The sequence below is a fragment of the Mus caroli genome, unplaced genomic scaffold (genome assembly GCF_978045245.1).
Source record: "Mus caroli unplaced genomic scaffold, Mus_caroli_1 scaffold_8, whole genome shotgun sequence".
Taxonomy (NCBI): domain Eukaryota; kingdom Metazoa; phylum Chordata; class Mammalia; order Rodentia; family Muridae; genus Mus; species Mus caroli.
Genome location: NW_028227263.1, coordinates 51225493 through 51297581, shown reverse-complemented (window position 1 = coordinate 51297581; position 72089 = coordinate 51225493).

Here is a 72089-nt window from a genome sequence, read left to right as displayed (position 1 = left end):
TGAGATCAGTTCCCCAGAACTTGCATAAATGAACTAAATGTCATAGCAAACATTTCTAATCCAAGCACATTGCATATGGAGAAAGGAAGACCACTGAGATTAACTAATTAACCATGCTAATATAGTTGATGAGCTTCAAGGAGTGACAGACACTTTGTTAAAGGAGGCAGATGGTTTTCCAATGATGTTAAGGCTGTTCTCTAGCCTCCAGGCATGTACCCACATACATATCTACATATATGATATATTTTTAAGATTTTATATGAATATGAGCAGCACTAAATGCTCTCATGGGATGTAAATAATAGAGAGAGGGGAAATGATATAAACACAGTACGTGTATATAAAGTCTCAAAAATTTAAAACAGAAGATTGCTAACCATGAACCAGGCATGTGGTATGTTATGGCATCACAGCTGAGAAAAGAGCCTTCTTGTAACCCCAAGAAGCTGGTAGTCAGTGGGGCAACATGGAAAAATCCTGTCTCAGGAAACCAACAATAGAATAACTTCTGCTTGAAGAATAAACCTACACCATGCTCCATAGGGAACATGTGGAAAGATCATGTGTTTTCCCCAGAAGTTTCCTACATCTGAATACACATGGTTGTGAGTTACTCTTTGCTAGTGGTTGTGAGTTAGTGGAAATCGAGGTGTAGAGTGGAAATTCCTAGTGTCAAAGAGATATCAAGACATGTTCCATTCCATTTTGTAGCCATAAATGCTTTATGGGTGACTCTACTGTCACCTACTTTGATACGATTAGAAATAGAAATCCAGCAAGAAGCCTTGAAATCTACTAAGGCAAGTTTCATCTCATAGCTATCATAGAGTCAGTTCTTGGTGTTTAAACGTCTTACCTGATTATATTTTTTGGAAAAAAACAATTAATCCATGTACACAAAATTCCAATTCTAATTTTAGAAAAAGGGAATGAGACTTTGTGAGTAAAAATATGAAGGATGGTTTACTATTTATAATTTTCTATGTGGTGATAAAATCCTAAACAGTACATACAATAGACAGGAGCTATTGGGAATCCTCATGGAGTCACCTTAACTATTCATGTATTAGAAAGAAGGCAGGAGAGAAGACTATGAGTCTCAGTAATTTGTTAGATTTTATTTAAATTAGATGATATCACCCAAACATGTTTTGTTTGGCAATGTCTCAATAATGTGATGAGTATGTAATTTTTTTACTGTTTTTTTTAATTGGGTATCTATTTCATTTACATTTCCAATGCTCTCCCAAAAGTCCCCCACATGCTCCCACACCCATTCCCCCAACCACCCACTCCCACTTCTTGGCCCTGTTGTTCCCCTGTACTGAGGCATATAACGTTTTCACGACCAATGGGCCTCTCTTTCCACTGATGGCCAACTAGGACATCTTCTGATATATATGCAGCTAGAGACATGAGCTCTGGTGGGGGGCGGGGGTGCTGGTTAGTTCATATTGATGTTTCACCTATAGGGTTGCAGATCCCTTTTGCTCCTTGGTTACTTTCTCTAGCTCCTCCATTGGGGGCCCTGTGATCCATTCAATAGCTGACTGTGAGCATCCACTTCTGTGTTTGCTAAGCCCTAGAATAGTCTCACAAGAGACAGCTATATCAGGGTCCTTTCAGCAAAATCTTGCTAGTGTATGCAATGGTGTCAGCGTTTGAAAGCTGATTATAGGATGGATCCCCGGGTATGGCAGTCTCTAGACTTTCGTCCATCCTTTCGTCACAGCTCCAAACTTTGTCTCTGTAACTCCTTCCATGGATGTTTTGTTCCCAATTCTAAGAAGGGGCAAAGTGTCCACACTTTGGTCTTCGTTCTTCTTTAGATTCATGCGTTTAGCAAATTGTATCTTATATCTTGGTTATCCTAAGTTTCTGGGCTAATATCCTCTTATCAGTGAGAACATATTGTATGAGTTCCTTTGTGATTGGGTTACCTCACTCAGGATGATGCCCTCCAGGTCCATCCATTTGCCTAGGAATTTCATAAATTCATTCCTTTTAATAGCTGAGTAGTACTCCACTGTGTAAATGTACCACATTTTCTATATCCATTCCTCTGTTGAGGGGCATCTGGGTTCTTTCCAGCTTCTGGATATTATAAATAAGGCTGCTATGAACATAGTGGAGCATGTTTCCTTCTTACAGGTTGGAACATCTTCTGGATATATGCCCAGGAGAGGTATTGCAGGATCCTCCGTGTGGAGAAAGAGGAACACTCCTCCATTGTTGGTGGGATTGCAAGCTGTAGAACCATTCTGGAAATCAGTCTGGCGGTTCCTCAGAAAATTGGACAGAGTATATCATTTTTATACCAGAAAGAATATCATGGAAAATGTTCTCATGATGATTACAATTACCAACACAAGTATGACTATAAGTATTTGATACCCTGTCAGGTGAAACTGAGAGAAATAATGATTCGCATGTTAATAAGACACTTCTACTCATTGATTATTAATTTAAGATCAAGAACACTGATGGAATGGAATTTTGGTGTGAGAAGATGGTAGGGATCAGTGCATGTGTGATAAATTCTGAACTGCACCAAGAGACTAGGACAACTTATAAATAGAAATGTTTCTTTGGTTCCCAAGCTTGTAAGCATAATGGTGAGAAAAGAGATACATTTAAAAACAGAGGTTGAAAGTAAACAAGAGCATCAGGTGAGATGAGACCTCGCCAAACACAGGAAATAAAAAGTAAAGGACGCTTTCAGAAAGTCAAGTAAACAAATCAAAGTGACAACTATTTGCAGATTTGCAGGACACTTTAAATGAGGGGTGTCAATTTCTGTTATTACTGTCTGTGTGTGCACATGCATGTGAGTACGTGTGCATGTGTACATGCATGTGTGAATATATGTGTATATGTATGTGTGTGCATGTGAGTATGAGTGTTTGTGTGGGTGCATGCATGTTTGCATAGATGTATGTGTGTGCACATTTGTGTGCATGTTTGTGCATGTATCTGTTCCTGTGTGTCTGCTTATGGTTGCATGTGTGTGAATTTGTATGTATGTATAAAATCAAAGATATTAAAGATTATATGTGAAAAGTGTATTTGATGGCAAATTTTGGCCTTTGCAGTATAATTGTCCTGTAGGATAATCACACAATCAAATTCTATGAGTGCAGTCATCTCTCCACATTTGTAAATTCTATATCTATATACACTACAAACACTCTTTTAATGAAACTAGCAAAGTAGGTAAACAATTATTAATGTTTTGAATGTTGATAATTTAGTTCTCATTATTGACTAAATAGAACAATATTCTAACCATTTATATTATAGGTATTGTAGATGACATAGGCATTATTTCATGTTATCAGGTTATGTGTGGGTTAAATGTCAGTACGGTCACATTTTACACAAGAAGCCTAATAATCAGAGGAACTTAATGCCTCCAGCCAATAATTCCCTGTAGATATGAAACAAGAAGAGGTTCAATAACTTTACTAGTCAGCACAGCAAGGCTCTTGTCTTGCCTGAGCTATCTTTGAAATTTAAAGAGTCTGGACTATGCATTAATATTCTTTTTAATTTTCTTACATTTTTTGTGTGTGTTTGTATAACTCAGCTGATATTTTCTACATCACACATGCAGTGAAGAGTTAGTGATTAGCCCAAATGGTGAGCAGATTGCAATACAAAAAAGTAAATGTGGTTGGGAGAAATATAAACAGTGTGTGCATTTTACGTGATTAGCTTTGTTCCAGTTTTGTTATTCCATGCCACTGCAATCGATGTAATTGCATCTTGTGACTATGTTACAACATGTGTTTTGCCCAGATGAAGAGTAATCACAACAAGTAATTTGAACTTGTCATTTGGAAGCATTACTATAAACGGCAGGAGAATATTTTGTTAAATCTTTATGACTGAGATATGCCTTTTGTAATCATTCCGGAAAGTGACTGGGGGTGGCACATGCCTGACAAGAGGCATTATATTAAGCTCTTTCTGTGAGCTCTTTAACAAAATTCTACAGTGAACTTTTGGCATTTTGGGTAACTCATTCTCTTGGGAATTTTGTTTTAAAAGCATAGTCATCAATGCATGTGTTACACAATTGCTTGCACACACCCTGGCAGAGAAACATATTATGAGTAAAGTAAGTGGCATGGTGTGTGGTCATTTATCTAGCTCTTTAGTGTTTGAAAAAATTAGCTTTTTTAAAATCACCAAATCCCATCTGTATAGAAAGAAGCCTCCTATATTTCAAGTATAGCGCCCTCCCATCCCCCAACCCCTACCCTAGCCACAACATAGTCCTATTTTTCTACTTGAAGCACACTCTGGCCACCTCCCACTGTCATCTTTATGCTTATACCTCAGCTGTCTTCAATCTTCCTTTGCAATGTGCCATAGCTTTCTCAGGGAATACCTGTGGTTCATCGTGTAAATACATTTCAAACTATACTAGATTCAAGTTTGAGGACCAGTTGCCCTAAGAGTCTTGCAAGGCCTATGCTCTCTTTGTATCAAAGACACTGTCTCATTCAATCTCTGTATAATCTAAATAACTGGAAGTTTGCATACCATATAATACTAAACCCCACCACCTCATCTCTACCTAAAACCCTAGCCTACCTTGTCTTGTTATTAATTAGCAAAATCAGAATTCTCACTTGGGTGAAATTTTGAAAGATGCAAATATGGAATGAGGCTTTTGTGGATTCTTGAGCTATTTACAAATCCTAAAATCTATCAATTAGTAAGTGTAAAATATCAGTTAAAATGTGTGACTATACTCATGTTGGATGAATAAGCATGAAGTGGTAAACCCTCATGAAAACCCTCCTTGGGGAACACTCATTTTGTCACTGAAGTGTGTTAGTGAGAATCTTCAGAGTAACTATGGAAGCAAGATGAGTAGAGTCATCTGAGATGACTGAATTACGATGAACAATAAGTCAGCCAGTGATGTAGAACACCTCTGCCAGGGAACTACACTGGAGGATCATTTTGTTTTGTTTCTCGGGATATATATATATATATATATATATATATATATATATATATATATATGTTTTTAATGTTTTACATCTCACATTTTCCTTTCTTATACTAGATAATTTCTTTATTTACATATCAAATGTTGTCCCCTTTCCTGGATTCCCCTCCAAAAAAACCCCTATCCCTTCACCCTCCCCCTGCTCACCAACTCACCTACTTCTGCTTCCTGGCATTCCCCTATATAGGGGCATAGAGCCTTTACAGAACCAAGGGCCTCTCCTCCCATTGATGACAAACTAGGCCATCCTCTGCTACATATGGAGCTGGAGCCATGAGTTTCACCATGTGTACTCTATGGTTGGTGGTTTAGTCCCTGGGAGCTCTGGGGTTACTGGTTTCTTCATATTGTGGTTCCTCCTATAGGACTGCAAACCACTTCAGTTTCTTGGATCCTTTCTCTAGCCTTCATTAGGGACCCTGTGCTCAGTCCAATGGATGGCTGTAAACATCCACTTCTGCATTTGTCAGGCATTGGCAAAGTCTCTCATGAGACAGCCATATGAGGCTCCTGTCAGCAAACACTTGTTGGCATCCACAATAGGGTCTGGGTTTGGTGTATATGGGATGGATCCCCAGGTGGAGAAGTCTCTGGATGGTCATTCCTTCAGTCTCTGCTCCACACTTTGTAAACTCCTTCCGTGGGTATTTTGATCCTCTTTCTAAGAAGGATTGAAGTGTCCACACTTTGGCCTTCCTTCTTTTGGAGTTTCATATGGTTTTTGAATTACATCTTGGATATGATATTATACTTAAGTGACCCCAAAAATTCCACCAGAGAATTTCTAAGCCTGATAAACAACTTCAGCAAAGTGGCTACATATAAAATTAACTCAAACAAATCAGGAGCCTTTCTCTACACAAAGAATAAACAGGCTGAGAAAGAAAGAGTAGGGAAACAATAACTTTTAATAGTCACAAATAATATAAAATACCTTGATGTGACTCTAACTAAGTGGAAGATCTGAATGATAAGAACTTGAAGTCTCTGAAGAAAGAAATCTAAGATCTTAAAAGATGGAAAGATCTCCCATGCTCACATATTGACAGGATTAATATAGTAAAAATGGCTATCTTGCCAAAAGCAATCTACAGATTCAATGCGATCCCCATCAAAATCCTAACTCAATTCTTCATAGAGTTCGAAAGAGCAATTCTCAAATTCATCTGAAATAACAAAATACTAGGATATCAAAAACTATTCTCAAAAAGAAATGAATTCTGGGGGAATCACCATCCTTGACCTCAAACTTTACTATAGAGCAATTGTGATAAAAACTGCATGGTATTGGTACAGTGTCAGGAAGGTAGAACAATAGAATAGAACTGAAGACCCAGAGATGAACCCCCAGACCTATGGCCACCTGATCTTTAACAAAGGAGCTAAAACCATCCAGTAGAAAAAGGACAGCATTTTCAACAGATGGTGCTGGCTCAACTGGCAGTCAGCATGTAGAAGAATGCACATCCATCTATTCTTATTTCCTTGTAAAAAGCTCACATCCAAGTGAATCAAGGACCTCCACATAAAATCACACGTACTGAATCTAATAGAAAAGAAAGTGGGGAAGAGCCTGGAACACATGAACACATTTAAAATTTTCCTGAATAGAACACCAGTAGCTTATGCTTTAAGATCAAGTATTGACAAATGGGACCTCATAAAACTGCAAAACTTCTGTAAGGAAAAAGACACTGTCAATAGGACAAAATGTCCATCAACAGATTAGGAAAAGATCTTTACTAATCCAACATCTGATAGAAGGCTAATATCCAATTTATACAAAGAACTCAAGTAGTTAGACTCCAGAGAAACAAATAACCCTATTTAAAAAATGAGGTACAGAACTAAACAAAGAATTCTCAACTAAGGAATACCAAATGGCTGAGAAACACCTAAAGAAATGTTCAACATCCTTAGTCATGAGGGAAATGCAAATCAAAACAACCCTGAGATTCCACCTCACACCAGTCAGAATGGCTAAGATCAAAAACTCAGGTGACAGCAGATGCTGGCGAAGTTCTAGAGAAAGAGGAAAACTCCTCCATTGCTGGTGGCATTGCAAGCTGGTACAACCACTTTGGAAATCAGTTTGGCAGTTCCTCAGAAAACTGGACATAGTACTACCTGATAACACAGCAATACCACTCCTGGGCATATAGCCAGAAGATGCTCCACATGTAATTAGGACATATGCAACACTATGTTCATAGCAGCCTTATTTACAATAGCCAGAAGATGGAAAGGACCCAGATGTCCCTCAACAGAGGAATAGATACAGAAAATGTGGTACATTTACACAATGGAGTACTACACAGCTATTAAAAATAATCAATTTAAGCCGGGCGTGGTGGCGCACGCCTTTAATCCCAGCACTCGGGAGGCAGAGGCAGGCGGATTTCTGAGTTCGAGGCCAGCCTGGTCTACAAAGTGAGTTCCAGGACAGCCAGAGCTATACAGAGAAACCCTGTCTCGAAAAAAAAAGAAAAAAAAAAGAAAAAAAAATAATCAATTTATGAAATTCTTGGGCAAATGGATGTATCTGGAGGATATCATCCTGAGTGAGGTAACCCAATCACAAAAGAACTCACAAGATATGTACTCACTGATAAGTGGATATTAATCCAGTAGCTTGGAATACCCAAGATACAATTCTGAGAACCTTTTAAAAGCCAATATGCAGAGCAGAAACTTTTTTGTGAATTTACGTCCTTCACAACATAAGCAATTCATTCATATTATATTAAGGTACTCAGCTTTTGTATATTGTATAGAAATCCGAGGATATAAAAGCAGATTTAGGTACCTATAATAAGTATGTTGCTGTAACAAACATTTACGAATATGGAAGAGTTGAAAGGATTAGCTAAGGAGCTTTGAGGCTAATTATAGAAAAGGTTAAAATTGTCATAAACAATTTTCTGGTAAATAATGGATATGCTGAAGTCTATTGAACCATGTGAAGTCTGAGAAAGAAAGGAAGAAAAAAGGACATAAATCTTAGAAAAAACATGTGTCATTATGGACAATGCAATTGTAGAGCTTTGAGTTCTGATGGTATTTCTGGTGATGTCTCAGGACAATATGAAGAGACTATGATTAAATACCAGAGGAGAAGGGACTACTATTATAAAGTATCATAGATTAGTTCATATTGTTGTTCCTCCTATAGGGATACAAACCCCTTCAGCTCCTTGGGTCCTTTCTCTAGCTCCTTCATTGGGGAGCCTGTGCTCTGTCCAATGGATGACTGTGAGCATCCACTTCTGTATTTGTCAAGCACTGGCAGAGCCTCACAGGAGACATACTAAACCACCACTCAAAGATAACACATGGTGGGACTAGTGTCTCTACCTACATATGTAGCACAGGATGGCCTAGTCACCCATCAATGGGAGGAGAGGCCCTTGGTCTTGTGGAGGTTCTATGGCCCAATATAGGGGAATGCCAGGGCTAGGAAGCAAGAGTGGGTTGGTTGAGGAGCAGGGGGAGTCAGAGGGGATAGAGGGTTTTTGGAGAGGAAACTAGGAAGGTGGATAACATTTGACATGTAAATAAAGAAAATATCTAATAAAAAATAAAGTATCACAGAGCTTTGAGCTGCTGTGACATTTAGTGTCAATGAAAGTGGAATTTATTATTGAAAAATTTAGGTATTAATCTAAGAAATATTGATAGAGAAGATATCACATTGATTTTCTTTGAAGAAAATTTCAACTAAATAAAATAAGAACAAGGGTAAATTGGGGTAGAGACTGACTAGCAAGAACAAAGCAACACTTGATAAGTTAGAATGCACTCAAATATCCTAGAGAATGCAAAAGGTCATAATGAGATATCTTTGAAGATGCAAGGTATATGTCATAGATCCAACAGCCCTCTCCTTCAAAACAGAAGTAGAGAAAGATTCACTAACATCTTGGAGAGCTCTAGAACTAAAGGACTTTCCCTGGTCCCTTTCCATTTGGAATGGGAATATCTATCTATCTATCTATCTATCTATCTATCTATCTATCTATCTATCTATCTACCTACCTACCTACCTACCTACCTACCTACCTATCTATCTATCTATCTATCTATCTATCTATCTATCTATCTATCTATCTATCTATTATTTTTTATACTCCATAGTTTACCCCCTATCCACCCTCTGACTGTTAAACATCCCATACCTCCTCCCCACACCCCTGTCTCCACATGGATGTCCCCACCGCCCACCCCACTCTACATTCCCTGGGTGTGGGAGCGATCTGTCTGCAACATCTGTCACACCATTGAATGCCAGGGTTGATTCCTCTGATCTGGCTGGTTAGGCAGGTGTCCCCTTCCTCCCTCACCCTTCATGAGTGTCCCTTCCAAAGCTGCGTGCTTGACCTTCCCAGAATAGAGTAGGACTGATCTCTGGGCAAGGGTATACAAGTAGCTGTGCTCCCCAGCTAGAACCTCCAAACAAGCTCTTAATTTAGCATTTTGAAAAATAAAAATGGAAACCGGCTGGTAGTACATTTTTTTCTATTACTTAGAATAACCCAGTGATTTCCTGTTGTTCTAGTAATTAATTACCTAGTGTGGTGGCGAATCTTGGTTAATAACACATTTGAAAAGAGGAAAACTCAGTTTAGAAACTGCCTAGATCATATTAGCCTGTGGCCATATCTGTAAGGCAATTTCTTGATTGCTAGTAGAAGTGTGAGGACTCAATGCGGAAGAGCTAAGCAATGGCAATTTCTCTACATGAATCCTGCCTATGGTGTTGCTTGCACTCCTGCCATGGCTTCCCTCATTGGTGATGGACTGTGATAAGGACTGTGAGCCAAGTAAATCCTTTCCTCCCTCAAGTTACTTTTGATCAGTGTTTTATCACAGCAACAGAAAAACAAACTATTACAGACGCAATAACATAACAACTTCAGAATAACATAGGACTAAACATGGAGATAAATTTGGTCCCAGAGTAAATAATACGCACAGTCTTACTGGTACAATTTTAGAAGAATTTGGATGACACAACTTAGTTTCTATTGTTTGTTTGTTTCTTTGCTTGTTTTCATCATTATATAAAATTACAGTTAAAGTTAAATCTGAGATAAGCTAATATTTGTGGAATATTTAGATGAAGTTCTATCTTGAGTGAGAGATGGCTTTGGAGGCCAAATAATTGACTTGTGACTTAGTACCTACAAATAGATCTCTCAAAACTAGATCATTGCATAATTTCGTATAATTGAGTTAGAATGGGAGTAGGGATGGCAGAGCATAATCTAAGTAATTTAATTTCAATGGTATGCCTATAGAAGGAGATCATGCCATGGCCCAGAAACTGGAGGAAAGATCTGAGACATGGCCGACTTCAGCATTACAATAATAAAAAGATTATTTTATATAACCCAAAGACATTAATTAATTATTTAAGATTTCTTTTAAAAAAAAGCCCCAAAGAAGTTAAATACTTCAAGGCAATACTATTGATGGAACCCACAATTCAAGAGTTGCATTTTGGATTTTAGTCCTCAAAAGGATTTGAATCAACCCATATGCAGACTCATACATAATCAGTAACTTCTCACATAATCCGAGGGAAGTTCAAGAAGTCAGTAGAGTGTCAAACAAATAGGTTTGAAGTGGCTACTTAGAGCCAGAGAAGAGTGTAGATAGATATAAGTCACGGGACATAGGTGGACTGAGGAGGGCCAGGTATTAGGTATCAAACCTTAGGCTGTTGACATCCCAAAAACATCTGGCTTATCCTAACAGAACCACAAATAAACAGATGGGATTAAGTACATATGGTAGAAAATGAGGCCAGAGTAGCAAGCAAAGCTAATTTTTCAAGACCTAATTACCTGCTGAGTTTTGAATTTATTCTTGTTAGTGACAGATCATTAAATAGTTTTAAGTGAAGGAGTGGAATGTGGAAATATCACACAGTAATTTATAGTTAATTCCAAGCATAAGTAGTTCCTAATAGTCTTAACACTATATAATGAATATTATGGAGTTCCCAAACTCATATGTTGAAATCCTAGCTTCTTATGTGATAACATCATGCAGTGAGCTATAATTCTTTCTTGGGAGTGGACCCTTTATGGTGACATTGGTATCCTCATAAGGATAGATACTGTAGGGGGAAAAAGGCAAGGTACAGATGGTATGAAAAATACAAAGTGAGTCCTCCGTGTGTACTGCACCTACTGCCTCATTAATAGTGGACTTCTCACCCTCCAAGCTATCAGAAATAATGTGTCATTTAAGTTGTCAGTATATGGGCAATATGTTACAGAAGTCTAAAATTAATAAAATGTAATCTGCACAGTGTGTATTTGTCAAGTTCAGATCTTCTATGTTCTTACATCTATTTTCATTCACATGTATATGTATATATATATATATATATATATATATATATATATATATATATATGTGTGTGTGTGTGTGTGTGTGTGTGTGTGTGTGTGTGTGTGTGTGTGTGTGTGTATTAATACAAGTACTGGTGCATGTGTGTGTTTCGGTGTGTTTTAGTATGCACACATATACATGTGAAAGACAGATCAACTTTAAGTATTGTTCTATAACTCTTGATTTTTTATTAGGTATTTATTTCATCTACAATTCCAATGCTATCTCAAAAGTCCCCCACATCCTCCCACACCCACTCCCCCACCTACCCACTCCTACTTCTTGGCCCTGGCATTCCCCTGTACTGAGGCATATAAAGTTTACAAGACCAATGGGCCTCTCTTTCCACTGATGGCCAACTAGACCATCTTCTGATACATATGCAGCTAGAGACATGAGCTCTGGGGTGGGGGGGTACTGAGTTAGTTCATACTGTTGTTCTACCTATAGGGTTCCAGATCCCCCCCAGCTCCTTGGGTAATATCTCTAGCTCCTCCATTGGGGGCCCTGTGATCCATCCAATAGCTGACTGTGAGCATCCACTTCTGTGTTTGCTAGACCCTGGAATAGTCTCACAAGAGACAGCTATATCAGGGTCCTTTCAGCAAAATCTTGCTAGTATATGCAATGGTGTCAGCATTTGGAGGCTGATTATGGGATGAATCCCCAGGTTTGACAGTCTCTAGATGGTCCATCCTTTCATCTCAGCTCCAAACTTTGTCTCTGTAACTCCTTCCATGGGTGTTTTGTTCCCAATTCTAAGAAGGGGCAAAGTATCCACATTTTTGGTCTTTGTTCTTTTTGAGTTTCATGTGTTTTGCAAATTGTATCTTGTATCTTGGGTATTCTAAGTTTCTGGGCTAATATCCATTTATCAGTGAGTACATATCATGTGAGTTCTTTGTGATTGAGTTACCTCACTCAGGATGATGCCCTCTAGGTCCATCCATTTGCCTAGGAATTGAAACAATGGCTCTTGCTCTGTCCTGAGGCTTTCTGAGTAAGCTGGACTAGTGAGGAAATCCCAGAAATTCGCCTACTTCCACTTTTTCCACACTGCTATTGCAAGTCTATACCACTTCACTGGGCTTTTTATGTGGATATAGGGGACTAATCTCAGATCCATACTCTTACCTGGTAATCAGGTTACCAGCAGAGTTTCTACCATGGCCTCCTTTATCTTCAAGGGCATATAGAACAATTATACTAGTTAGCTACCGATGCCATCAACAGACACCTGGAAGAAGTTTACTTTCATGATTTAATTTTTTTCACTGTATGCTTCACAGTAATGAGTTGCTCGTGATGTCAAAAAAGTGGACAAATTTGGTGATCAAAGTGACCACCAAAAAGCGAACCTAGCAGTAATGAATTAAAAGGGAAGAGCCCTGTGCTTTGACTAAAGAGACAAATAAACAGCATATTCCCAAGGCAAAATTTACAAGCTCAGTACCAATTCCACGAGAAAGGATGGAATGGGACAGATAAAGACAACACACAGCATTTTGTAATATTTCTTTACATTGTATTAGAAAATGAGAGAGAGAAATAGGGGGCAGGGGGAAGAGCTACATGCCAAGGCTCACATATAGGTAGAGGTCAGAGAAATGCATGTGAAAGTTGATTCTCTTCTTTTCTTTTCTTGTTTCTTTTTTTTTATTTATTAGGCATAATCTTCATTTACATTTCCAAAGATATCCCAACAGTCCCCCATACAATCCCCCCCCCATTCCCCTACCCACCACACCCACTTCCTGGGCCTGGCGTTCCTCTGTACAGAGGCATATAAAGATTGCAAGACCAATAGGCCTCTTTCCAATGATGGCCAACTAGACCAACTTCTGATATATACACAGCTAGAGACATGAGCTCCGGGAAGTACTGGTAAGTTCACATTGATGTGCCACCTGTAAGGTTGCAGACCACTTTAGCTCCTTGGGTACTTTCTCTAGCTCATCCATTGGGGGCCCTGTGATCCATCCAATAGCTGACTGTGAGCATCCACATCTGTGTTTGCTAGACCCCAGCTTAGCCTCATAAGAGACAGTTATAACAGGGTCCTTTCTGCAAAATCTTGCTAGTATATGCAATGGTGTAGCATTTGGAGGCTGATTATGGGATGGATCCCCTGGTATGGCAGTCTCTAGATGGTACATCCTTACATCTCAGCTCCAAATTTTGTCTCTGTAACTCCTTCCATGGGTATTTTGTCCCTATTCTAAGAAGGGGCAAAGTCACCACACTTTGGTCTTCGTTCTTCTTGAGTTTCATGTGTTTTGCAAATTGTATCTTGTATCTTGGGTATTCTAAGTTTCTGGGATAACATCCACTTATCAGTGAGTACATATCATGTGAGTTCTTTTGTGATTGGGTTACCTCACTCAGGATGATGCCCTCCAGGTCCATCCATTTGCCTAGGAATTTCATAAATTCATTTTTTAATAGCTGAGTAGTACTCCATTGTGTAAATGTACCACATTTTCTGTATCCATTCCTCTGTTGAGGGGAATCTGGGTTTTTCCAGCTTCTGACTATCATAAATAACGCTGCTATGAACATAGTAGGGCATGTGTCCTTCTTATCAGTTGTAACATTTTCTGGATATATGCCCAGAAGAGGTATTGGGGGATCCTCCGGTATGTCCAATTTTCTGAGGAACTGCCAGACTGATTTCCAGAGTGGTTGTACAGTCTTGCAATCCCACCAACAATGGAGGAGTGTTCCTCTTTCTCCACATCCTCGCCAGCATCTGCTGTCAACTGAATTTTTGAACTTAGCCATTCTGACTGGTGTGAGATGGAATCTCAGGGTTGTTTTGATTTGTATTTTCCTGATGTTTAAGGATGCTGAACATTTTTTCAGGTGCTTCTGAGCCATTCGGTATTCCTCAGGTGAGAATTTTTTGTTTAGCTCTGAGCCCCATTTTGAATGGGGTTATTTGATTTTCTGGAGACCACCTTCTTGAGTTCTGTATATATATTTGATATTAGTCCCCTATCTGATTTAGAATAGGTAAAGATCCTTTCCCAATCTGTTGGTGTCCTTTTTGTCTTAATGAAGGTGTCTTTTGCCTTACAGAACCTTTGCAATTTTATGAGGTCCCATTTGTTTATTCTCGATCTTACAGCACAAGTCATTGCTGTTCTATTCAGGAATTTTTCCCCTGGGCCCATATCCTCGAGGCTTTTCCCCACTTTCTCCTCTATAAGTTTCAGTGTCTCTGGTTTTATGTGGAGTTCCTTGATGCACTTAGATTTGACCTAGTACAAGGAGATAGGAATGAATCAATTCACATTCTTCTACATGATAACAACCAGTGTGCCAGCACCATTTGTTGAAAATGCTGTCTTTTTTCCACTGGGTGGTTTTAGATCCCTTGTCGAAGATCAAGTAACCATAGGTGTGTGGGTTCATTTCTGGGTCTTCAATTCTATTCCATTGGTCTACTTGTCTGTCACTATACCAGTACCATGCAGTTTTTATCACAATTGCTATGTAGTACAGCTTTAGGTCGGGCATGGTGATTCCACCAGAAGTTCTTCTATCATTGAGAAGAGTTTTTACTATCCTAGGTTTTTTGTTATTCCAGATGAATTTACAAATTCCCCTTTCTAATTCGTTGAAGAATTGAGTTGGGATTTTGATGGGGATTGCATTGAATCTGCAGATTGCTTTTGGCAAGATAGCCATTTTTACTATATTGATCCTGCCAATCCATGAGCATGGGAGATCTTTCCATCTTCTGAGATCTTCTTTAATTTCTTTCTTCAGAGACTTGAAGTTCTTATCATACAGACCTTTCACTTTCCAAGTTAGACTCATGCCAAGGTATTTTAAATTATTTGTGACTATTGTGAAGGGTGTAGTTTCCCTAATTTCTTTCTCAGCCTGTTTATCCTCTGTGTAGAGAAAGGCCATTGACTTATTTGAGTTAATTTTATATCCAGCTACTTCACTGAAGGTGTTAATCAGGTTTAGGAGTTCTCTGGTAAAATTTTTTTATTATGTATTTATTTCAGTTACATTTCCAATGCAATCCCAAGAGTCCCCCCACAAGGTCCCCTAACCAATCTCCCACCCTCCCACTCCCACTTCTTGGCCGTGGCATTCCCCTGTACTGAGGCATATAACGTTTTCACGACCAATGGGCCTCTCTTTCCACTGATGGCCGACTAGGACATCTTCTGATATATATGCAGCTAGAGACATGAGCTCTGGTGGGGGGCGGGGGTGCTGGTTAGTTCATATTGATGTTTCACCTATAGGGTTGCAGATCCCTTTTGCTCCTTGGTTACTTTCTCTAGCTCCTCCATTGGGGGCCCAGTGATCCATACAATAGCTGACAGTGAGCATCCACTACTGTGTTTGCTAGGCCCCAGCATAGCCTCACAAGAGACAGCTATATCAGGGTCTTTTTTGCAAAATCTTCCTAGTGTATGCAATGGTGTACATTTGGAAGCTGATTATGGGATGGATCCCCAGGTATTGCAGTCTCTAGATGGTCCATCCTTTCATCTCAGCTCCAAATTTTGTCTCTGTAACTCCTTCCATGGGTGTTCTGTTCCCTATTCTAAGAAGAGGCAAAGTGTCCACACTTTGGTCTTCGTTCTTTAGTTTCATGTGTTTTGCAAATTGTATCTTGTATCTTGGGCATTCTAAGTTTCTGGGCTGATATCCACTTATCAGTGAGTACATATCATGTGAGTTCTTTTGTGATTGGGTTACCTCACTCAGCATGATGCCCTCCAGGTCCATCCATTTTCCGAGGAATTTCATAAATTCATTTTTTTAATAGCTGAGTAGTACTCCATTGTGTAAATGTACCACCTTTTCTGTATCCATTCCTCTGTTGAGGGGCATCTGGGTTTTTCCAGCTACTGGATATTATAAATAAGGCTGCTATGAACATAGTAGAGCATGTGTCCTTCTTACCAGTTGTAACATCTTCTGGGTATATGCCCAGGAGAGGTATTGCAGTATCCTCCAGTAGTACTATGTCCAATTTTCTGAGGAACTGCCAGAGTGATTTCCAGAGTGGTTGTACAAGCTTGCATTTCCACCAACAGTGGAGGAGTGTTCCTCTTTCTCCACATCCTTAGAGTCACTTATATACACTACCATATCATCTGCAAAAGGTGATATTTTGACTTCTTTCTTTCCATTTTGTATCCCCTAGATCTCCTTTTGTTGTCAAATTGCTCTAGCTAGGACTTCAAGTAATATGTTGGATAGGTAGGGAGAAAGTGGGCAGCCTTGTATAGTCCCTGATTTTAGTGGAATTGCTTCCAGCTTCTCGCCATTTACTTTGATGTCGGCTACTGGTTTGCTGTAGATTGCTTTTATAATATTTAGGTAAGGGTCTCAAATTCCTGATCTTTCCAAGACTTTTATCATGAATGGGTGTTGGATTTTGTCAAATGCTTTCTCCACATCTAACAAGAGGATCATGTGGTTTTTGTCTTTGAGTTTGTTTATATAGTGGATTACGTTGATGGATTTCCATATATTAAACCATCCCTGCATTCCTGGAATGACACCTACTTGTTGAGGATGGATAATTATTTTGATGTGTTCTTGGATTCGGTTAGCAAGAATTTTATTGTATATTTTTGCATCGATATTCATAAGGGAAATTGGTCTGAACTTCTCTATCTTTGTTGGGTCTTTCTGTGGTTTAGGTATCAGAGTAATTGTAGCTTCATAGAATGAATTGGGTAGAGTAACTTCTGCTTTTATTTTGTGGAATAGTTTGTGAAGAACTGGAATTAGATCTTCTTTGAAGGTCTGATAGAACTCTGCACTAAACCCATCTGGTCCTGGGCTTTTTTTTTTTTTTTTTTTTTTTTTGATTGGGAGACTCTTAATTACTGCTGCTATTTGTCTAGGGGATATGGGAGTGTTTAGATCTTTAATTTGATCCTGATTTAACTTTGGTACCTGGTACCTGTCTAGAAATTTGCCCATTTCATCCAGGTTTTCCATTTTTGTTGAGTATAGACTTTTGTAGAAGGATCTGATGGTGTTTTGGATTTCTTCAGGATCTGTTGTTATGTCTCCCTTTTCAATTCTGATTTTGTTAATTATGATGCTGTCCCAGTGCCCTCTAGTGAGTCTGACAAAGGGTTTATCTTTCTTGTTGATTTTCTCAAAGAACCAGCTCCTCATTTGGTTGATTCTTTGAATAGTTCTTGTTTCCACTTAGTTGATTTCACCCCTGAGTTTGATTATTTCCTGCTGTCTACTCCTCTTGGGTGAATTTGCTTCCTTTTGTTCTAGAGCTCTTAGGTGTGCTGTCAAGCTGCTAGTTTGTGCTCTCTCTCTTTTCTTTTTGGAAGCACTCAGAGCTATGAGTTTCCCTCTTAGAAATGCTTTCATTGTGTCCCATAGGTTTCGGTATGTTGTGGCTTCATTTTCATTAAACTCTAAAAAATTTTAATTTCTTTGTTTATTCCTTCCTTGACCAAGGTATCATTGAGAAGAGTGTTGTTCAGTTTCCACGTGAATGTTGGCTTTCCATTATTTATGTTGTTATTGAAGATCAGCCTTAGTCCATAGTGATCTGATAGGATGCATGGGACAATTTCAATATTTTTGTATCTGTTGAAGCCTGTTTTTTTGACCAATTATATGGGCGACTTTGAATAAGGTACCATGAGGTGCTGAGAAGAGGCATATCCTTTTGTTTTAGGATAAAATGTTTTGTAGATATCTGTTAAATCCATTTTTTCATAACTTCTGTTAGTTTCACTGTATACCTGTCTAGTTTCTGTTTCCATGATTGGTCCGTTGATGAAAGTGGTGTGTTGAAGTCTCCCACTATTATTGTGTGAGGTGCAATGTGTGCTTTGAACTTTACTAAAGTTTCTTTAATTAATGTGGCTGCCCTTGCACTTGGAGCATAGATATTCAGAATTGAGAGTTCCTCTTGGAATATTTTCCCTTTGATGAGTATGAAGTGCCCCTCCTTATTTTTTTGATAACTTTGGGTTGGAAGTCGATTATATTAGATTTTAGAATGGCCACTCCAGCTTGTTTCTTCAGACCATTTGCTTGGAAAATTGTTTTCCAATCTTTCACTCTGAGGTAGTGTCTGTCTTTTTCCCTAAGATGGGTTTCGTGTAAGCAACAAAATGTTGGGTCCTGTTTGTGTATCCAGTCTGTTAGTATATGGCTTTTTATTGGGGGAATTGAGTCAATTGAAATTAAGAGATATGAAGGAAAAGCAATTGTTGCTTCCTATTATTTTTGTTGTTAGAGTTGGCATTCTGTTCTTGTGGCTGTCTTCTTTTAGGTTTTTCCAAGGATCACTTTTTTGGTTTTTCTAGGATATGGTTTCTGTCCTTGTATTGTTTTTTTTTTTCTGTTATTATCCTTTGAAGGGCTGGATTCTTGGAAAGATAATGTGTGAATTTGGTTTTGCATGTAACAGTTTGGTTTCTCCATCTATGGTAATTGAAAGTATGGCTGGGTATAGTAGCCTGGGCTGGCATTTGTGTTCTCTTAGTGTCTGTATAACATCTGTCCAGGCTCTTCTGGCTTTCATAGTCTCAGGTGAAAAATCTGGTGTAATTCTGATAGGCCTGCCTTTATATGTTACTTGATCTTTTTCCCTTACTGCTTTTAATATTCTATCTTTATTTAGTGCATTTGTTGTTCTGATTATTATGTGTCGGGAGGAATTTCTTGTCTGGTCCAGACTATTTGGAGTTCTGTAGGCTTCTTTTATGTTCAAGGGCATCTCTTTCTTTAGTTTTGGGAAGTTTTCTTCTATAATTTTGTTGAAGGTATTTGCTGACTCTTTAAGTTGAAAATCTTCATTCTCATCTACTCCTATTATCTGTAGGTTTGGTTTTATCATTGTGTCCTGGCTTTCCTGAATGTTTTGAGTTAGGGTCTTTTTGAATTTTGCATTTTCTTTGATTGTTATGCCGATGTTCTCTATGGAATCTTCTGCACCTGAGATTCTCTCTTCCATCTCTTGTATTCTGTTGCTGATGCTTGCATCTATGGTTCCAGATTTCTTTCCTAGGGTTTCTATCTCCAGTGTTGCCTTTCTTTGTTGTGTCTACTTCCCTTTTTAGGTCTAGTATTGTTTTGTTCATTTCCATCACCTGTTTGGATGTGTTTTCCTGTTTTTCTTTAAGGACTTGCAACTCTTTAGCAGTGTTCTCCTCTGTTTCTTTAAGTGAGTTATTAAAGTCCTTCTTGATGTCCTCTACCATCATCATGAGATATGCTTTTAAATCCAGGTCTAGCTTTTTGGGTGTGTTGGGGTGCCCAGGACTGACTGAAGTAGGAGTGCTGGGTTCTGATAATGGTGAGTGGTCTTGGTTTCTGTTAGTAAAATTCTTACATTTGCTTTTCACCATCTGGTAATCTCTGGAGTTAGTTGTTATAGTTTTCTCTAGTTAGAGTTTGTTCCTCTTGTGATTCTGTTAGCCTCTATCAGCAGACCTGAGAGACTAGCTCTCTCCTGAGTTTCAGTGGTCAGAGCACTCTCTGCAGGCAAGCTCTCCTCTTGCAGGGAAGGTGCACAGATATCTGGCCTTCGGACCTGCCTCCTGGCAGATGATGAAGGCCCAAAACAGGGCCTGTCCCAGAAGCTGTTAGCTTCTGTTGTCCACACTCTCAACTGTGCAGACTAGTGTCTGAGGGATCTGGAAACCATGATGGCCCCCCCCAGTTGCTTCGCCAAAGCCCTCCTGGGTGGGGCAGACACCTCTCCTCTGGCAGGGAAGGTGCCTGGATCCATTCTCTTCTTTTCTAATGTGTCCCAGGGATTAAACTCAGTTCATGAGGCTTCGAAACAGGCACCTTTACCTGCTGCACTATCATGCTTGTCACCTCTAAGAGCTTTTATCCAAAGCAGTAAGGGTTGTGGTTCTAGTAAAGACAGGTTGCAAAGGGCAAGGCTCTGAGCAAGGGCCAATAGGTGGAGACAAAGAGCCCACCTCTAGAAATGCAATATATGAAGTGACATCTCGACTGCCATGACTGAGAAGTTCTCAGAGCAATCCTAGAGGGCCAAAGTGTTAAAACATACATTGATAAAGCAATCACAGTGTCTTTGTAGATGTGCTTTTAAAAGCCATATAATGATTTGTATAATCTTCCTGTTAAAATAAAATCCCAGAACCCTGGTGAAGGTAGAGTCACATAAATTGTTTTACCAAGACTTCAATGCTCTCTCAGAAGATGGATATAATTCACAAATTATAGTTAATGTGCTGTAGAATTATTAAGCATTTAAATATAACTAAAAATGCGGTATATTCAACACCTCATAATAAGGAGCTGACAAGTGATGTAGAAAGTCTGCTTAAAAAACATTCCTCCCTGCTGCTTGTCATCGTGTCTTCCCAGATGAGGTACATAAATAAACATGTCACTCACCGTGTTTGCACTTCTTCGATGAGGCTGTCAGCAAAGTGGGGCAGGAGAACAAAATCAGAGGTCTGGATCGGGGAATCAAACACCTACTAGTAACACAAACTGATCTTGGTGGCAGTGTTATGCATCTTTTAGGTAAAGGCATACGCAAAGCCTTACAGGCATCTTGGCAATTATGCAGTAAAGATGATGCATCACAGTCAACAGATTCCTGTCAGAGTTCAGTCATTATACTGATAATTAGAGCTGCAACTCCTTTAGTACACACTCTGTCAGCTCACATGTCAGTAGTGGAGATCACTTGAAATCATCACTTTACTGTATGGCCTGATCCTATGATGCAGGGACATGAGAAATACAGGGTTCCATATGTCTTTGTGGTTTTTAGCTACTTATATATTTACTGTGATATAAGTCCTAAAGCTTGTAAAATAAATATATATCATTATTCTCATTTTGTAAGACAATTGAAATAGTAAAAAGATATATAAATCCACAAGAGTAAAATGAACAGAGTTTCTTTCAAAAGCTATATAGAAGATTAAAGATGGAAGTTAGGCAGAAATTGATTTAGTTGGGATGACAAATAGAATTTGAGTTCTTTACTGGGAAAAATAAAGTTACCCTGCTTATGTTAGGAAGCCCAAATAACTCAAGACTTCATACTGTGAAAGGCTTGTAAAGTGGAATGGTAAGGGAGGGTCTGTGTGGTGTAAAGACTTTTTTAAATAGTAGCCAGGACTTTATTGGCACTTTACTAGTCTTTATGCTTAAATAATATTGCATCTCTTTTCCTGCTCATCAATTAAGAAATTTAAAGGTTTTTTTTTCCTAAAATAGAATGTGTCTATATTTGAAGAAATCAAACACAATTGATGTTGATATTATGACAAAACTCATTCTAGTGAAATGTTTTCCAAGAAAATGGAATTTCTTTCTGGTATATGGTACAGAATCTGGACAGACACATTATTATTCTACTCAGGACCTTAAATAGTATTTTATTTTATTTTATTTTATTTTATTTTATTTTATTGGGCTGGTGAGATGGCTCAGTGGATAAGAGCACTGACTGCTCTTCCAAAGTTCCTGAGTTCAAATCCCAGCAACCACATGGTGGCTCACAACCACCCATAATGAGATCTGGCACCCTCTGCTGATTTGTCTGAAGTCAGCTACAGTGTACTTACATATAAATAAATCTTTAAATTTTTTTTATTTTATTATCAAATAAAATATACTAGGTCAGGACAATTTCTGAAGATAGTAATGTTAGAAATTCTCTCTTCAAAATTTAAGCACAGTATATAATGTTTTGTTCCGTGAAAAATTATTCCATTCACACAGCATTTACAAGTATGTTATTGCACTGCTATTAGAGGCATATAGACCATAGAAGCTTAGTAAACATGAAAATATTTTATCATATGAAAAATCATCAAATAAAGATAAAACCAAAACCCACATGAAGCACAAGGAAAAAAAATCAAAAAACATTTTTAAAAACCTGCAACAAAATAAGATAAAAACACAGCAAAATAAAATGTAAGGGAATCTACCATCAATATTTTCTGTGGCTGTGAGACAGGCTATGTAACCCTAGCACAGTAACTACAGTCACAAATACAGAAGGGAATGTTCACAGTCTCCATTGGATGGAACACAGGGTCCCCAATGAAGGAGTTAGAGAAAGTACTCAAGGAGTTGTAGGGGTTTGCAGCCCCATAGGAGGAACAACAATATGAACTAACCAGTAGCCCCAGAGCTCCCTGGGACTAAACCACCAACCAAAGAAAACACATGGTGGGACTCATGGCTCCAGATGCATATGTAGCAGAGGATGGCCTAGTCGGTCATCAATGAGGGGAGAGGCCCTTGGTCCTGTGAAGGTTCTATGACTCAGTATAGGGGAATGCCAGGGTCAGGAAGCAGGAGTGGGTGGGTTGGGGAGCAGGGAGAGGGGGAGGGTATAGAGATTTTCATGGAGAAACTATGAAAGAGGATAACATTTGAAATGTAAATAAAGAAAATATCTAATAAAAAATATAATAAAGTAAAAGCCAATGGGGAGGGGATGCAAAGCGACCATGTTGGGTAGTATGAACTATAGAAAATTCCCATTATAGCAGAAAGGTCTGTAGGACATGCTGAAGAAAATGTCAACATAAAATGAGACCACAGAAATGAAAACCACAGAAGACTCAATGCATTAGTAGAGGCTAAAGATAAGCCAATACTATGTTAAGTACACAAGTTACACAGGAGTAAAAGGAATAGTAGATTTTACCTAACAGTCCCAAACAGAATTAAAACCACGTCTAAAAAGGGAATCAGAAAAGAACAAAATACATTATCTCAAAGCTTGACACTGATTTCTACAATTGAATAATGTGCATTTTACAATTAAACATATCTGTTAGCAGACCACCATATGTATGAAATTGATCTATATCAAGCTACAGCATTACAATACTCCACAAGGATGAAAAGGAGGAAACTCTGAAATATTCCAGAGAAATCAAAGAGCAAATGACATACCTAGGGTCAGAAATCCATGTGATCTTTTGTGGGTGCCTCAATAGCAATACTGCAAACGATACAGGATGTGCAAAATTCTTAAATCATGAAATCATTACTATATTAGCATTTATTCATGGTCAAGCTTATAGCATAATATTGCCAATAAAATAGGGATATTTCATGATTCATACATAGTGAGGCTCAAACATTCTCTAAACTCTTTTCTGGAAAATTCTGAGGAGGAGGCCAATAATGCAAGTAGAGAGAGATTGTGGATAGGGGACTGATATCCAATAAATATGAAAAAACTCAAGAAGATGGACTCCAGAAAATCAAATAACCACATTAAAAGATGGGGCACAGAGCTGAACAAAGAATTCTCAATTGAGGAATATCAAATGACTGAGAAGCACCTGAAAAAATGTTCAACACCCTTAATCATCAGGAAAATGCAAATCAAAACAACCCTGAGATTCCATCTCACACCAGTCAGAATGACTAAGATCAAAAATTCGTGTGACAGCAGATGCTGGCAAGGATGTGGAGAAAGAGGAACACTCCTCCATTGTTGGTGAGATTGCAAGCTTGTACAGCCACTCTGGAAATCAGTCTGATGGTTCCTCAGAAAATTGGATATAGTACTACCGGAAGATACTGCAATACCTCTCCTGGGCATATATCCAGAAGATGTTCCAACAGGTAATAAGAACACATGCTCCACTATGTTTATAGCAGCCTTATTTATAATAGCCAGAAGCTGGAAAGAACCCAGATGTCCCTCAACAGAAGAATGGAAACAGAAAATGTGGTACATTTACACAATGGAGTACTACTCAGCTATTAAAAAAATGAATTTATGAAATTCCTAGGCAAGTGGATGGATCTGGAGGGCATCATCCTGAGTGAGGTAACCCAATCACAAAGGACCTCAGGCAATATGTACTCACTGATAAGTGGATATTAGCCCAGAAACTTAGAATACCCAAGATACAATTTGCAAAACACATGAAACTCAAGAAGAACGAAGACCAAAGTGTGCATACTTTGCCCCTTCTTAGAATTGGAAACAATTACCCATGGAAGAAGTTACAAAGACAAAGTTTGGAGCTGAGATGAAAGGATGAACCATCCAGAGACTGCCCCACCTGGGGACCCATCCCATAATCAGCCACCAAATGCAGACACTATTGCACATGCCAGCAAGATTTTGCTGAAAGGATCCTGATATAGCTGTCTTTTGTGAGGCTATGCCAATGCCTGGCAAACACAGAAGTGGATGCTCACAGTCAGCTATTGGATGGAACACAGGGCCCCCAGTGGATGAGCTAGAGAAAGTACTCAAGGAGCCGAAGGGGTCTGCAACCCTATAGGTGGAACAACAATATGAACTAACCAGTACCCCCCAGAGCTCGTGTCTCTAGGCACATATGTATCAGAAGATAGCCTAGTCGGCCATCATTAGAAAGAGAGGCCCCTTGGTCTTGCAAACTTTATATTCCACAGTACAGGGGATTACCAGGTCCAAGAAGTGGGAGTGGGTGGGTAGGGGAGCAGGTAGGGGGTAGGGTATAGAGGACTTTCAGGATAGCATTTGAAATGTAAATGAAGAAAATACCTAATTAAAAATTGGGGAAAAAAAAAGAAAGAAAGACATTGTGGAATTTTGAGAACTTATTGAAAGGAAATGAATGTTCCTTCTATGGGGCTTCAGACACCTTCAGCTCCCTGGGCATTTCTTTGGCTCCTTCATTGGGGGCCAGAAGGAACATCAATATGAACTAACCAGTACCCCCAGAGCTCCTTGGAACTATACTACATGGTGGGACTTTTGGCTCTAGCTGTATATGTAGCAGAGGATGGCCTAGTCAGTCATCAATGGGAGGAAATGCCCTTAGTCCTCTGAAGGCTCTATGCGCCAGTATAAAGGAATGCCAAGACCAGGAATGGGAGTGGGTGGGTTGGGGAACAGAGGGAGGGGGGAGTGGATAGGGGGCTTTCGGAGGGGAAACTAGGAAAGGGGATAACATTTGAAATATATATAAAGAAAATATCTAATAAAAATGAGAAAAAGAAAGAAAGGAAATGGAGGAAACAATGACAGTGGAGTCCAGAAAAGGGAATCATCTCATGAAGATTAAGAAAGGTTAGACAATGGAAGCTGCTCAACAGAGGGCACAATCAATTTCAAAGAGGGTCATAGTACATCCTTGAGGGCACCCAAAGGATCCTGGTGTATGTGAATATAGTGAAAAGAAATATGGTAAATTGAGATGGAATAGTTTCATTGTGAAATATAGAGACATATATGTACACAGAAAAGAAACCACTTAATAACTGATGGGGGCGGAAAGCTGTGTTTGATAAGAAAAATATAATTAGAATGGGTGGCTAGACCTAAACACAATTCAGATATACAGTCATCTATACTGAACAGGGTACTAATAATACCGAGAATAAAACAGGGTGAAGGAGATGGGCACTATGAAGGCTTCTTTTTGGCGATTTGGGATATGTGCATGGAATCTATTCTTTTCCTCTGAAGTTGTAGTGAAAATAAGAACAGAAGTGATCAATCAACACTGTCAATAAAGGTATATGTAAGAAGGTGAGAGAGTATTGTGTTCAGTGAGGACAAAATTTGATTTGTGAGGTCGAGGAACTGAAAGTGTGCCACATTTTAGAATGGGAAGCTCTGTAGAAATACTGTGAAGAATGTGCATGTATTACTTTGATAAAAGACAAATATAAATAAAAATATTGTAGCATAATATATGCTAAATAGCAATACTCAATAAATGTTGCCTGACTTTGAATTAGGAATTGAAATTACTTTGTGTTTACTACAATTAAACCTTCTTTCCTGTCAGGGTATACTTAAATTCACATATCTGGGTTAATGAACATGAACTATATATCTGCTAATTCATCCTGTAGACCTAAGATACACCCCAGTTTCTTGAACCCCTTACAAATCTGCCTAGAATCATGTCTTTCCCTTTGTAATTGTCTCTTACATTTCCATTTTCTATGCTAAAACAAAGTAGAATATTTTTAAAAGGTAAGAAATTTTCAAAGTGATATCAGTGATGTATGTGATTTATGATACTCAAGTACATTACTTTTCTGAATTAATACATTACATTTAATGTATACTTAATTCTTATGAGGAACATTCTTAATGGCATAGAAATAGCATAAATCAGAAAACATATACATTTACAAACAATATACATAAATATATACTCATATACATATGAAAATATATACAGAATTTATATATGGAATTATGACATAGAGGTACTGCTTGAAAATAGGGAAGAGAGCATAGAGGCAGTAAGACGACTTGGTCTCAGCAAGAAAAGCAAAGAAAACAAGTGAAAAATGAACCACATTAAAGCAATGGGGTCTTACTAGGTGTAATAAATTAAAAATAAAAAGGGAATGCCTTTTGAGATTTATTTTACTTATATGAGTTTAATTCATACACACATATACACACAAATATACTCTCACACACATATCCTCACAGACACTCACAATTCAAGTTCTCACACACATACCCATACATACACATTCATATAAAAACTCACAATACAATGCACACACATACTCACATGTACACACTCAAACACAACAAATACACTCTCACCCACATACTCATACACACACATACATACACATGTACATTCACATACACACACTGAAGTTGAGTAACATATTCTCAATTAACTAAAACACATATTGTACAACAAGACAAAACTTAAACTCCCTTACATCTGTTCTTGGACACCACTTTAAGCTTCAGTATGACTTAGCTGATTCAGGATAGCTTTACAATCATAATGTGCACTTTAAAATTTGGAAGCCATTTGGAACCTCATGACATTCACTATTGGTTCAGTGTCCAAGATATTTGCAACTTACAGAAAATGTCAAGTTGACTGTTGGATAAGAGTGGAATTTACAGAAGGGACAGTGTCCAGAGATAAAAATGTGCAAACCATTGTCACTGCCACAGTTGCCTCCTAGAAATTTGATGAGATTCTGTGAGATCTATGGTCCAGACATGGTGACCAAGAAGAGAGTAAGGAATAGATATGAGCAACCGGGGAAAGCAATTTGGTTCTGTGCAGTCCTCTCACAGACATGGTGACTCAAAGAACAAGGAAAGAAGGATCTTGAGGATCTCCTTTGTATCCAATCTAAGGGCACATGTCATCCTATGCTTCTGACTCAGAAAAAGTAGCTTTTTAAAAAATGGGAAGAGAGCACAGAGGCAATAGGACAACTGTGTCTCTGCAAGACTTTTAAAAATGGGAAGAAAAAATAAATAAATAAATAAGAGAAAACTTTAACAAGTGAAAAATGAAGTATACCAGAGTATGAGGTCTTATAAGGTGGGATCAATGAAGATTACAAAGGGAACACATTTTAAGGTTTAATACACTTTTACAACTCAATTATTGATTTGCTTATCAATCCTCTCAAGAATTCATTGAACACGCTCCTACAGCATACAGAGCTGAGATATAACAGTCCTACTCTCAAAAGACTTATGCACAAGACATAGACAGAAGTATAACAATCAAAGTCAAAAGTTGATAGACTAGCAGGATTAAAAAGTAACAAGAGTGTTTGATTATTTGGGAAGGTCACCAGTGAAAAGTAATGGTAGGAAGGCAAGATTTCTCTGAGAATTTTTAATGTCATCCCTAAGCCAAAAGGCTCTGCACATATAATAATGAGACAAGGAAGAAGAGATGTTGGCAGAGAAAACTTCATTGGTCCAAGGAATCACAAAAAAAAAAAAAAAAAAAAAAAAAAAAAAAAGAAATCACTCTGAGCACACTGACAATGACTGGATCAAAGAGACATCAATTCTTTATTACTGAATTTCTTCTTAACATATCACTTTTAACCTTTTTAATAATAACTATAAACAGACTGTTTTTCAGTTTTCATAATTTCATTCATTGGCAAAATTATAAAAAAAAGAGATTGTTTCAGAGTGATGATTTCTAGAAAAGTTGATCTAGAGATTATATAGTTTAAATAATAAATTTAAAATCTAAACCATTTCACTTAAAACATTTTAATAATTACTCTATATTGTAATAGAAATATTTAAAGCTCACTATTTATTGAATAATCTAATAAGTTCTATAGGTATGCTGTGCTAATTACTTTATTTCTTCTGATGATGAAATATCTGACAAATAGAACTTAAAAAAGTATGTGTTTGGGGGGAGGGGTCTGAGAATGCAGACTCTCTTTGTGAGGAAGGCAGGAGCTTGAGGATACCAATCATGTAGAGTATTAAGAAGCAGAAAAATACCAGTATTAATATTTGAGTTCCTTTTAGAATTTGTTGAGCTTGGGACTGTATTTCAATGAATGATAGGATTCAATCCATCCCAATGAATTTAATTGGTTTCCTTCCCTCCATAAACCCTATTTAGAAACTGTCTCACAGGTATGCCTAGAGGTTTGTCTCTTAACTGGCTCTAGGTCTTGACAATGGTACAATGTTAACTACCACAAATTGTTTATCTGACCTGGACTTCTGGAATGTAAATTTTGTTGATTACATTTTAAATTTGAAAATAGGATCTAATAACAGCTCATGGAACTTGCCTTTGAAAGAAATTGTGTTTCAAACCACAATTTGGAAGTAATTAATTAGAAGCTCCATAAAGAAAGTGTTTGCTTATATATCTCCTTCCCTCAGTAGAGGAATCCTAGAATGTAATGATTTCTTCTAATCCAGATCCATGCCCATAACACATGAGGTAATGATAGTACACAGATGAATTGTCACTCACTATAAACTAAGAAAACAAGATACTCTGTGACAAAACCAAATTAAAACAATATCTTTCCACTAACCCAGCATTACAGAGGATACTGGATTATAAAATGCATGAAGAATAACTAAACACAAGAAAACACAAGAAATAGATAATTCCATCCAGAGAAACCAAGAGAAGAGAAACACACACACACACACACACACACACACACACACACACACACACACATACACAGTACCACCACCAAAATTACAGGATTAATAATTACTGTTCATAAATATTTCTCAATATCAATGGTCTCAATTCCTTAAAAAAAGATACAGGCTTACCGAGTGGATGCATGAATAGGATTCAGCAGTCTCCTGAATACAACAAGAAACACACCTCAGCAACAGAGATAGGTATTACCTTAGGGTAAAGGCTAGAAAGTGATTTTCCAACCAAAAATACCTAATACACAAACTGGAGTAGTCATTCTAATATCTCATAAAAAAGACTTTCACCAAAAGTTACCAAAAGAGATGGGAATGGACAATTCATACTCATCAAAGGAAAACGCCACAAAAATGACATTTTAATTCTGAAGATCTATGACCCAAATGCAAAGGCACCCACATTCATAAAAGAAACATTACTAAAGTTTAAATCACATATCAAAACCCAAGCATTAGTAGTGGGAGACTTCAACTCCCCACTCTCACCTATGGATATGTCATCAAGACAGAAATTAAACAGAGAAATAATCAAACTAACAGATTATGAATCAAATGGATCTAACAGATATTTACAGAACATTTCATTCAAACACAAAAGAAAATACTTTTATCTCAGAACCTCATAGAACATTCTCCAAAACTGAGCATATACTTGGTCACAAAGGAAACCTCAACAGGTACAAAAAAATTGAAATAATTCCTTCCATCCTATCATACCACCATGGAATCAACAGCAACAGAAACAATAGAAAGCCTACATACTCATGGAACCCAGTGATTACTGGGTAAGGAAAGACATAAAGAAAGTTTTTTCCAGAATTCAATGAAAATGAAGGCACAACATAACCCAAAATTATGGGACACAATGAAAGCCATGCTAAAATGAAAGTTCATAGTATATGTGCCTTTATAAAGAAATTGGAGAGATCTCATACTAGCAATTTAAGTCTATCTAGGAGAGGAGGAGGAGGAGGGAAAGGAGGAGGAGAAAAGAAAAGAAAAGAAAAGAAAAGAAAAGAAAAGAAAAGAAAAGAAAAGAAAAGAAAAGAGGAAAGGAAAGGAAAGGAAAGGAAAGGAAAGGAAAGGAAAGGAAAGGAAAGGAAAGGAAAGGAAAGGAAAGGAAAGAAAAGAAAAAAAAAGAAAAGAAAAGAAAAGAAAAGAAAAGAAAAGAAAAGAAAAGAAAAGAAAAGAAAAGAAAAGAAAAGAGAGAAGAGGAGAGGAGGGGAGGGGAGAGGGAGGGGAGAGGGAGAAGAGAGGGAGAGGAGAGGGAGAAGAGAGGGAGAGGAGAGGAGAGGAGAGGAGAGGAGAGGAGAGGAGAGGAGAGGAGAGGAGAGGAGAGGAGAGGAGAGGAGAGGAGAGGAGAGGAGAGGAGAGGAGAGGAGGGGAGAGGAAAGGAAGAAAGAAGAGAAATAAAGAAAAATGGGAAGGGGAAGGAGAAGCAGCAACAGTAGCAGCAGCAGCAGCAGCAGTAGCAGCAGGAAATACCACCATGTGGAGTAGATGGTAGGAATTAATCAAACTCAGGGCTAAAATCAGTCAACTAGAAACTAAGTGAACATTACAAAGAATCAACCAAACCAATGCTGTGTCTCTCATGGCCACTGAAGGGATGGCATGACAAGTGTCCTGATCCTGGGGGAGGGCCAAAACAGGGTGGGACTCTACTAGTATTAATAGTTACTGTAGCTGTAAGGCTTGTTTTATAATAATGTATATGTTTTGTTTTATGTTCCTCCATTGGGAAATGTTCTCCCTGCCAAGTTTGATAACTCAATGATAATTGGAAACGGCATGAGTCCAGGAAGCAAGAATGTGTTCCTCAGCAAAATGGTGATTCTGTGACCTTCAGAGCAGCCTTTAAGGCTGTGGGAAAGATCTCTGAGAACATGAGTTCAAGAATACATAAATCAATGTAAGAGCTATCCTTTACAGGATTTCTTAACTTTACAAAATATATCAATTGTATATGAGGGCCTTCATGTCCCTAATAGAACAGAGGCAACTGCAGTAATGATCCACTTTCTCAGAAAGATATTAAGAAAATGAGATACATAGATTTAGGGAGTTGTGATCTCAAGGCAAGAGCCCACCCAGCTACATTTAGTGTTTGTGCTTACAAAGTACAAATCCAGGCAGACTTCTGAGTTCAAGGTCATCCTGGAACAGAATGAGTTTAGGGCAAGGTGGGAGTGGTAATCTTAGAGAAGAATCTTACCCAGCTAGCTTATTGTCTGTGCTTACAAAGGCAGACAGATCTCTGAATTCATTTGCTATGAATTTTTTTAAAATGTATTTTCTGTCCTTTTTCAAAGAATCAAAGCACTAATGTCATAAAATGCTGATTTGTAGTATAATCAAAAGGTAGCCAGGACAAAGAATTAAATTGATTTGTAAATACAAAGACTGGCCTTTGGTTTGCAAGAGATAAGCAGTCTAAGGAGAAATTGCAGTTCTTTTTGAAATTTGTCTGGAGAGTTTTCTGACAAAAGTCAGATAAATTCGAAGGGAGCAGTATAGCTCTCTATCTGTATGTATATATATATATATATATATATATATATATATATATATATATATATATATATTTCTATGTGAATTCAGAAAATCCACTATTTTGTAATGGGTTTACTGTTTACTAATATTGGTTATAAAAACCTGGAATTGTACTAGCAGTTTCCCTAACTTTGGTCAGAAAAGACAAATAATTACTTAGAGAGCTACACTGCTTAGAATTTTTCTAGAGGTTTTTCTAATTTTGATCATAAAATCCATGAGCTATCCAGAAAGCTTTAAGAATTTTTCTAGCAGGTTTTCTGACCAAAGTCAGAAAAAGCTACTTAAAGAGCTAAGAGCTAAAATTGCTCTTGTAGATTTTTTTTTTTTTAGTTCTTTTTCTTACTATTTTTGGAAAACCCAAAAGCTGTCTTAAGCAGAAAGTTGTCTCTAGCAGAGTGTTATCTCAAACAGAAATCTGTCTAGAGAAACATCTCCAGCAGATTACAGAGCTGTCAGCTTGCACTCCAGACCAAGTCAAAGGTGGCCTTTGGCAAATGAGTAGCTGGTTCTTTGAGAAAATCAATGGTGTAGACAAATCCTTAGCCAGACTAACTAAAAGGCAGCAAGACAATAACCAAATTAACAAAATCAGATATGAAAAGAGATATAAGAGAGGACACTGAGGAAATTCGAAGAATCATTATGTCTTACTCCAAAAGCCTACAATTCACAAGATTAGAAAATTCAAATGAAAGGGAAGATTTTCTAGACAGATACCACTTACCGAAGTTAAATAAAGATCAGGTCAATTATCTAAATAAGCCTGGATTGCCTAAGCAAATAAAAATAGTCATAAAATGTCTCCAACCAACAAAAATAGGGCAAGATCGACTTAGTGCAGAATTCTACCAGACTTTCAGGAAGAGCTAATACCTATACTCCTCAAACTATTCCACAAAATTAAAACAGAAAGAATCCTGCCAAACTCATTCATTCTATGAGGTCACAGTCTCCCTGGTACCTAAACCACACACTCCACAAAGAAAGATAATGTTAGACCAATTATATTTATGATCATTGATGCAAAAATACTCAAAATAATTCTCAGAAACCAAATCTAAGAACACATCAAAACCAACATCCACCATGATCAAGTAGAGGCTTCACCCCAAGGATGCAGGGGTGGTTTAATATATAAAAATTCATCATATAATTTACAATTTAGACAAACAGGAAAAACAAACACATGATCAGGATGGAGAGATGACTCAGCAGTTAAGAACACTGACTGCTCTTCCACAGATCTGGAGTTCAATTCCCAACAACCTCATAGTAGTTCACTAGCATCTGTAATGGGATCCGATGCCCTCTTCCAGTGTGTCTGCAGACAGCTACATTGTACTCAAATGCAATAAATAAATAAATAAATAAATAAATAAATAAATAAATAAATATTTTTAAAATATGGTCATCTCACTAGATGCTGAGGAGGCATTTGACTAAATCCAACACCCCTTCACGTTAAAAGTCTCAGAGGCATCAGGGATTTACAAGGAGCATACCTAAATACCTAAATACAATACCTAAATACCTAAATACAATAAAGGCAGTCTACAGCAAGCCAACACCCAACATCAAATTACATGGAGAGAAACTTAAAGCAAAATCAAGGCTGTTCACTTTCCCCAATATCTCTTCAATATAGTACTTGAAGTTCTAGCTAGAGCAAAAAGACAACTAAAGGAGATCAATGGGACACAAATTGAAAGGAATAAGTCAAAGTATCACTATTTGCAGATGATGTGATAGTATATGTAAGTGACTCCAAAATTTTTTGCCAGAGAATTTCTCCAGCTCACTATCCCCTTCACCAAAGTGGCTGGATACTAAATTTTCTTGAAGAAATCAGTAGCCTTCCTTTATACAAATGATAAACAGTCTGAGAAAGAAGTTATGGAGGGAACACCCTTCTCAATAGCCACAAATAATATAATATATCTTGGTGTAAGTCTAACCAAGCAAATGAAAGACCTATAGGACAAGAACTTCAAATCTCTGAAGAAAGAAATTGAGGAAAATATTGGAAAATGGAAAGATCTCCCTTGCTCAAGGCTTTTCAAAACTGGCATATATGGAGCATCTATGATCAAATTTCATTGGTCACTCCTTTTCTGATACTTTATCAATTTTAAATTTAATCATTAATTTTAGATTTTACCAAAATTATTTGGGGGAAAGAAAGTTGAAATATCAACATGAATGTACACCTTAACTTTACTAATATTGAAAACAGAAAAAGTTACTGAAACCCAATGAATGCAGAGGGAAAAGTTTATCTCTGCTGTTTGTCTCCATCTTTACCCAGGTGTTGAAAAGAGCAACTTTGGAAAGGCAATGTTTTACCTATCTGATAAAAAAGGGTGTGATTATAAAGTGGTTTTTGTTGTTGTTGTTGCATTTTTTGTTGTTGTTTGATTGGTTGGTTGGTTGGTTGGTTTTTTGAGACAGGGTTTCTCTGTGTAGCCCTGGCTGTCCTGGAACTCACTTTGTAGACCAGGCTGACCTCAAACTCAGAAATCCGCCTGCCTCTGCCTCCCGAATGCTGGGATTAAAGGCTTGCACCACCATGCCCGGCTTATAAAGTGTTTTTTATTTTAAACTTTCTACATAAATATTAGCATCTGGGGTTGCAAACATTTAGCACAAGCTCCCTGAATCTTGTGACACTGACCAGGGAAGAAACTAGCTGGTTATTGTGCACACTTGGGACTGGGTGCTCCCACTGGTTTCCACCTTTGAGTGACTATGGTGAAGGAGATATGACACAAGGACTAGAGTCAATAGAGAGTTTCCTCTCAGTTAACTAAGATTCCTCCTTCTCATACTGTTCCTTCTGTTTCTAAATCGTCTAAATAACAGTTTTAAAATGCAGTGATGAATAAATGAAGAGTAATTCTGGAGCCATTATAACTTGAATTTTTGTTTGTGTGGGGGAAACAGAATTCATACAGAGACCCACCTACCTCTAATCCCTCCAATAATTGGCTATCACCATTTTTATTTAAACAATAGTTTTAAATTAAGGAACAAAATTGCACAACAAAAGTTGGTAAACTTAAAAATTCACCAGTAGGCACCTAGACCATCCAGTACAGAATTTTGCATCACAAATCACAGTAACAGACCAAACCTCAACACATGTGCTTCTGAGCATTCAGTGTAGTAGATTTGAAAGGAGCAAGGGGGGAAATTATTACATGTTAAATACCTTCAGCTTCTGTGTAGAAGTGATTAATGGGGCACAGCAGAATACTGACAAGTTAGCAGAGAGACTGATACGATGCAAGAGGCCTGAAGCCTCATCCCTTTTCTCATCCTTTCTATGTCTTTTGTCAGTCTCTCCACTTCAATGCCCAGAGTTGAGAAAGCTCAGTGCAACCAAGGAACAACCCACTGTGAGTTGTGGGGTAGGAATTCTGATGCAGCAGGTAATTTTTCCTCTTAATACACTAATAAGATCCATGTCACTATATGCCTCTTTTCTTCATGTGCTACCATGATACCATTTAACCTTAGGTCTGCTTCTTTCCCAGAGTCAAACATTCTAAGGCTTCATACTGAGTTAAGAACTCTGGAATACTTAGAACTAATACATAGCCAGTGCTCTGTGCACAAGTGTTGGTTGAATTGATGAAGCAAGAAATAGGGGTTGGATAATCACATGGTAGGATTGCTACATGGGTAAATAGAATATAGCTAATGTGAGTGATGTGATTTATAGAAATGCCAATCTCATTATTCCTCAGACACAGAGATTTATCCATAAATTCATCTGTACTAATAATATATGTATTGTATATTGAACAGAGGGCCTTGCTATGGAGGAAAGTCTAGCTTGGAATTTACACTATATAGTTCAGGTTGGGAACTCATTCTCTATGTAGCACATTATTTTGTCACCATCTCCTTACCTCTAAGTCCCAAATCCTGGATGTCTACCACCACTGCTGACATCCTCCGATGTAGTCATCCTCCCATAATTCCTTTCATTTTTATTACCTACTGATATAGATCAAAAGAATTCAAGAAATACCATCTTTATTTCCCAGCTTGCTTTCTTGACTCTGAAATGATTTCATGACATAGGTCCCCTTCTCTGTGATTGCAATGGAGAGACTTCTAGATAGGAAACATAGCTGGTTCTCATTCATGATACTGCAAGACAGCAGTAAACTGAGAAATAATAGTTTCACTTCTTTCATTTGGACTAGTGCCTGCAATGCTGAGTGACATGTGTACAAAACAGAGTTCTCTTAGTAGAGAATTGAGAAAGGACAGAGTTGATCATACATTTTATAGACTATATGAGATGTATTATCTTGCTTAGCTCCTGGAACAATTTTATGAGGTCAATATTACTATAATATACACATTTTATGGATGAGGAAATGGGAGGAGAGCCCCAGCAATCTGTTCAAGGTCATGTAACTATTCTGTGGTGGAATCAAGCCTCAAATGCAATTCTCTTTGTCTTATTACACTAGCTACATCATATCATGCCAGGGAGCTGATGTAGTCAGTCTTAGAGAAAATACTAGAGTACTATACTACTATAGCGTTATTTGCCTGAACTCTAAGCACTATATATGCTTTATTTAAACTTCAATCTCATAATATAACATCTGTCATAGCCTTAACCCTTTTTTTCTTTTTTCTTTATTTTAACTTAAATATATTTTCTGCATATATATATATATATATATATATGCATTCTTTAACATCTGTAGGGCTTGGATGGGCAGTTATGATGACTGATTAGATATCAAAGTACTATCTGTTGCTACCAGTTCTGTTGCTCCCTTCCTTGGAAGATAATCACACGAAAACAAACAACAAGCAAGCAAGCAAACAAGAGAAAGAAAGAATGAAGGAGAGATGGTAGTTTTCTTTGGCCTTAACAGAGGAGCATACAGACTTTGCATACTGCCATCAGGAATATATCACAATGTCACAATGTCGCAGTGGCTAAAGGGAAAAAAAACAGCATGTGTGTGGATCTCTGATGCTAGTCAAGTGGAAAGAGACACTGCACAGCTCATCCTTCTGCATGGAAAAAATGATGTCATCTTGGTTTCTGATGAAAAAAGAACCACTAAAGCCTAGACAAGAAACATCCTCTCTTGAGTATCAAAGATGAAGAACTAGCAGACAGTGAGAGGAATAAAGACCCTCATGGAATCCTCTTCTGCTGATCTGTGGCTAATGATGTAGGCCTATAAACAGGAAGGTCATGACTCTTCTGAAAACTCAGCAAACGTCTTCTTTTTTTTTTCCCCTTAGTAAGAAATTGTATTATAAGTGGTTGGTACTATAAATGAGCCACTGGATGCACATAATTTTATTTGCTAAGTTGTTGACACATCCCATTGTCTGATTACAATGGCATCCTCTTGTTAAAATCCTGTTTTTCCTAGTGTTTATCCCCCAGGCTCTATCCTCTATAAGCATATTGTTTCTTCCATAGTCCCATAGTGACCGGACAGAGTTTCATGTATTTACCCATATGTTCATTACATCTTAATGAGTGAATGTGTCTCTATGGTGTGTGTGTGTGTGTGTGTGTGTGTGTGTGTGTATGTGTAGTATAGTGTAGTGTCAGAATGTATACATACAAATCCACACCTGGTAATAGTTGAGTATTGATGCATACCTTTCATCTTGTTTGAAGAAAGTTCTCTTTGATATCTCTATACTATGTGATTCAGGGTAAAAGGAAGGAGATAAAGTTGAAGGCTAAAGCTTGTTCTCAGGAGAATTGAAGAAGGTTAGTTTTGACTGGACCTGTCAGAGGTGCTGGTAAGGCACAGCTGAAGAGCATATGTCTCTTCTATTTCACCTGGGCCTTCGCATTTGCTCATCAATGTATATGCTCTTTTAAAGCTTGGAATGAACAGCATCTGTCCCTCTCCCAGATCTCAGTTCTCAAGCATCTCTGCAAGTACACCTTCCTTTACTACTCTGAACAAATTACCCAACTCATCCTCCATATATCCCACTAACCAGTGCATTTCTTTCTTAAAGTCACCATCTTCTGTGTCTCATGTTTGCTGATTTCTTTGTTCTTTGTCTCCTATACTGGAACTGGCCTTTATCTGCTCTGTGCACTAGTAAACTCCTACTGCCTACCAACCAGACCCAGTATATCATACACAATGTGTCTGTATTTTTGAGTAAATAAATAGCAAGTGGAAAAGCGATTGAATAAGCAAACCCAATACAGAAGGTACAATGATGTTTATGAAAGGCACACTATTCTGATCTTAAAGACTTGAAAAGGATGCTTAAAAGAGGAGACTCATTGGTAAAAGTAGGTTTCATTTTGTCTTCTATAATCCTTCACTTAAGAAGATCTTGTTAAACTCATATTTCTAGATATAATACAAAGAACGTTCACTATTCAATCCCCTACCACTTGTTCTTAGAGTCCAGGACTACTTCTCCTCTCTTTGTGGTTCATTTCCCTTTATCACTTTACTTCTAACTAGTGTGTCCTAAGAAACCACTACCAGTGTTTATATAGGTTGTCTATTTTTGTCTTTGCTCAAGGATCTTGCAAGTACTGGACTCAAGACACTTCCCTACCTGCACTAGCTCTTTAGTGCGTTGGATGCTCCCCTAGCATAGTATCCTGAAATTATCCCTGGATGTTTCAGCTCTTCTTCATTTTGTTTCTGGACCAAGTAATTGCTGTACCATAAGACTGTAGGTCCAGATTCAGATTTACCTATCTGAAGAAGATATATATATATATATATAGTGTGTGTGTGTGTGTGTGTGTGTGTGTGACAACATTTGTTTTTGCCCAGAGGACAGCCAGCATTTCAAATTATGGAGTAAATCTCTCAATGAGGTGGATATTCATGTTAAGATTATCAACTAATTTTCACAAACCCTCCTCCTTACTTCTCTTCCAACTCTCTGTAAAGTTCTACTATACTAGTTTTATGGCTACAAAGAATTAGAAAGCCTGCTTTTCTTCCTTTCTTTTTTTTTTAAGGTTTATTTTATTTACATTTCAAATGTTACCCCCTTTTCTGGTTTCCCTCTGAAAAATCTCATCCCATCCTCCCTACCCCTGCTTCTATGAGGGTGCTTTCCCACCCACCCACCAACTCCTGCCTCCCTGCCCTGGCATTCCCATACACTGCGGTATCTAGCTTTCCCAGGATCAAGGGCCTCTCCTCCTATTGATGTGCAACAAGGCCATCCTTTGCTACATAAGGGGCTGGAGCCATGGGTCCCTCCATGTGTACTCTTTGGTTGGTGGTTTAGTCCCTGGGAGCTCTGAGGGCTCTGGTTGGTTGATATTGTTTTTCCTTCCTATGGAGTTGCAAACCCATTCAGCTCCTTCAGGCCTTTTTCTATCTCCTCCATTGGGGACCCCTTGCTCAGTCCAATGGTTGGCTGCAAGTATCTGTCTCTGTATTTGTCAGGCTCTGGCAGATACTCTCAGGAGACAGATATATCTGGCTCCTGTCAGCAAGTATTTCTTGGCATCTGCAATAGTGTCTGGATTTGGTGTCTGTATATGGGATGTATTTCTAGGTGGGGCCGTGTCAGGATGTCCTTACCCAGTCACAAAAGAGCACACATGGTATGCATGTGTGGATAAGTGGATATTAGCCCAAAAGCTCAGAATCCTCATGATACAATTCCCAGACCACATGAAGATCAAGAAGAAGGAAGGCCATAGTGTGGCTTCTTCAGTTCTTCTTTGAAGGGGGAAGAAAATGCTCAAGGCAGGAAATATGGAGACCAAGTGTGGAGCAGAAACTGAAGGAAAGTCTATTCAGAAAGCATTCTTGTAACCAAATTTGCTACAGGTATTAAGTGGGTAGAGACACAAGTAAAGCCTGAGACTTGTGAACCTCATCCTATGTTCCTATGACTATGCTGCCATTCTGAGCATCATGCTATTAAACATTGGATTATGCTTGAACTAGGGAATCTGCTTGAACTCATTGGCATGAAAGAAACTTTAGAGTGTATTGTAAACAGATGAAATACAAACATCGGAGAAACACCTATTTATATTTTATGTATATGGGTGTTTTGCTTGCATGTATTTCTTTATACCATGTATTTGTAGTGCTGGAAGAAACCAGAAGAGGGGCACAAGGTTCTCCTGGAACTTACCTTCCAGACCTAGGCACCTTGTGGTTATCTGAAATTAAATCCCTGTCCTCTGGAAAAGTAACCTGTATTTTTAACTGCTGAGATGTCCAACCCATAAGAAATATTTTTCAAATGATCAACATCCTTAGCAACTGGAGAAGTCTAAATTAAGACTACTTTAACGTAGTAGTCTCACTCAGTAGAAATGACTAACTTCGATAGAATAAATGACGGCAAATGTGAGTAAAAGAGAAAACTTACATACTGATGGTATGAGTGCAAACTACTGCAGCCACCATGCAAATAAGCATGGATATTTCTAAAATAGCTGATAATGGATCTACCATATGAGCCGCCTATTCCATTTTTGGGCATATACCCAATAGATACTATATCTTGCTGCAGAGATACCTACTTATGCATGTTTATTGCTGTTCTATTCACAGTTGGGAGGGAATGAAAACAACCTTGAGTTTATCTGGACATGGTTTATCTGACATACTTTTTCTCTTCTGTTTTCTTTATCATCTTTAATTCTACACTTCTGGGTGTTATGAATGATGTGTTATTTTCCCCAAGATGTCCTTATGATATGATTAATCCTATTTGATTCTGTAAACTTATATTGAGAAATGATCTTCTATAAAGCAAATCACCAAGCAGTGAAGGTAGTTAGATGTATGAGTGATGGTTATTTATTGGGAAATGTTCATAACTGATTACAAGAGGTAGCAATTAAAGCAATTAATTAAAATGATCCATCTAACTGTTGAAACAAAGATCCCTCTATGTAGGAAAATAGCTATTTCTTCCAGGAGGAGTGATGAAATTTATTGAGTAGATGTGCATTGACAGGTAGGTAGGGGTTCACTAGTTTCATAGGTGCCTTGTTTACCATGTAGCTTTCATCACTGCTAGATGTGAGCATCAAAAGTGACAACCTCTGTGGTGGTAAATGCCTGTGAGTGAGGAAAGGAAAACTAGGGTGCTATTAGTGAGAGTCACCACAAACAGTTTCAGTCTCTACTCCTTGAGAAGCTTGGGCTTCACCTGGAAGGCAACAGGAAGCCCTTGGATATCTATGAAACCAATGAAAATACTTTGAATAGACATATAAACTCAAATAGATGAAAGGCTCCACGTTGTGTCCATTGTGTAACTCTCATATTAGGTTTGGCATGGAGGGCTTGATTTACCAGAGTGTGAGGATTTTCAGCATCTGTGAAAGACTGAGATTTCCCATCTTCTCAGCTTTGAAGATTGTGTTTGTTCAGGATAAGCTGGAAGAAGAGGAGAGAGGGAGTGTAGAGGAGGAGGAATGGATGGGTAGGTCTGGATTTTGAAAGCAAAGGTAGGCTCTGGACCTCATCTGCCTACATCCATTCTGTGCTTATGTGTTCTAGCATCTCAACTTACTATGGATGACAAAAGGCCAAGTTATTGTGATACAACTTGGCAAGCCTCTTGACAGAGGATCATTGGCTATGCAATATTATTTTACTGAGGCCAGTATTTACTGAGCTACCTCCTGCTGTCCTGCAAAGGAGCACATACTGCATTTAGCATAGGCTAGAGAGATTTACATGTACTCTACCAATTAACCTCATAACTACCAGTGATAGACATATGCACTTATATTTCTGCATTACTCTGTCTTTAGAAGAATGTTATTTAAGGCTGGCAAGTCACTTGCAGATGATCACACGCATGTACAATGTTATAAGGACTCTAACTGAGTTAGTCTGATGGCCGGCTCATTCTTTTTTTCAATGACTGTTTTCTTCCAAGCAAATCCAACTGGTCATCATTCAAATTTTTATATCTTTTGTGGCTAAGTATAAGTTATCAGAGCTTCCACATGGGAAGTGTTTTAAAATGTAACATGTGCTTCATATATTTGCATAACTATTTCTTGTAAATTCCTACATACTTCCTCTCTTATTTGATCCCCATATCTTCATCTCTATCATTTCTGTCCCATACTCCTCCTTGTCCTGCTCTTCTTTCTCCCCCTCCTCTCCCTCTTCCTCATCCCCTCCTTCCTCTCCTCATCTTCCCCCTCTCCTCCTCCTCCTCCTCCTCCTCCTTACCTCTCCTTCTTCTCTTCTTGTCTCTGTTTACAATTTGTCAACTTAAAGAATTTTTTGTTGAGGCAGCTCACCTCATTGTATAATGTTGAATTCATTACTTTCTTCCTTCAGCTTTGGTCTGTTTTGATTGTGCCAGATATCTTCAGATATCACTGCCTTCTCATATGTAGTAAAATGAAGGACTGAAGACACAGCAGTTTCTGTACTACACATTGTCCTAATTTGAATTTCTTAAGTATAAGGACTTTCACAATCTTTCAAATAAGCATATATAAATTTATAAGTATTGGCAAACTCTGCTGCTTTATGATATTTTTATGGTAGTCTAATAGATATACCTTGTTGCCTTCCAGTAGCTCTTGATTTCCCAATAGAAATATATGAGTATAAGCATGAATGTGTATAAGAGAATCAAATTTATAAATAAAAGTTAACAAGACATTCCTTGAGTTAAACTCATCAAGACTACCATAAGAGTCAGTCATATAAAGGACAGGAGCTCATCTCTGGTATCTGAACATGTGGAATCCAATAAATCTGATGGACCCAACAGTGAGAGATAGTCCAGTTTCATCATCTGTGATTATTAAGTACTTTATGTCAATAGTGTCAAGGTCTACATAACTTGATTGGTGGTGGTGGGAATGTGAATGCTTTAAGCAATGCCCTTTGACTATCTGCTAGTCAATGCTATATACTTCAATTTTCTAAAGTACTATAGAATTCACCTTTTTGACATGCAATAAAGAGAAGAGAAAGAAAATCATTTGAGCTATAGAACAAAGCTCTGATTAGATTAAGGACACCACAGTGAATGTCTGACTCTCATTCCTCCTCCTCATCAGTCACCACTATTCTGGATAGATGAATCAATTGGGCTAGCATTGGAAATGTAATTGAGGAAAATACATAATTAAAAAAAAAGAGGAAAAAAAGAAAGAAATGGAATTATACAACATACACACACAGACTGTCTACACATACTTAACTCTATGCCTTTTGTCATATTTCAAGAATCAAATTTTAATTTTCAAAAGGTATTCCTATCTAGTAATATACATATTTGACTCTTACCATCTAAGTATTAGAAAGTATTAGAGAACAATCTATATTTAAGGGGCTTTACTTTATTTAAAGTTAAAGTCAAAATAATTTCAATGTGTATGATAGTTAAATTTCACTTATTTTCCAGTGAAATATTGATAAATGTTTATGAATATAATCTCAGTCATCCATGTGTACTGATTAATTTCTTCAATTTATTCACTGATATGCAAATGTCCAGCACTGATTCCACTTCATCCTAAAATTGCTAATTGACAACTCAATTAGCATCATTCATAAATCCAAACTTTCCTGAGGTTTCATGCAAAATTTTCAACTAAATGAATATTTGCTTGGTAAAGCATGTAATTAGAAATACATATAGATATAGGTATATTCACTATTTGTAACAATTGTTCTATTTTCAAAATAATTTCTGAATTTGGAGGAAAATTGACTACAGCAATTTGGATAGATAAAATTGGTGAAAACTTATGTATATCTCTAAACATAGATTTTGCTGTGCTGTAAATCCAAGCAGAAAAATATCTAAGAAAAAAATGTAAGCAATAAAAACAGTGACTGACAGAAGTCAATATTGGAATTAAAAGAGAAAGACAGCATTCTATGAGTGGTTCCTAGGAGAGTTTTGCAATTTCATATGAGATATGTATTCATTCAGGAAATACTTTTAAGGACCTATTGTATTGCAAATGCCTTTTGGGGATATTTGCAATACATCAGATAACACTGGAAAACAAACTCAAAGCTTGATTTTTTTTTAACAATGTATAGTGATAGGCATGATTAATAAGCAAGTCACATCACTTGGCAGAGTGTTATAAGTGCTAGCTGTAATAAAATTGGAGAGGTCACAGAGTATGGCCGTGAAGTTTTCTGAGGCAGAGTTAGAGTAGGATTGAGTAATAACTGTCAGTAGGGTCAACCCCTGTGGCAACTGTCTTGGAAAAATGTATAATGGTGAATTTGGCAAGAACCATGCTTCAAAGACAAGTTCTAGAAGGAAACAGGCTCTACAGCCTCTCTGAGCTTATTAATAATAAGCTAGTAATGGGTAAGCTTATGTCTTAGTTCATTTTATTTAAAAGTTTCAATTAAGCTGACACCCATAAAACTAACATAACCTCAAGAATCAAGGTATCAAAGTGGCCAAAAAATTGGAAAAGCAAATGGAACAAGTAGGGAAAGAATTAAGGTGGAGGCCAAGGCCCAGACTCTTTTCTATGTGTTGGGTGTGGAGAGGCCCTCACTCATGATATGCATTGTGTTTGAAAAGAATAATTCTGGATACTAATATTTTCGTGAGCTATATAGGCCAAGGCAGAATCAGCAAGTGCAGTAAGAGGTCATTGCAGTATTCCTGCTGAGAAATGAGAGTCAGTCTGATAGGAATAAGACAAGTAATCAGGCTCTGGGTGTATTTTGAGGATAAAGCATTGCATGATGGATGGAAAACAAAATGTGATTGAAATAGACGAACAAGGTTAACACTGATTTTTATTTAATCCTAAGACGGCTCCCTAAGATCAGGCATCCATTTCACAGCATGTTAGCTTTGAATGGCTGTCACACATCCAACTGCAGGCCTTGACTTGTTAGTTGAATATGGGTTTTGAGTCTGAGAAAGAGATATGGGCCAAAACTATAAAATAGTCTATCTTTGCTATGAAAATGAAGACATTGCTGAATTACAGCTACCAAGAGAGTGAGGGCAGGTAGATACAGAAGACAAGTGACTGAATTCTGATGAGGACTGAGAAAGAACAAACAAACCAACACACAAAGGAATCTATTTTTTTTTTTTTTTAATGAAGGAGACAGCCTGCCAGCTCCATGAAGTTGAACAGGATAATACTCAACTATTTGTTTTCCCAACAAACACATATTAGGTGGTCTTATTTAAGTAGTCACAGTCACATGGTATGAAAGTACACTTGATATCATTCAAAGAGCAGAAAATTCACAAAGAACTATGCAGATGACTTATTTAGAGAATTTACGCATATAGGAAGCTGAAAGTACATTACTCAGGGTGGCTTGCTCACCTGCTTGCTTGACTATGAACAGAATATATTTGTCAATGAGAACATCTCAGTATAAAAATGGAAATATCATGAGAGGTTTTCTTGAGAAATGGAAGAGTAAGTCCAACATGGGTATGGATGTGACTGGCTGTCATCAGGGCTAGCCTGGAACTCTTAGTCATATAATATAAGTACAGAGTCATCAGTTCTCTATCCTATAGTCAACTGCTGAGTTTAAGTATGAATATAGACAATGGTTTAACCAAGTGAATTCATTGAGAAGGTTAATATATTACACTTGTATGCAGAGGAGTATTTCAGCATGCTGACTGTTGAATTTATTCTATGTAAAGAGTAAATATAAGTATTCCAATAATGAAGAGAAGAAAAGTTTGCAGCTTAAAAAGTAGGAAGTTCTGTGAGCTTAAATGACTATAGATAAGGAAAGAATAGAGGGATTAGACTAGAAATTAGGACATGTGGTCAGCGATTAAGATGCATACCCTCAAGGATTCAGAGGTGTTACATCTAGAAAAAAAATAAGATTTATGAAGGCTCAAGCAAACTGTAGTTATGGTGGTATAAAGAAGGAAATCATCTGAAGATAGGATTATGGTCATAGAAACATCCTGTCAAATTTTTAGGAGGATTACATTTACATAAACCATTTTAGAACTCAGAGTGGTACTGGAGACTAACACTGAACCAGGGATGCTGATGAGAAGGATGCACAGTAGCTGTGTTATGTGACTGTTCAAGGGATATATGAAAAGATGTCTACTCACCCCACATAGAGAACCAACAAAGGACCAAAGTAACATTTTCATTGAGGTTTAACCTGGCAAATCAATAAGTTTGTCGGAGTTCCAGAAGCATAGCTGACTCAAAAGTAATAGCATCACTGGAAAGCCAATTCTCTCCACCTCATAGGTGACAATTCACAAAATCTACATCCTAGAGTTTTCTTCAGGACTATCAGATACCTTCACAGGTTGACAATTCTTCTGCAGACAGGTCAGTTGGTGACAGAGACTCCCTTCCACAGCCAGTATGTATTGTTAGTATAACCTTGTAGAGGTGCTTTGCAAATCTTGTAAGACTCGACTTTTAAGGACCTGTGAGTTTTGTTTACTTTTTTAAAATATCAGGTGCTTCCCTCTTCTCTAGAGGAGAGATTTTAATCCAGAGAAATTGCCACACAAAATGCTTTCCAAGGAGTATTAAGTTATTTTTGCATGCCTATGCACAAAATACCTGGAGAAAGTACTTAATTTCCTTACTTATTTAGAGGGCTCAGCAGTCCAAACAAAGAGTAATTCATGTAGTCTGGGGCCAGGAAGCATAGAAATGAGAAAGTATGTTCATGGGCATCTCTTTCTTTAGGTTTGGGAAGTTTTCTTCTAAAATTTTGTTGAAGATATTAGCTGGCCCTTTAAGTTGAAAATCTTCATTCTCATCAACTCCTATTATTCGTAGGTTTGGTCTTCTCATTGTGTCCTGTATTTCCTGGATGTTTTGAATTAGGATCCTTGTGCTTTTTGTATTTTCTTTGGTTGTTGTGCCGATGTTCTCTATGGAATCTTCTGCACCTGAGATTCTCTCTTCCACCTCTTGTATTCTGTTGCTGATGCTCGCATCTATGGTTCCAGATTTCTTTCCTAGTGTTCCTATCTCCAGTGTTGCCTCACTTTGGGTTTTCTTTATTGTGTCTACTTCCCTTTTTAGGTCTAGTATAGTTTTGTTCATTTCCATCACCTGTTTAGATGTGTTTTCCTGGTTTTCTTTGAGGACTTCTACCTGTTTGGTTGTGTTTTCCTGTTTTTCTTTAAGGACTTGTAACTCTTTAGCAGTGTTCTCCCGTATTTCTTTAAGTGAGTTATTAAAGTTCTTCTTGATGTCCTCTACCATCATCATGAGATATGCTTTTAAATCCGGGTCTAGCTTTTTGGTTGTGTTGGGGTGCCCAGGACTAGGTGGGGTGGGAGTGCTGTGTTCTGATGATGGTAAGTGGTCTTGATTTCTGTTAGTAGGATTCTTGCGTTTGCCTTTTGCCATCTGGTAATCTCTGGGGCTGTGCAGAATATACTCGGTGGGGTCCTGGAATCAAGATGTCTACTGCCGATGCTCAGGCAAAGCGCTCCCTCTCTGCTCGGACCCCTTTCCTCTGGCAGGGATGGTGGCCGGATGTCTGGGGCCTGTGCAGAATGCACTCGGCGGGGTCCTGGAACCAGGATGTCTGCTGCTAACCCAAAGGATAGTATAGCCCCATTTATTTAATCCTCTCTAGAAACCTACTCATGGCACACACATAGGTGTTCCTCACTAATCTAACAGATTGTGAATCACTTAGATTTGACAATGAAGATTAACTATCATATCATTAATCATCATATGAACAAGTGTGCAGTAATTAGCTCTCTGGAGAATCAAATAAATATTCTCATGTGTAGTATCTTTTTCATTCCAAGATATAAATTTCACAGTAAAAAATATCTGATTACTTACAAAAACATAGCTAAAAGAAATGTGCATGCTCCATTCTCACAATAGGTGAAGGCTGTCTCCACCAAGAACTGGTCAATGGTGACAATGATGGAAATAGTAATTAGGACTATGGAGAGAGAAATCCCAACTCCCATTCCAGTAGCATGAAATCTGTGTGAGAGCAAGAAGATCTATTTGACAATACTATGTGGGAAGGTGGGTCCTTGAGATTGAGGAAATTTTCTATAAAAGAAAAGATGATGATCTGGACATAGTGCTGGACACTTATAATCCTGAAGCTCCAGAGGCAGAGGAAGGCAGATATATGTGAGTTCAATGGCTGGCTGCTTTACACCGAAAGTCTCTCTCCAGCCAAGGCTACATGTTGAGAATTTTGTGTCAAATAAAACAAATAAGCAAAATCAATTCAGGCATTCTATGCAAGAAGAAGAAGAAGAAGAAGAAGAAGAAGAAGAAGAAGAAGGAGGAGGAGGAGGAGGAGGAGGAGGAGGAGGTATAGAAGCTTTGATTAATGCTAGATCCTGAAGTTCAGAGGGTTATATGGAAATATTTGAAAATCAGAAAGGAAGTACCAAAAGAGATTCCTTTTTATTGGGATAAGGATATGTTCCAGTTTGGTTTTTGTTGTTGTGATCAATACAATAAAGACAAAACAACTTTGTAGGGAAAAGCTTCATTTAGCTACAAATTACATTCTGTCATTAAGGGAAACCAAAGCAAGAGCTAGAGCTAGTAACTTGAAGGCTGGAATAGAAGAAGAGATCATTACTGAATTGTATGCTCTCTCTGGCTTGCTCTGCTACTATTTTTTAACACAGCTTAGATCCACTTGCCTAAGAATGTCACCACTCATAGTCAGCTGAATGCCCCCAGAAACATGGTCCCCACCCATTCTGTTGGAGGATGTTCTCGGTTCAAGTTCCTTCTTCCCAGATGACTAAAGGTTTATATCAAGTTTACAACTTAAAAAGAAATGTGTCAGGGTGTGGTAGATAATAGTTGACAAGTGATTGGGATTTCTCAGAAAGGCATAAGAAGAATTCTGATAAACCCTATCTGTAGCACCAGAGAAGCTGTGTTACTGACTTGAAAAGAGTCTTTGGCTTTGTTCTCTCTTGAGCCTTGTCAGGAATGAGTATGAGGGTACATTCTCATCACTATGGATAGAGCTAAGCAGAGAGGGCTACTTACTAGCACACTCTTTCTGGCTTGCTCAGTTACTTTTATTACATAGCCTAGGCAAACATACCTGAGAATATTACCACCGCCAGTAGGCTGTCCCTTACATGGGTTAGTCTAGACTGGGTATCATACTATTTTCTGTGGACATTTCCATGTAGAATTTTTCACTGTCTTATATGATCCTCCATGCTTTATGTGATTTTCACACTACTTGGAATCAGCTTTGTTAAAATATAAACTCTATCAGAAAGCTTGTCTTGGGTTGGGGGTTGGCTCAGTCAGTAAAGTACTTGCATTCATAAGGACAAGAGTATGGATTCCAAAATCTCTTGTAAAAGCTGAGAGAAAAGTGGATGTAGTGCCCACTTATAGTCTCAGCACTTCAGAGGGGAGGCTGAAATGGGTAACCATGGGATTCTGGCTAAACCAGAATTACTTAACTCATGTGTTCAGCAAGATATTATGCCCTAATAAATGAAATGGAGATTGATCCTGGAAAACAGCTGCTATCAACTTCCAGCCTACACACCCAAACATATGCATCCACACACATACAAAGGTGTTTACAAATATGTGTACACAGCATGTGTGTGTGTTGGGGGAAGGTGGGAGAGAAGGAAGGAAGGAAGGAAGGAAGGAAGGAAGGAAGGAAGGAAGGAAGGAAGGAAGGGAGGGAAAGAGCATATCTTAGAGTTTCATACAATAATCAAAATCTTTCAGGGCATAATTGTCCCTTTTTCCAAATGTGCATCTACATGTTATACCAGTGGTTCTCAAGTTTCTTACACAATTTTTCATGTTGTGGTGATTCCATAACCATTGAATTATTTTTGTTGTTCCTTCATAATTGTAATTTTGCTACTGTTATGAATGCTAATGTAATTGTATGTTTTCCAATTGTCTTAGGTGACCCTTGTGAAGGATGTGGGTACATAGATCCATAAAGCAAACCTAGAATAAAAATATGTCAGGACTAGAGCAATGTCTCAGTATCCAAGAACACTTGATATTCTATAGAATCCAAATTTAGTTCCTAGCACTGACATTAGATAGTTCAAAACTAGCTGTCATTCCAGCTCCAGAAAATACAATGTCCTCTTCTGGCCTCTGAGAGCATGCACAGATGTGCATAATAAAGAATAGTATAAAAATAAATATTTAAAATATGTCATTTGCTAGAGATCTGCTAGCTGTATAATACAATATAAGGTATCTTATAAAGCTCATAACACAATCCTCATAACAATTTTTAAACTATTATATAGGGGAACAAATGAAACTTCAGGGTTCAATGACTTTGCCAAGGTCAGAAGCTTAACACCAGTCCTATTGTGAATCTGACTTCAAAAATAATGCATTTAGTTGTTTTTCACTGGCTCACTTCTTGAGAGATGTAAATGGGTCCATATGTAAGAAAAATAAGAGCTTTGACAATTTTCAGAGTTATAATAACTTCAACAGATCTGGCCACACTCTGAGATTCTCCAGCGGGGTTGGGCTTAGTATTTGTAATCCTAACGGCACCTGAACTGACAAGCTTAGATGGAAGAGGCACTGTCAAACTGATAGGGCCTGCCAGCTTGTTGCCATACATCTGGTTAGGAAGCAATCTGATAAATCAACCTAAAGATAAGCCAGATGTTAGCTTAAATCAAGGAGAGTGACAGGCACTTAGCAGTCAGAAAGAATAAAATGTTGATATCCAAATGCTAACACATTGGTTGAAAATTTTTCATTTCATTATATGATTTTTTTTTTATAATCCTAGAATAGAAAATTACCTCAAGCCAGTTTTCTGGTATACTTCTCTGTTGTGTGCTAAGGGCTATACCAAATATTATTTTTTATTGCAAAAAAATGTTTCCCTTTCCCACATGCAAACTTTATATGCCTCAGTACAAGGGAACGCCAGAGCCAAGAAGTGGGAGTGGGTGGGTAGGGTGATGTTTTTACATCAGTGTAAAAACAGATTATGAGAATCTTGGTGCCTAAAGAATGTCAGCAAACAATGGTGAAGCTCACCTGGGCCTTCAAAGCAGATGCCATCTACCTTAGCCACTTCTCTACTGCTGGGAAGATACATCTGACAATGTAAGTATTTCACTGAGGGCTTGCTTACAGTTTCAGAGGCTTGGTCTGTTATCATTGTGACAGTAAGAATGGCAGCAGGCAGGTAGTTTGGGTTCTGGAGCAGTAGCTGTGATCTTAAATCTAAACCTGGAGCATAAGATAGCAAGAGGGAGACCAGGCCCCACATAGACTTTTGAAACTCTAAAACCTACTCCTAATGACACACCTTCTCCACCATGGCCAACCATCTTAATTCTTTCAATACACTCTAACAAAGAAGGACCAAACATTCAAGTGTATGAGCCTACAGGGTTATTCTTATTCAAACCACCACAACATATAGAAATTGAAAACACTGGAAACAGGCTTGCCAATAAAATGGCACTAGGAAAAGAGAGACCTGGGAAGAAAGATGTGATGCCCAGACACCTAGAAAGATATACTGAGCATCTTAACCTGTATTGAAAGAGTGAGCTTGCTGGGCATGGTGGCACACACCTTTAATCCCAGAACTAGGGAGGCAGAGGCAGGCAGATTTCTGAGTTTGAGGCCAGCCTGGTCTACCAAGAGAGTTCCAGGATAGCCAGCGCTATACAGAGAAACCCTGTCTCGACACCCCCCCCCCAAAAAAAAAAGAAAGAAAGAGTGGGCTTCAGAGTCAGCTGACCTTTCAACAGTGTACTGTCAGCATACTTACGGAGCCCCTTGTGGAGATTTCATATTAAACCTTTTGTGGGAAAAGTACTTAGGCAAGAAAAACACACTCATACCTACAGTGACCTTTGTTACAATGTAGGAAAGACAAAATAACAGATGTAAAATATACTTAGATCACAAGTTGATAGCTGCAAAGTATGCACTATCTAATAAAAGGCTCTGTCATTCTGATTTGGGATCCAAGGAAGGATCCAAAAGCAACAATAGCTTATTGTTGACCCAAGAGGTTAGGTAGAATTTGACTTTTTGAATTTAGAATTGATGTTTGTATAATATTTAGTCAATGACCTCAGCATTTGGGTTTTACGGTTTTATCATTATAGATTGGCGATAGCCAAAAAGTAAAGACAGTGTCACTACTGCATAAGCACAGACATTCATAAGATCTAAGTGGCAAAGGCATGCTGTTAGGATACAGCAGACTTTGAATTTAAATGGTCAGCCCATGGCTGTGCATCTGAACTTTACAGACTAAAAAGCCATGAGAAAGGGGATCAGGGCAGAATGAAAATATAACCTCTTTTCCCTGGCAGGAAAGCCCCTTACTTGTATAGATATGTTGGTGTAGAGATGTGTAAGAGTGCTCATTCTTTGCTGAGAAAATCCCTGGAGGACAGTGCACCTCAGAAAATGTCCTCACTACCCATTGCTGTTATAATTGAGCAAGCATGGGAGAGAGATGTGAACAGGTTTCTCTATACTGCCAATAACTAGGCATGGGAAAACTCCATAATAAGGAACAGACTCAGCCAAGAGTGTAAAAGGCCACATTTCATTAGTTAAGAAAGTCTCACTCTGTGGTCTTAGATGATTTAGGGAATTTCTAAACTGAGTGACATATACATCTTGTGGCAGTTGTAATTGGCTTGATCCCACTTCTTCCCAGCCTACATTCCTTATTAGAAAATTGTGTCCAGGCTATATTCTTAAAGTTGTTTGCAGATGAAAATGAGGGAGAGTAAAGAGCCACAAACCAGTGACTTTGATCTCACATTGCCTGCATTGTAGTCCTGGAATGACACAAAATTCTAAAGTAAAAATAACCTTCTCATAATCTTTATGACTATTAATGGATGTAACGTGACCATGACTGTGATGATGTTTTTAGTGTTCAACCATATAAAACAAGAAGAAATGTGAATGTTTGGACAAAGAACTCTGAAACCAGCCTGGCATGTTCTGTACCTTGGTGCTGATAGAGAGAATCTCCTCTTTTCTATGAGCAAATGTATTTATAAGGGGAGTATAAGTAAATAAATAACCAGCAAGATTTCTTTTCCCATGATTTTGTATCCCTTGTAACTTGCTACACAGAGCAGGAATTGCTAGCTTTTTACAAACAAGTAAAGAATAAGAAACTAAATTGTTGTAATTGCCTATAGCAAGTGGACTCAAAGTCACTCATGAAAAGTTTCTATCCATGGAGGAATGTGAGAAGTCCAAACTGTGTAGATACACATAGTTGCTGTGCGCTCATGGCTGCAATAACAATGTCAAATTTGGTGACTATCATTCCCTGATATTCCTTCCCATCCTCTAGATCCTAAATTCTTTCCCACACTTTTCGGTGATGTTTCCTGGGAATCTCGAAGAGGAGATGACATAGATGTATCACTTACAGATCTATTTGCTCCTTAGTCACATATTCTCAATACATTGATCAGATATTGGTCTTGGCATTAGCCATGACTCTCTTGCAAAATGTGGGTCTATTGTCCCTGGCTGTGGTCTTCAGTCGTCAGTGGGTATGAACATTAATATTTAGAAGGTAGTTTTATAATGTGTTCAGGCAGAGAAACAATGGTATTGTGTGTCCACTTTGTCCCATGTTCTCCTCAGGTCCTGGCTTTTGGATGGGTTTACAGCACCAGGTGGGTGTTTCCTCCTATGAAACATTCTTCAATCCAGTCAGTCATAAAGTTAATTTCTGAATAATCAATGGGACATTTTGCCTGGAAGTTAGGTATTGTTACAAACATTGTCTGCAGGTGGGTGAGACAACTGATGGGTTATGTGCTCAGCACTCAGCCCAACTCCCCAGACACCATGAACACTAGCCAACAAGGAGGGGATCTTCAGCTCAGTTTCATTTTGATCCCATAGATCAACTCAGTTTTATCTTGATCCTGTAGATTAAAATTTGGATGAGTCATGCAGCAACTTTTTCAGTAAGATCTTACCCTGTCTCACCCTGTCAGCCAAGCAATAGTTATAATTGTTAGGCCCACAGTTTGAAGTGGTGCTCAATGCTGTCTATCCACTAGATCCATGGTCCTCAACCTTTCTAGTGCTGTGACACTTTAATGTAGTTTCTCATGTTGTGGTGACCTCCAACCATACCATCTTTCCTATTACTACTTGATAATTATAATTTTGCTACTGTTATAATGTGTTTTCCAAAGTTCTTAGGTGAGTCCTGTGAAGTTTGAACTCACACTCCAAAGGATGAATGACTCACAAGTCATAGCTCATATGTGACCATGATACGTGTGTTAAAATTTCAAAGGTGAACAGAAGGCTGATCTGCTGAAAGTATTGCCAATAATGGTTCCTCTGGACAGATAAGACAGTGTGGGTAAAAGAAAGACATAATGTATTTATTGAGATGTTGTAAGCCCCCATTTTTTTACTTAGTTGCCTTGAGAATCACTGAAATAAAGGAAGTTAGAACACATACCCCAGTGTCTAGCCCTTTGAAGCACTGAACAAAACTGTTCACAACAAAGGCAAAAGCGTGTCCATGAAAAATTGCAAAAGAGCCTTGTGGGATATACTAACCTTCTGTGAGGGGATAGCATAATTGGAGTTCTGTTAACGATATAAGTGTTCATTTTACCAAAGCACCTGATGCAATCTCTTGTAAAAATTTAATTGCAGACTTAATTTCAATTGTCTTCTACATGGATTGAAAGGTGGCCTGAGGAGAGCAATATAGGAGAACTCACACCAGCAATATGCTAATTGAAGCAGGTTGTCTAAATGGAGGTCTACAATGTTTTTTGACTGTGTTCATTATCCTGAAAATATTTATGCATGAGTGATTTAGTAGGCAGTCTTGACCATGTAAAGTCACCAACCCTATATTTGGGGTGCTAAATAGAAGAGCTTCACTTTTCACCATCGGTGCCTCATATTAACCCATCTGAATCATGTTAATCATATTTACTCAAGCACATAGATTTTTAAGTTCCTGCCTCACAGTTTTCAAAGTCACATGTTTGGACAATGTGAACAGAGAATTCTAGAAGCTGGGTCTTAGGGATTAATTTGTTTAGTTCTGTCATTGTATAGAGGGTTTTCCCCAACATTCCATAAAAAGTAAGTTACATCTCAAACACTATATGGTTGGGTTGATGTTTCACATATTATAGACTGCTTGCCTGGCATTTGTGAATATTTGCATTCAATTCCCAGCACCTCAAACAAGAAACAGCATAATGTTTCAGTCCATTTTGGTTGCTACAGCAAAATACCTTACAGTAGCTTGAGTATTTCACTCTATCTACTGGACTTAAACAGTCCAAAAGGAAGTGACTAACAAACTTGAGGTTCAGGAAATCCTGGCTTTCGCTGATTAAACAAAGTAAAAGATTCCATGGTGCTTCTTTGAGCCTCTTCTTAAAGGAATTGATCTTATGCATGAGTTTGCAACATACATGAAAGTAACTTCCCAAATGCTCTAACACTTATGACTGTTGCAGTGGATATTAATGCCCATCACATGGCTTTTGGAGTACACAAGAAGATCATCTGGGTTAGGAAGACAGGTTCATCTCAGAATCTCCGTAATATGGCTGATTTATAAGTTCCATGAGCAGAATGTTCTTACTATGGTATAGGGCTGTTAAATATTTTAAAATGAAATAGCACAGAGGGCCTCAAGAACATGAAATCATAAGCAATAAAATTATCTTGTGCAACATATGTTTAAATCATCCTCATCTATTTCCCTACATTTTATAACCCACTGAATTGCAGATATATTTTCCAGTGAATCATGGTTATTTATTTATTTTTCTGCTTCTTCTGTCCATGTTAATTTGCATGTCCCTCTTCACATCCAAGGTCTCCTTTGTCTATGTTGCCATGGTCCCAAGAAATTTATATATAAGTTCTACCTTTATCATTTGATGTTTGTTTTTGCTCAGCTAATGAATTGCATTGACAAGAGCTAACAGAAGGGAAAAATGAGGAGGTTAGATCACCATGGTTACCTTCCTCCCTTGCTGATTGAGGATCATGTATACTTCCATGAATGGTTAACCCCTTCCAGGGTCTGTGTACTGTCTTCCCACCAGCCTGTCTTTATGTGGTACAAACACATCAGGTTCATGTTCTGTCCCTAGTTGGATTCTTTTAAATGAACACATATCCTGTGTGTAAATTCTCCCTAAATCACCTAATTTGGATATACTACCTTCTTCCAGTCAAGATCTCAATGGCAAATGAATACTCACAGAAGACACACTTCCTTGTAGTAATGTGGCAAGTGACTTAAAAGATTGGTGAGCAAATAATTTTTATTTTCTACACACTTTCATTTGATTTAGAGTAAGTATAATTTCCCTTGTTTCCTTTCAGATTTTTCTGCATGAATAAGTTTCATAACTATTTCCTGATTCAAATTTATATATTCAATGAAATTAATCTACATTTTATCCAAATATCATGAGTCTTATATTCCACCTGGAAACTTTTCCTTTCATAAGATCATATGAAAATAAAAATTTTCCTGAGGTGAATATATTATTTTCTGTCTTATGAAACAAAGACAGTCACATCCAGGTTTAGTGGCTTAGAAGTTTATAATCTAGGAAGAACAGCATCAGACATCCAGACAATTTGAAACCACTGAGATGAACTACTGGTGAGAAGCTTTGAAAGACCTCATCAGCAATGTTAACATTTTCTAGTTGTTTGTTTGTTTGTATGTTTGTTTTGTTTTGTTTTCTGTAGTGAGAACAGTGAGGGCAGTAGAAAAAATGGTTATATTAATTCATATTCTAATTTCACAGGGAAAGTTGATACTGGAAATGCTGTACATAGCATAAAGAGGTCTGTATCAGTTTAGTGGATAATTTTGCATAAAAGAGAGTAGAGTGATGTTAGGAAGAGTATTGGTTTTTAGTATAGGACACCTGCTATTTGAATGAATTGCACAAACATATTATATATTTTTGTTCACTTTATGTGTTTCCTCTTAAAATATTTGTGTGGAAATATAAACTGTCATCTCAAGGATAATGTCTATTTTGTCTTAAACTTAATATGATAGTACTAATGCTCTCTAATAAACTTAAAATTAGTGTCTATGTCTTAGTAAAGGATACATATATGTGCTTATACATCATATTACCATTTTAAATACATATACATATTTGCATATACATACACATATTATATATAAAGATATAGAGGAAAATACATCTATCATTTGAAACAAATGTTATAATCCTTATAATGTGAATATTTGTGTTTCTGCAAAAAATAGCTCAATTTTTTAAAACTAACCTTTTTTAAAAATATTTTTTATTACATCTTTTCCTCAATTACATTTCCAATGCTATCCCAAAAGTCCCCCATACCCTCCCCCCAACTTTCCTCCCCACCCATTCCCATTTTTTTGGCCCTGGCGTTCCCCTGTACTGGGGCATATAAAGTTTGCATGTCCAATGGGCCTCTCTTTCCAGTGATAAGAAGATGGCATTAAGCTGGGCGTGGTGGTGCATGCCTTTAATCCCAACACTCGGGAGGCAGAGGCAGGTAGATTTCTGAGTTCAAGGCGAGCCTGGTCTACAAAGTGAGCTCCAGGACAGCCAGGGCTATACAGAGAAACCCTGACTCAAAAAAAAAAAAAAAAAAGATGGCATTAAGAGCTAGTCTTTGGGGAACATAATGAGTTCATGAAAGAATGAATGTAACTAGTACCTCTATCTAAACGTCTATTTATAACAAAGAAAACAGCAAAACATCAACAACAACAACAACAACCAAAACATAACACAAACAATGGACCTACAGCCCTTCCTATCATAAATTTAAGCTATAGAAAAGCACAGTGGTTGAGGTGGCGAATGAGCTCTTGGAAGACATAAATCAACTGGGGTTTCATTTAGAACATTCAGGGCTCAGGAATATTTATAGATTTTATAAATTACCTATTCAATATGTTTTATATTAACTGCATTGAGAAAATATCTAAAAATAAAAAAAAATGTCTTCTGTATATTAAAAACCCAATAGTTTTAAAGAATTCCCTATCCTGCGCCATAAGTAGCAGTATGAAATTACATTTGTGACTAAATATATACTTAGTCTATTTTTAGATTAATTTTTACCATCTGCTTTTGCCAGATGTAGATTTCTCAAAAAAATATCCAAGAAAACACATAAATTAGGAAAAACATTATTTGTGGCTAGTCTTCTTAAGAAGGCACAGTGTTTGGTATTCTGCTCTTTGTAAATAGGAGTTCAACTTTGCCATCCAGTCACCCAACCAACAAAATTAGGTATGAATTACCATTATTCTTTATTGGAAAACAGAAACCATTGATGTTTATGTAAATGGCAATCCAAGGAGGCAAATCAGGAACTTACATATTGCATTTCAGTGTTGAGTAAACCACTTACCCACTTAGCACAAGCTTAGGAAGCTGACCTTTGCTCCACTTAGTTGCTATTGCATTAGCACAGCCTCTTCTAAACAATAATGTCAAACAATCTAAAACATTTCTTACCAACCCAACACACATGCAGAAAAGGCAAATAAAATCTATTGAAAGAAAGGACAAGACTCTTCTAAAATTAAAGAAATGTTTACTCAGAGTACCGGGCCAGCTAAACTAATGAAGAACCACTCTGTACATAGCTCAAGGACACACAAACTTGCCTGTTGTTTCATCTTTAAACTCAACACTTACACTATTTCTGGCTCTGAGATAAATTCTTTTCTAGAAGGAAAAACTCTTACTTTTTAATCTAACGTTGCTTTTTATAAAAGAAACTGCAGTAAAATGCCTTGGTTATGACAGAAGAGTAAAAAAGAAACTCGCAAATAATTTAGGACACTCTTCATATAGTTTCCATCACTATGAACCACAGTGTTAGGTGGCAGGGAGGTGTAAAAGCAGAATAATTCTTCAAAAATTAGCTACTTGGCTCTCTGAAACACAGGTGGCTACTTGGCATAAGGAAGCCATCCAGTTCTAGAATGAAGTCTTGAGATAGTTTCACACCTGCCTTCATTTTTCTCCATGGTTTTGCTTAACAGTTGTAATTCCATTAATTTTATAAGTTAATCATTTTTAATTTAATATAATATATAATATTACATTTAATATATAATTTCATGCAATATAATAGTGTATATTAATGATATATGTAATTTCATACTATTTATATATGTAAATATGTATGTGTGTGTGTATATATATATATATATATATATACATATATATATATATGTATATATATATAACCATATTTTAAAAACTTTGGCCACACTGATCTCCCCTCCTCACACCCCCATTAGTGTCATCTCTCCCATTCAACAAATACTCAATCAACTGGCATTCATTTCATTTTGTTTCCTTTTGGTGTTCCTGTATGCTACACTGAGTTGTATTAACCTAGACCTAGTAGGCATAGGTGTGATGCTATCTGGAGCATTAACAAGTTTCCAGTGGTGTTGTCACTGATCACAATGTCTCCTAGCAGCCTATCACCACCACTAGTTTCCCTGAGTGAGGCATGGTCCCATTAATTCTCTACCACACTTACAAATGACTGCTTATAGGCTTAGTCTTAGGCAGACCCTAAGCTCATCAGTGCACTCCATTTTTAATAAATTTGAATTTATTTAATGACTATGTGAGGACATATGCTTATATGAGCACAAGTATGCCATGGAGTTTAGAGGACAATTTTTAGAGTAATTTTCTTTTTCTACCATGAAAGTGCCTGGTATTGAACTCATGTCATCAGGATTGGCAGCCATCACCAATACTCCGAAACATGTTGCTGCCCTATGTCCCCATTCTCAGTAAAGATAATGAAACAAGTGATCCTTCCTAGAATAGCATATGAACTGAGATGAATGAATATAATAAAGCAATTTGTAGAGTTCCAGATATGTTGAACATTTATTAAATAAAAGTTATTTTCACTCCTGTCAGTATCCAAATTTCCAGAACGATCTAATGCTGAGGATTTGCTATACTGACAGCTTTTTTGTGTCAACTTGACACAAGCTGGAGTTACCACAGAAAAAGGAGCCTCCCCTGAGCAAATGCCTCCATGAGATCCAGCTGTAAGTCATTTTCTCCACTAGTGATCAAGGGTGGGAAGACCCATTGTGGATAGTGCCATCCCTGGGCTGGTAGTTCTTGGTTCTATAAGAAAGCAAGCTGAGCAGTCCTCTGAATTAGCTCCTGCCTCCAGGTCCCTACACTCTGTGAGTTCCAGTTTTGACTTCCCTTAGTTATGAACAGTAATGTGGAAGTGTAAACAGAATAAACTCTTTCTTCTCCAACTTGCTTCTTGGTCATGATGTTTTCTGCAGGAATGAACACCCTGACAAAGACATTTTGCAAATGCAGTTCATTGAATTAAGTATATTATGCATTACTGTATTATGTTCTCAAATCAGTTCTTCAGCCAGAGGCAGCATGGTTTGATAGTAGTATTGCTTTATGGTAGAATATTCAACATTAGTTCTCTATCTGCCACTTTGTCCTATGACTTGGAAAACTGCTTAAACTATTTGAATGTGGTAAGAAGATCTTGGAAAGCCGAAATAATTATAGTAAGTCTGTGGTTGTTATATATAGATTAATTCAAATGTTTATAATCATTACATGTATGCATATATATAGATAGTATATATTTATGTGTGTAGTTACCATGAGGAACATTGTTTAGATTGTATTTTTATTAATATCAGGACATTACTTAGCTGAATAATAATGAGGCTCAGAAAATGTATGATATATTTATATAATAGCTGTAGATCCAGAATTAAATGTCAACATCATATAGATTTTACTGCTTTTTTTTGTTCCTATGTTAGTTAATAGTAATTGGAAATTTGATTGAAATGTAGACTCACCTGAAGAATATGCCTCTGTACATACTTGTGAGGTATTACCTCCATTAGAGTAACTGAGGCAGGAAGACTTGTCTACTCCGGGTGGTACCATTCCCTAGGCTGAGATTTTTGCATTGCATGAAGAAGAGAAAGCAAGCTGAGCACAATCATAGATACATTTGCATGAATATATTATAACCAACTGCCTCAAGTACATGCCACCGTCATGAGATAAACCTTTGAACTGTGAGATAAATAAACCCATCCTTTCTTAAGTTGTTTTTGTCATGGTTATTTTATCACAGCACAAAGAAAGGGAACTGATGACTTCACAGCATGACACTGGTTCAGATTTAGAGCATCAAATGTCAGTGTGGAGTAAGGCATATATAAGAAGCATCTTTATTCAAAACATGTTACTAATTTAAAATTTTCCTACCTAAACAGATATATCTTAGACACAAACTGGGCTGGTTTTGTTATCTCTAACTATTTAAAGCCTTGATCCTTAGTTTATGGAAATTCTGTGTATATAATCCCATTGGTATTTCACCAAGCCAAAATGTATGTGTCATTCTTAAAACTAGAAAGGCAATTTGAGACCTGGAGTAGCCCTATGGTAGGAAGTATATAAACAAATAAGTGATTATATGAAAAACATGTCTGAGTATATTCTTTGTTTCATGTTTACTAGTTGTCAGGGGAAGATGCACATAGGACAGAGGGGAGTAGTCCATGTGAACAGAAATATATAGTGCTTATATTGACCTAAGTGGACACTCGAAACCATTGGAGGCATTCATTCTCACAAAATCCTTAAGGGAGAAGAGCAGTTTCTATTTCAAGTTCCATTTCATGAACATGATACTGAGTCACAGAGAAGTATTGTCCAGTTGAAGATGACAGGGCTGAGAAGTGGCAGCACCAGCCCTGAAATATCCATCCTCATTCTCGACCTACTCATCCTTGAAGCCAATTAAGAAAAGTAGGCTGTGCTTTATTTCAAACTCTATTCTATTGCGTAATTACTACTGTCACTTTGAACTTGACAAACATGTCACCAACACCTTCCAAACACAAGGTTTAGATTCATTCAATTGTGTTACATGCCCAATTAAAGGGAAGAAAAAAATAGTACTACTCATAATGGTGTAAGAGATAAGACAATGTAAACAAAGGATACAATTCAGAAGGAGGAAGATTCTCTGTCCCATGATTTTCTCACTTTCTGGATATTGCTCCATTATAATTCTCAATTAAAGTAAAGTATATTGGGAGTTCATTCTTGTCCTTCCTGCATTCCTTCATTCCTTTCTTTTTCTTCCTTTTCTTTTAATAGTCTGAGTCGAAATCCATACATAGGACACTTTTAGAAAGCAAAAGTATGTTTTCTGTCTACAAAATTTGTGAAAGAGTAATTTCATTCCAGAGACAGTGGAGCAGCCCCGAGTGCAGTTTCAAGCTAGTCAACTTGTAGTACAATCTCCTTTAAAAAGCAGACAGGGAAAGGCATCATGTGACACAGTTTTCTCAGGCTCAAGGGCTCACTCCCATTCTCCTCCAGCAGTTAGTCAATCCATTTATAACCTGCCAAATTCAAAATATTTTTCCTTTCATTCCTCCAAGAGTTTCAACCCTTGCAGCTGGCACTTGATAGTGTTGTGATGCATCTAGGCAAAAGTACCTCTTTGTTTTCATTAAGGCACCCCTGCATTATGCTTCTCCTAATTTTGTTAATTGGCAAAGGCCTGGTATTCTTTTATTAACTAATACCTTAGTCATCGTGACCCTGATACCACTAGTATAAGCAGATCCTCGGTAGCATCACCAATTTCATTCCTCAATTATCATAAGATCCATCATCACCATCATTGGATATTAGCATACAACATACTATAGCACTCCTTTTGCTCTGTTTGGGACCCTGTAGGACTGTCCCATAACATAAGCACATTCTTCTAATCACTTAATATCTTGATGGCCCATTGGAGAGTAATGTAAGAACAAATGTCATTAGCTGTAAATGGGGGTTGTAGAAATCTGGGGCTGGGGTCACAGGGTTTAATTTTTGCTGAGGCCCATACAACCCCAATCAACTCACTACCACACATATTAATAAGCAGATTTTTTTAAAGAATAAAGGACAGTATATAAGTTGTGATACAATGCTGACTAACCATAGATGGAGGGAAATGATACTCTTGAGGTAAATTCAATTACATGGAAGCCGGAAGGAACTTCAAGAGGAGAAGTAGCTGAGACTGCTTAGATGGACAATTAAGTAAGGTTTAGGCAGAATCATCAGAGTTGAGGGGTGGGCAGCTTTAAACTGAAAGTTGCAGACATGATTGAATGGTTCAAAAATAATTGCAAAAGAAAATTTAAGGCAAGAAGTACATGGACATGTTTTTAGTAAAGCCTTTCTTCTTTCTGCACACCTTTAGTCCCATTGAGCAATGCACATAATAGTCAATGGATAGGCCTGCTCTTAAATGTGTACTCTGTCTGTCCTTGTTCTGTAGCCTTAATCAAAGAGCTTTATAAGTTCCAATTTTCTTATGTGTAAAATGTGAAGTCTTTTGCCTTCTAGACTTGCTAAAAAAAAAATGAACCTATTTATTATTGTCTCATTGTGTTATATGTTTATTTATCCAACTAGCTATAATATATAATATCTACCCTGTTCTCAGATAAAGAATGTAATGTTAATCAAAACTATGCCCATGTGCATGGGCTAATATATCTGCCGTGCCTGTTACACAGATGTTATTCCGTGATGAATGAATGAACATTCATTTTCTGGTTCCCTTCTCCATCCACTTTCATAGTCTACAGTTTCTCCTAGCAGAACAAGGCTGAACCACATACTTAGATAGCACTAGTTGGGCTTTACTCTTCTCTGCTCTTTGCAACATTTTTAAAGGCAGAGAATGCAAACACTTTTAGAGAGATAGTTTTGAATATACTTCAATATACTCTGAATTTACCTTTTTGTTCTTTTGTATATTTATATTGATCCATTTTTCATTACTATAGTAAGATATCTGAGTCAGAATAACTTTATATTTAATGAAGTTTTATTTTGCATACTTGCAAAACTGTGAATTACATATAGTGTACCAGCATTGCCTTGACACTGATAAGAAACTCATGGCAGATAACATCACAAGAGTACATGGAGATCACATGGAAAATGGAACTCCAACAGGCAGCTGAGTTTCCATAATTCTTTTCAAATGGCATGCCTTAAAAGAACTAAGGAACTCTCAGTAGGTTCAGTTCTTACAGGATCCATACTATTTTGTAATGGCACCAATCTAAGGACCATTATCTAAGTCACAGGCATATAAATCTCACAAAGGTGATTATATGTATATTCTCTCCCACTGTGTTTCAAGAATAATGCTTAGCTTAAGATATATGCTTGGAACAAAACTGCCCTCTCCCCTGACACAGTTTAGTAAGCAGTATTTCTAAAGAATATACTTAAATAGACAATGAATGATAGAGTTGGATGGCCTTAAAACTCCTTCCTACCCTGAAATTTCTGGTGCTATATTTTCATCATCTGCAGAATCATTTTTGCCTTCTAGACAAATGTCACTACACTATAAGTCAAGTATCAGGAGGCAGGGCTTCAACAATTCTTCCTCCAGGATTCAGACAACATAAAATGGATTCTCAAAAACAAAAGACTGTAGTTGGATGGTAAATAGCAACATTAGTAATGGTAGGCTACTTTGTACGTGCTGCGTGAAATCGAATTTGTGTGGCTTATATGAAAAGTCTATCTGATATGCTTAGCTACTTGTAAGCTGTTAATATTTGCATATCACCATGGAATATAGACTCTAGCAAGGTCATTTAACAGTTACAGGGCAGAAACTTTCCATTTTGTTAATCACTTACAACTCTAATTTCACACTACATCAGTCTTTTCACTCTGGTCCAGAGCCCTTCAAAATCCTATTCTAAAAATTCTTAGAAAAACATCTGTTCACAATGTGGTACATATGCAGCCATTGGCAATACTCACAAGTCAAAATCATAGGGACCAGACAGATGCTGGCATTATCTTCCAAGTACCTACCTATGTTTAATAGGGGTTTCTTATCCTTTTTCTTACAAATAATCTCTCATTCAGTATGCCCAACTTATATTTCAAGATGCCATCTGATTTCACCATAAATGATATTGATTGTGGAGTTTTTGTTGTTGTTTTTAATTCAAGGAGATACCATAAACCTTGGATGCAGTAGTCACTTGGAAAAAATGTCTTAATCATAATTTTGAACAGTCTCTAGACGTCTTCTGGATCAGAACATACATAACATGTTCAGTGGATCTCCAACCAATCACACACCTGGTGGGCTTTGTCATAAGGATCAAATATCCAGGCTGAGATATAAAGCTAGAAACCTGGGCCTTTCTTAATCCTGTGGCTGTCTGACAGATGTGGAATAATGGCCTGCTGTGTCTCACCGTCAATCATTTATGTAAAATCATCACTCACCTTTGACAAAGGACATAGACTGATGAATATAATTCTGACCCGTATTTTAATGTGGTTCTTTTACAGAATCCACATTCTGTAAGGAGGCATATGGCAGAGAATAAGCTAACCCAATGAGTTCAGACTAGGAAATTTGATCATAAAATCAATGTGCATCCTATTTCCATGGATTCCAAACAAATTATAAGAACTTTGCCCTCTGATGTACTCTGACATGTAGCTTTGGCAATTCCATTGTCTTACCTTTATTGGTTGTCATAGTGTGGGTCAGGAAGAGGAGATTCATCTGTTTCCTTCCAGTGTCCACTTGCTACCAGCTATATTGTGGCTCTGATTCCACAAATACAGCCTGGTAGTCTGATTTTTCAAGTAAATATGGATCTTTTCAGTTACCAATAAAATGTGGGTTCTGAAGCAGTAAATCCCATGGATTGGAATCTAATTACCCTTCATTTCTCTGTTAGATACTGTTCATTTGTTCATATCATGCAGAATAGTGTACTCACATCACATCAGCATTGTTACATGTCATTGTACTAATGAAATTAACTTCTACTAAAATGTTAAGATGATCCTTCTTGTACTGATTCCTGGCTGTGACCACAATGTGACCAGCTGCCTTATATTCCTACCACCATACCATAAAGCAACAAGAATACTTCCTCCCTTAAGTTCTGTATGTTAGTTGTTTTGACACAACAGTTAAAAAAGTAACTAATACAGGATGCTCTTCCTTGTTTGTTCATTGGATCAAGCACATTTTAAAACATATTAAACATAAACAAGTCCTTTGCTATCAATGCACAACTCTTCCATGTTTCCCTTTATGACCCACTTCTTCAATTCGTTATCTCAAAATGTACTCTTCACTTATTTCCTAGACACCATGTGCTCATAGTTCTCAAGGGCTCTGGCTTCCAGATGGATCCTATTAGTGAGAAGCAGCAGCTTGACTTTAAAGAGAGAGTAGAGAATACATTTCTGGTAGCAATTCTGCTGTCTGCTGCCTATGGGGTTGCTGAGGACTCCTGATTCCATAATTATATCATTTATTACTAGTCCTCTCATCACACCCTTTCATCTCAGAGTTCTAGTAACTGCCCATTACACTTGTCTTTAAAAGGATATTTATAATGCCACACTGTTTTGGGCTCTGGGCACAATCCTGTGCTTTTGTTACATACTTCCCTTAGCTTTATGTCCATAAACCTTGAATTAAATCCTCCTCAAATATTCTTGATAGAAATCTAATGCTTTCTAATTGACCTTAGTTGACACATTTCCTTTTGCTGCAGCATCCCATGCCTTTACTGATTATCATCTGCTTATTCTTCGACATATCCCTACAGGCCACCTTTTTTTTTTCTTTTTTTTTTTTTTTTTGAGACAGGGTTTCTCTGTATAGCCCTGGCTGTCCTGGAACTCACTCTGTAGACCAGGCTGGCCTCGAACTCAGAAATCCGCCTGCCTCTGCCTCCCAAGTGCTGGGATTAAAGGCGTGCGCCACCATGCCCGGCTTTTTTTTTCAACTGTATTACTGTGGTAAGCAACACTGATCAATGCAATACCCATTTACTCATCCTACAGTCTCATCACTCTACATTCTCCCTCATTAATAACATGATTTTACTGATACAATAAATAATCAAATTATATTTCCATATTCTATTATTATATTACATAAAATATAATATATTATATATATTATATTTCCATATTAAAAGCTCAGAAGTCCAGGAGTCTTCACCTTTTGTTGACTATTTTATCCTAATCATCTTGAACATGTCATGTGGAGTATTTCTAAAGCTCAAAAATATTTGTTGAGTGAATATTCCTCCAAAATGTAAGTTGGAAATAACTTCTGTCAGAAATGATCCTGGGGAATCATGCGATAGCCCAGTGGTTAAGGGCACAGACTGCCCTTGCACAAAACTGAGTTCAGTTCACTGCACCCACAAGGTGACATGACCATAACTGTCTGTAACTCTAGTTCCAGTCCATTTGTGAACTCCATGGAGACTCAGACACAAACATAGTGTTCATAGATTTGTTCAAACAACTAGTGATAGATATAATATATTCAGGAATATGTACATTATCTCTCTCGAGCTCTGTGTGTTATGTATATGTATGTATGTATGTATGCATGCATGTATGTATGTATATATATACATATATATATACATATATGTGTGTATATAACAATTAGTAATAAAAATTCATGAATTTGAAAATTAGCAAGAAGCTGTGTATGAGAGGGTTTGAAGTAGGGGAAGTAGAGGGAAATGTTATTGCAACCTTAAAAAATAAAAAAATAAAAAATTTAATACGTTTTCTTATTTCTTCCCCCCTACATTCTCTCTGATGTCTTCCATCTTGGACTAGTCTGCCTTTCCCATGTGTTTGTCCAAGCGATTCTAGTATTCTCTGTTCAATTCTCAAAGCTTGCTACAAGTGCTCTCAAGGCTGAAATCATTTATGTCAGTATTATAATACTTAGCTTAAAAAGCTCTTGGTGTGTTTGTAAATCAGAGCATATTTGTGGATAATCAGATGAAAGAATGAACAAAATCCATTCATTCCCTCAGGATAGTACAGTGATATTGCTCTGAAGACTGAGAGAAACCCAGTGACCTGGAAGCCACCAGAATATTAGCCCCAGGGCATTACCACTAGAACATCACCACTACCCAGAACATCACCCCAGAGCAATGGCTCAAGATTGCCATCTATAACATCACCCCCAGAGCAACATCCCCAGAGCAACACTTACAGAGCATCATCCCTAAGGAATACCCCCATCCATAGAGCACCTTCATGCTCAGAGCCTCAGCCCCAGATCTTCACCTCCAGAGCATCAGTATTCTCATATTCCAGGGAAAAGAAACTGAGAATAGATATTTAGAGGAGACCCCAAACGAAACAATACTGGGGCAGAAACTTAATGTTCAACGACTCTCTCTAAAGAGCTATCTTGGAGCAATGTAAACTGGTACTAGATAAGGACTGAGGCCATGCAGTGAGAGTCAAGCAAGATATGGGGTTGAAATGAGGAATAGTTGCCCTGTCTTCATGAGAACCAGAACAGGACAGTGAAATGCCAGTAGCTCTAAGGGGGATTTGCAACCTCAGCTGTGGCTCAGAAAACTTGTCATAAAAGTTTATGAAACTGGGATATTTCAAATAGTGAAAAATCAACCCCCAAACTTTTTATCTCAATATGTCAAGCAATACTCAAAGCCCATGAGAATTTTCACTCTACTCCAAGAAAAGCCTGCCTTGGATCTTTGTGAGATAGATAGATAGATAGATAGATAGATAGATAGATAGATAGATAGATAGATAGGATATAGAACTGTCTCTATAGTCACAATAATTGTCTCTCATGTGGACACTGCTGCTCTGGCCTTGTTTATCGAAGAGACACTGATTTTGTTTCCTTTTTGTGCTCCATTCTCCTGTACCTTCGTTTTAGTTTCCAGTAATGTTGTCACTCTCACCAGCATAATTTTTATTGTGTTATTTCATCTGCTGGGAGTGTTATGTCTTTAAGCTATTTTTTCTTCATGGAAAAAATTATAGTGTCTCTGGATCCAATGCCAAATCTTTCTCACACTAGAAGGGTATAATGCATTCCTCTGCCTTCTGTGATCTCCTAGAAAAGCCCTATCATCGTCTAAAGTTACACAGATGATAGAAGTTAGAGGTTATAAGTTAACATATGCCCTGTATCACTCACTTCTATGACATCCATAATGTATTTTATATGACATCCTAGGTATTTGCTTATGAAATTTTAACGCAAAACCAAAGTTGAAAGACATTACACAGTGGAGACATCAGTGGAAGTTGTGTGCCTGGTATGGAGTAAGCAGTCACAATCAACAGGACAAATCAGATACCACAGCAATCACTTATGGTGGATTGATGAGTACCTGAGCAGAGAGCTGTTCTTCTTCCATGCTCAAGACACAAGAATTTCACATAAGGAATGGTCAAAGCAGACTTTGAAACTAGGGAAGGTATCAGAGAGGTTAGATATGTTTACATTTTCTTTCATATTGAAATTTCCTTTCAGGTCTCTTAAGATTAAGGCATATTCTGAGTAGAGGCACAAGCCCATTCCGGTCCGACCAGCACCGGGGTAGCTAGGGTGCAGAGTCAGCTGACACCTGCCACCTACCCATGACACCCACCATGGGATCTTAAGACTTCTGGTGAGTGGAACACAGCATCTGCTCCAATCCAATTGCACCGGACCACCGGAGACTGCATTAGTTAGGGAAGCAGAAAACCCGGCCAGAGTAGGGATACAAGCCCCTTCTGGTCCAACCAGCACCGGGGTAGCTAGGGCACAGAGTCGACTGACACCCGCCAGCTACTCACACCAGCCACGGGATCTTAAGACTTCAGGTGATCTAGCCACCCTTCCAGCCAGAGGACAGGTCTCCGCCCGGCCTGAGAGCCCTTTGCCTCAGGATCAGCGGGAGCCATCTTGGTTCCAGGACTCCACTGAACTTAGTCTGCACAGGTGAGAGTGTACACCACAGATGCTGACAGCTTCTGGGATAGGCGGGAACCACAGAGCCTCTGAGGCAGCACCCTTTTCGGGCTCCAGACATCCGGCCACCCTCCCAGCCAGAGGACAGGTGTCGGCCTGGCCCAAGAGACCTTTGCCTCAGGAGCAGCAGTAGCCATCTTGGTTCTGGGACTCGGCCAAACTTAGGAACTTAGTCTGCACAGGTGATAGTGTGCACCACAGAAGCTGACAACTTCTGGGACAGGCAGGAGTCACAGAGTCTCTGAGGCAGTGCCCTTTTCTGGCTCCAGACATCTGGCCACCCTCCCAGCCAGAGGACAGGTGTCTGCCCGGCCCAGGAGCCCTTGACCTCAGGATCTGCGGTAGCCATCTTGGTTCCGGGACTCCACCGAACTTAGGAACTTAGTCTGCACAGGTGAGAGTGTGCACCACAGAAGCTGACAGCTTCTGGGACAGGCGGGAGCCACAGAGCTACTGAGGCAGCACCATTTTCAGGCCCCAGACATCCGGCCACTTTCCTGGCCAGAGGACAGGGGTCCACCCAGCCCGTTAAGCTTCTGCCTCTAGATTGGCGGTAGCCATCTTGGTTCCGGGACTCCACCAAAAATAGTCTGCACAGGTGAGAGTGTGCACCACACAAGCTGACAGCTTCTGCGACCCGCCAAAGCAACACAGCTTCTGGGAAAGGTCCTGTTTTGGGCCTTCATCTTTGGCCAGGAGAAGTTCCAAACACCAGATATCTGTGCACCTTCCCTGTAAGAGGAGAGCTTGTGTGCAGAGAGTACTCTGACCACTGAAACTCAGAGGAGAGAGCCTGTCTCCCAGGTCTGCTGATAGAGGCTAACAGAATCACCAGAAGAACAATCTCTAAACAGAGACAACTATAGCAACTAACTCCAGAAATTACCAGAAGGCGAAAGGTAAATGTAATAATCTTACTAACAAAAACCAAGGCCACTCACCATCATCAGAACCCAGCACTCCCACTTCACCCAGTCCAGGGCACCCCAACACACCTGAAAAGCTACACCCGGATCTAAAAGCATATCTCATGATGATGGTAGAGGGCATCAAGAAGGACTTTAATAAAACACTTAAAGAAATACAGGAAAACACTGCTAAACATATAGAGGATATTAAAGAGGAAGCACAAGTGTCCCTTAAAGAATTGAAGGAGAAACTGCTAAACTGGTAGAAGACATTAAAGAGGAAGCACAAAAATCTCTTAAAGAATTGCAGGAAAACGAGACCAAACAGGTGATAGAATTGAATAAAACCATCCAAGACCTAAAAAGGGAAGTAGACACAATAAAGAAAACCCAAACTGAGGCAACACTGGAGATAGAAACTCTAGGAAACAAATCTGGAACCATCAGCAACAGAATACAAGAGATGGAAGAGAGAATCTCAGGTGCAGAAGACTCCCTAGAGAACATCGGCACAACAATTAAAGAAAATACAAAATGCTAAAAGATAATAACTCAAAACATCCAGGAAATCCAGGACACAATGAGAAGACCAAACCTTCAGATAATAGGAGTAGATGAGAATGAAGATTTTCAACTCAAAGGACCGGCAAATATCTTCAACAAAATTATAGAAGAAAACTTCCTAAACCTAAAGAAAGAGATGCCCATGAACATACAAGAAGCCTACAGAACTCCAAATAGACTGGACCAGAAAAGAAATTCCTCCTGATACATAATAATCAGAACAACAAATGCACTAAATAAAGATAGAATACTAAAAGCAGTAAGGGAAAAAGGTCAAGTAACATATAAAGGCAAGCCTATCAGAATTATACCAGATTTTTCACCAGAGACTATGAAAGCCAGAAAGGTCTGGGCAGATGTTATACAGAAACTAAGAGAACACAAATTCCAGCCCAGGCTACTATACCCAGCCAAACTCTCAATTACCATAGATGGAGAAACCAAAGTATTCCACAACAAAACCAAATTCACACATTATCTTCCAACGAATCCAGCCCTTCAAAGGATAATAACAGAAAAAAAAAACAATACAAATACGGAAACCACGTCCCAGAAAAAGCAAGAAGGTAATCCCTCAACAAACCTAAAAGAAGACAGCCACAAGAACAGAATGCCAACTCTAACAACAAAAAATAAAAGGAAGCAACAATTACTTTTCCTTAATATCTCTTAATATCAATGGACTCAACTCCCCAATAAAAAGACATAGACTAACAGACTGGCTACACAAACAGGACTCAACATATTGCGCTTACAGGAAACTCATCTCAGAGA